The sequence below is a fragment of the Manis pentadactyla genome, chromosome 5, assembly GCF_030020395.1.
Source record: "Manis pentadactyla isolate mManPen7 chromosome 5, mManPen7.hap1, whole genome shotgun sequence".
Lineage (NCBI taxonomy): Eukaryota > Metazoa > Chordata > Mammalia > Pholidota > Manidae > Manis > Manis pentadactyla.
In genome coordinates, this window is record NC_080023.1 from 83058016 (window position 1) to 83130104 (window position 72089).

The following is a 72089-nucleotide window of genomic DNA, read 5'->3' on the forward strand; positions in this document are numbered from 1 at the left end:
TGAGAAAAGAAGCAAATCCATCTCAATTTCCAGGCTGTGGTTGGTTATCAGTTGAAGATTCTAACCTCATCTCCCTATACCTCTGGCCCTTGAGTGTTTTCCTTTTCCATCACAAATCAGTCTTTTTGCACTCATATAAGGAAACATGCTTGCATGCTCCCTTAGATTCCTAACTCACTCCCACTCCAAACAATCTCAAAATGCGATTCTCACCCCACAAACTCCATCTTTCCATCCATCACCAAATCAAATTACTTTACAGTTAAACATAATTCAACTCCTTATGAAATCTGCCCCATTTAACAATAGGCATGCTAAACACATGCAGTAATTCTTTCACCACTCAGCTTCTTATATCTTCAAAAAACTTTGTTTGTGATATCCCTTTCCAATGGAACTGTAATTGGTGGAACATTGAACTTAATGCTCAGAAGGAGGAAACAGATATCAGATTCATCACATATCTTTTAAGGTTTTATTATGCAGAATCAATTGATTCAACCACAGATTTTTATTGAGCACATCTCCAGTTACATCACCTGCATTCATGGTTCCCGCCCTAAGGTAAAACTGGAAAAAATAGACAGAGGTAAGAACACAGGTCAGAATGGATTAAGTGCTACAATTCCAACAAAGTACAATATGCATACAGAATCATGAAAAGTCCTCTTCTACTTCTATTTTTTCTTTTCTTTTTCTTTCTTTTCCATAATAGCATTAAGATGCAATTACTAGAAACAAAAACTAGTTATATTAATCAAGACTGAATGTCATATATCAGAATCATTTATTTGAATGAGGTCAAGACTCTGAAAAAAAGTTAAGTTTTAAAATATACACTTAATCACATGGTACAGTCACTGTGTAAAACAGTTTGGCAGTTCCTTAATACATTAAACAGAATTATCATATGATTCCCCAATTCCACTCCTAGGTATATACCCAAAAGAATTGAAAGCAGGGACCCAAACAGATACTGGCAGTCCAAGGCTCAGAACAGCACAATAGCCAAAAGGTGGAAACACCCCCAAATATCCATCAACAGAATGAATAAACAAAATGTGGTATATACACCCCATGGAATATTATTCAGCCTTGGAAAGGAATGGCATTCTGATATATGCTATAACATGGATGAACCCTGAAAATACTATGCTAAATGACATAAGCCAGACACAAAAGGACACATATTGTATGATTCTACTTATATGAAATACCTAGAATAGGCAAACTCAGGGAGAAAGAAAGTACAATAGAGGTTACTGGGGACTGAGGCAGAGCAATGGAGAGTTATTTAATAGGTACAGAGTTTCTTTTTGGGATGAGGAAAAAATTCTGGAAATGGATAGTGATGATGGATACACAATGTTGTGTATACTGAATGCCCCTGAACTGTACACTTAAAAATTATGAAAATTTTCATTATGATTAGCAGACATAATGTAGGGGGGCACAGGGAGGGCTGTACAACACAGAGAAGACAAGTAGTGACTCTACAGCATCTTACTACGCTAATGGACAGTGACTGTAATGGGGTTTGTGGGGGGGACGTGGTGATGGGGGGAGCCTAGTAACCATATGTTGCCCATGTAATTGTAGATTAATGATATCAAAATTAAAAAATTAAAAATTATGAAAATTTTACATTCTCTACATTTTACCACAATAAAGAAGTCTACACTTATAATACATAACAAACTGAGGAATAGTCCAAAATATTGAAGTATGTTGCTGTCACAAATCTAAATATGATCAAAATTAAAAGTCAAATATATGCATTCTGACTTTATGAGTTGTGTCCTTGCTTTGGGAAATCCAATAGAATTGTAAAAGTAAATTTAGAGGTGATTGTACATGAAAGGATCTGTCCTACAGAGGGATTTAGCCAAGTATTCCTTTAAACAAGGAGCATCCCTACTAAACTTGATTTTTCACTAATTCATCAGAAACAACCCAACAAAGGCTGCTGAGAGCAGAAACACTCTCTGGTAAAGAGGGTCAGGGAGCTGGGGTTCCTCTCTAACTCATAATCTCACACAGGCGACCAGAGTTTCTCTCCCTCCAGAGATCTGGCTTTCCTTTTAATATGTTGCCCTGCAAGTATTCCACACATGCTGGGTGCATAATATTACTTACTGAGTACATGATTAAGTGAACTGATTAAAAACTTTAAAGAAAAATGGCAATGCAAGGTCAAACAAAATTGTTATAAATCTGAATTTATAACTCTGAAATTCTAATATGTAAGAAATCTACTTGAGTCACAAAAGTTCAAATGACACATACAGTCTTACAGAAACACTGCTCCAAGCATAAAGTGAGAAAAATCTGCGTTCAAATTTATCCTATCTTCTCCTACAGAAGGGACATATTTTCTAGTGTGTTTGTAACTGCCTTATACCCAAATGTACCACATTCACAATAAATACTGTTGACAGATTGAATGACAAGGCAAAAAATAGCTCGCAGTACTTTTCATTTTTTACAAGTGTGGAAAGCATATTAAACCATCTGCTGATTAAAATATGCGTGTTTTGACTTGCATATGAATCAAATTAACATGCATAAATCCAGCATCTTCACATCACTAGATTCACAGCCATAGCCAAAGTAATTTTCCATGTTTCTTCAAATTCATCAGTTCCAAAATGACATAATTAAGTTATTAGATGTAAAATGCACAGTAGTGATTTATAACTAAAAGCTAACTCTTGTTTTATTTCCATTCAATGACCGTTTATCCTCTAAAAATAAGAAAAGGCATAAGATTATTGAAAAATCTAAAATTTTATGTTCAGAATTACTCAATAAATACCTAGTATCACCATGGGAAACTGAAATTTGAGGTACAGAACAGGAACTATGATTACTCAGTATGATGAATTAGGATTAACCAAAGTACTGCATGTTGAACCCCCAAACCTTGCTGCCTCATGTAACCCCAGAAACATACAGCTTTGCAAGTTGTGGCTTTTACCTGCCCCTCTAATCCTACTGGTCCATCACCACATCCTTCTCTCAAAAACCCTGTTTGGAGCAGGAAGATTCTCAGTGAAATAGAGAAATAACTGTATACTGCTACAACTAACCAGATGACCACCCCAGGAGGAAGAACACATTCAAACTACAGGCCTAGGCCAGACGGAGCTCCTGGTCTAGGCTAGGAAAACTGAGAGGGAATCAGTTGCTGTTACTGAGAGATACACTGCCCCTCCTAAACTCTTCGGTCCCTCAGGGTTCACCACCATCTGGAGCACCTCCCTAGGACCAAGAATGAGGCCTGGGTGGAATGTCTGGCACTCTGCTACTGCTGTACCTCCAGCACTATAAACCTGGCCCCATATAAATAGGGTCCTTCTAGGACAGCCTGCACTGAGATATTGAGAAGGCTTTCTAGAGCAGTATTTTCTAGCTCTGTCTGGTGATAACAATCATGTTTAAACACAGATTCCCAGGCCCTTTCCCTAGACCTAAGTATTTAGTAGGTTTATTTAAGGTTCAGGATTTTGAATTTTTAACAAGCACCAGGTGATATTCTTCACCAGGGAATTTTGGAAAATACTGAGCTCAGCCCATTTTTCAAAGTGCTCGTGGAGTGTCCTGGCAGTGGGGAGTTGCCCTGTGTAGATTCAAACCTCTCCGTCTATAGGGATGATGTAGTTAAGAGCACTTTGTACCCTGTGCCTTGTAAATCCATGTTGTCATGATCAGGTTTGTACCTAATGCCATAGCCACCAGGGCCATATACTTAGTGGGGGTGAACTTCCTCTCAATGTGCAGGGCTAAATGACCAGCCACAGTCACCCCGAGGTGCTTAAAGTTGGAGGAGGACAAAGAGTGGCCAAAGGCAGAGGAGAGAGGGAGGAGATGAGCAAAGGCTGGAATCTGGAAATTAACACATATGCATTTCAATCCACAGCTGCTTTGGCTGCTGATATAAATCAAAGGAAGAAGGAGGGAGATTCATGGGAAAAATGTAAACAGCATGAATTTTTCAGATAATAAAGACTGAATGTGTTAGCTGAATTATTCATTTATTGAACTTCCTATTTTATTTTTTAGTACCAGTCTGTGGATGAATGTGACCTGGGCTCTAAGACACAACTAGGTGCTAACACCTATATGATGGGTGCCATACAAAGTAGGGTGCCTATGAGTTTTAGTCATCTGCACAAGGTTGCCACAGCTGGGGAAAAGTCTCTACCCTGTCAGTTTTATTGCTGACTTACCATAAATTAAAGATGGATGTAGTCAGAGCACAGTCTCCCCAGGGACACTAGGCCCTTCCTTACAGTACTGATGAGGAAAATTTGCAATGATGCCAAAATGAAAGAAATGCATATTCTTGCAGGGTGCTGGGAGATAATTTAGAAAGAACAACTACTCTCTTTTGAGACAAACAAGAAGTTGTAAGTTAAATAATAGCCTGCAGAATCGCCTACCATTAAGAAAAGGAAAATCATGCTCCAAGCCTCCTTAAAAAGATGAATTCAGTGTACTGTGTTTGAGTATGTTCCTGCATAATGATAGAGAAATGGACTGGCTTTTTCTGATCCCTTCTAAAGCCATGATTATACAACTGAATATTAGCAACTGAACTCAGCAAAAGCACATTACACAAATAAATAGCATGACTAAGTAGAGCAGTTAAACCTCCTAGATGCAATTGTTTGGGAAGAAACCTTCAAGTTTCTGAATAAATTAGAAAAGATGTAGGAATTCTAAGTTAACTCTCCTCAGGTCAGAAATGTATCTTAACCTTGTTGGAAGCTGTGGCCCGTTCCATTGTGACAAACGTTCCCAAGAAGTTGAGTTGCAGCCGGGAGATGGCTTTGGGATAATTAAGGGGTCTATTAGATGCCAGACACGCCAATGAGCAGCTTCTTTGGACAGTCAGATAAAATATGCAAAAGACACTTCACAATTCTCATTTTCAATTACAATTCCTTAGGTCTCATTACTTTTTTCCTTAAATATGTAGGAAAAAAGTTTTTCCATGCCCATTCTGCTGATAAAATTTCAATCACTGAAACTTTCCCTTTAAAATGAACAAGGCTTTTTATCTCCCTGAGTTGCCAGATAACGATTTTACAAGCCACTCAGAATTACCAGAGAGACCGGAAACTGGAGCAGCCCAGATAAATGGGATCCCTGTAGATAAACCCTGTAATTCAGGGCAGTCGGGAGGCACAGCCTCTTCCTCACTTAACCTGTAGCTCAGCTGCTGTGGGTGACTCGACTCCCTACGTAACTTTCTCTGTCGGAATGGAAAGTGAATTTTAGGGAAATGTTAGAGCAGTAGAGGGGGAGGCAACACCCTGGGATGGGAGGAAAACTGTACAAGGACTTTGGGGTCTGCCCTAACTGATTCGCCACCTTAAATCAATTCCTTCACCACTCAAACACCTCAGCTTCCTTGCCTGAAAGGGAGGAAGCTGGACTGAACCTGTGGGATAGAGATATTGATCTGCAAGAACTCCCCAAAGCCCCTGCTTGATTCTAGGATGTGGGTCTCTCCAAACAGGCTGGCTTAATCTGCTCCCACACTGGGGTTTCATACAAGACTCCATGCTCAGAAAGGTACTCCATGCTAAGGGAAGTCTGCAAACCTTAGGACTAAAACTACTGTTTCCTTTCAGTTCTCACACCCTCTGCGTCTTTAACAGTCAACAGTAAGGGGTAAATGCCTGCTAAAGCAACTAGAAGATTCTCAGTTGAAGTGTTAACTAGGTATCCATAGAATTAGCAAAACTAAGAGATGTTGAAGGATGGGAAAGTCGAAACTTAAAGAGAAACCTGGGTGGTGCATCTCTCCTCCAGGTTAGAAGAGAGAGCTGGCTACTCTTCCTCCCTTCCTCCCTTTCCTCCCTTTCTCCCTTTCTCCCTTCCTTCCTTCCTTCCCTTCTTCCCTCCTTCCCTCCCTCCCTTCCTCCCTCCCTCCTTTCTTCCTTCTTTCTTCTTTCCTTCCTTCCTTCCGTCTTCCCTCCCTCCCTCCCTTCCTTCCTTCCTTCCCACACAAACTTCTACCCCTTGCCCAAGGTTCTCATCTCTGGCTGCTCAACAGATCACCTGTAGAACTAGTAAATCATATGGGGTTTGGGTTCCACCCCTGGGGATTCTAAGTCTGCAGATGTAGAAAATGAGCTTTTTCAGCTATTTTGGTTTTGTTTTTTTGTGTTATTTTGAAAGGATCCATAAGTGATTTTGATGTGAAACCTAGGATTGAGAATCTCTACCTGGCTTCAGCTCTCTGACCTTTCCTAAGACCATTCTCATGAAAGACATTAATAACCTTCCTCAAGGTCAGTTATCATTCTGAGGCAGATGACTCCAAATCAAACTCTTTAGAAACAACCACCTCCCCTCCGGGTCTCTCCACAGCTCTTCGCCCTCAAGCCAGCCTTGCCTCCAATATCATTCTGTCTGTTAGAGGTGCAGTCCTTCCTCCACTGTCTCATCCTCCCCATGACCTGAAGGCTTCTTTAATTCTGCCACTCCTGTGCTCCCAGCATCCTATCTGCACAAACTTAACCATCCTATCCCTGTACATGATCCTAGATCAGGCCCCTGCTTTCCATTCCTACTGCCCTTCTTCAAACCAAGCTCCCTTCATTTCTGGTCCATACTATTGATGGCCACCCCAGGGGTGTCCTTCTCCCATCTTTATTCTCTTTGATCCATACTCATCTGACTTTGCTCACCTCTTGTTTAAATAACTACAATGGTTCCCCATGGCCTGCCCTTTCAAAAAAAAAAACGCTTTCATCTGTCTTTCAGGTTCCACAGTAGGAACCCTGTGTGAGTTTCCAACCTCATGTTTGATCACACAGTGGACTGAACACCACGCACCAGCCAAAGAGCACTGCTCTTTCTGTGTGAACATTGCCAGGTTTTCCTGCTTCTGTGCTTCACTTCCACTGCTCTCTCAGTCTGGAAGACCTTCCTCCCAATTCTATGCCACCTACTCCCCAAAGGCTCTCCAGGGTTCACCAAAGGAATCTAACGCACTGAAAAACATTGCTTGACCATCTTTCATGGCAGTCATTAGACCCTGTCCTGTAGCATGGTCATCTACGGCTGTATTTTATTCCCTTTCCTGAGCTATTACTTCTTCAAAGCACTGCCCTGTGAGCCTTCAGGCTATATAGAAATAAGACTTTGGAGCCAGAGAACCCTAAATTTAAATTCCAGCTATGACATCCAACAGCTGTTTGAGCTGGTTCAAGTTATTCAAACCTTCCATGCTTTAGCTTCCCCATCTGTAAAATGGGGATAGTAAGATCTAGTTCCTAGGATCAGTGTGAAGTCTGAATGAGATAATACAGGTAAGGTGCCTGACACAAAAAAGGCTCTCAACAAATGGCAGCTCCCATTAACAAATGTCAAATAGAGGCAATGACAGACTTTTATCTATAATGGTGATGTCCTGTAACACAACTTGATTGGAGTCTTCCTCTGTAGATATTCACCACCTAGTCCATTTTACCTATTAAGTAGATGACAGGGCTATTTTTATTCCTGAGATAAGACTCTGAAGCAAAAGTAATCACTTCCTCCTTATCTATTGGCCAGTTATAATATGGGTTGGAGGTAATTGTGAAATGGCAGGTAGATAGGAAGGGAAGAAAGAGCAGCAAGAAAACTCTGAATTAAAATATCCAGCGATATGTTGAAAACAAAATGCCCACAATTTTGCAAAACATTATTAAGTTAGGATATGTAGTATATTATAGAATAAGTCACCATAGTCAGAGATGCAGAAGTCATTAAATAATAGGAGAGCTATTAATACCATACATTAAACACAAAAAGTATCATTGTTTCTGTAGATATTTAAAATGTGTTTGAAAGATTTAATACCAATACCTAATAACATTATTTTAAGAGTAAACATAGAAAAAAATTTTCTTACCATAAGAAAAACTATAAGATTAAAACCATAAGCATTAGCAAGGATGTGCAAAAAGAGAACCCTCCTACACTGTTAGTGGAAATGTAAATTGATGCAGCCACTACGGAAAGCAATATGGAGGTTCCCAAAAAAACTAAAAAGAAATACCATACAACCCAGTAATTCCACTTCTAGGAATTTACCAAAGAAAACAAAATATCTGATTTGAAAAAATATATGCACCCCTATGTTTATTGCTGCATTATTTACTATAGCCAAGGTATGGAAGCAACCAAAATGTCCATCAATAGACAAATGGATAAAGAAGGTGTGGAACAGATACACAATGGAATATTATTCAGCCATCAAAAAGAAATAAATTTGCCATTTGCAACAACAGGGATGGATCTAGAGGGTATTATGCTAAGTGAAATAAGCCAGGTGGAGAAAGACAAATACCATAGGCTTTCACTTATTTGTGGAATCTAAAAACAACAAAACAAAATAAACAAAATGGCAGTAGACTCATAGACACTGAGAAGTGACTAGTGGTTACCATTGGGGAGGGGTTGGGGGAAGGTTGAGGGGGATGAAAGGTCACAAAAATTCTCAATCATAATATAAATTGGTCACAGGAATGGTAATACAGCATGGAGAATATAGTCAATGATTCTGTAACATCTTTCTGCTTTGGTAGATAGTAACTGCACTAGAGGGGGTGAAGATTTAATAACATGGGTAACTGCTAAATCACTGTGTTGTATATTTGAAACCAACATAAGATTGTATATCAACAATACTTAAATTTAAAAAAAAGTGGAGCTCCAACTTCTCCTTGAAACTGGTTAGGTCCTGGGGATAACTGTATGGGCAGTGAAGAACACAAAGTCTCTGCCCACATAGTGTTTAGATTCTTATGGAGTTGACACACCAAACAAATGAAACCTTACTATATAATGCCAGGTAATGACATGTGCATTGAATAAAAACAAAACAGGGTTGGTGAGGGAAAATGTAAGTCAGGAGATGCTGTCTAGAGTAGTCAGGAAGGGCCTTGGAGGAAGTAGCATTTGAACAGACATTTTAATAAAGTGTAGTAGACAGCCCATGTGGCTGTCCAATGGAATTGTGTTTCTTGCAGAGGGAACAACAAATGCAAAGACCCAGAGTTGGAACCATGCTTATGCTTGATGTCTGCCACCAACAATTAAGTAAACCAGTATTGCTGAAGCAGAGCAAGTGAAATGGAGACTCATGGGAGATAAGAACAAAGGTAATGTTGTAAAGATCATAAAGGGCCTTGTAGACCTTAAAGGACTGGGTTTTGTCCTAAGTCTGGTAGCACTGGAAGATTCTGATCAGATGAGGATGTGATCTAGTTACATTCCTAAAAGAAGATTAGTCCAGTCTCAATGCTGAAACTGGACAGGATAGAAGTGAGAGGGAAATAATAAGAGTAGTTATGAGGCCATTTTGATAATTCAGGCTGGAAAAAATGGACTTGTACTAGGGCAGTAGGGGTAGAGGAATCAGAAGTAGGTTCCAGATATAATTTGGTTATATGCAAGAATTAAGATTGGCCCCTAGGTCTTCATTGTGAAACAACTGGTTGGATAATAGTATTAATTAGAGATGGAGAAGACTGGGAAAGGAACAGGAGTTGGGAGCCTGAAATCAAGAGCTAGGTTTTGAACATGGTAAGTGTGAAATGTCTATCAGGCTCCAGGTGGAAATGTTGGCAGGCTGTTGCTATAAATCTGAAACTCAGGGGAACTTCTTGAGCCATCAGTAGATAGATGGAATGTAAAGCCATCAGTTTAAACGAGGTGATGGGTGGAGAGAACGCACAGAGAGAGATGCCTAGGGCTCACCAACATTTAGAGTTTGGGACAAGGAAGAAGGTCCATCATAGAACCCTGAAAGGAAGCAGCTTATAGGCCATGAGAGAACCTGGGAGAATCTGGAGTCTCGGAAACCAAAAAGAGTGGCTTAACATAACTCCTACTGAAGTATCAATTATTTATTTTTATTAACTGACAAAATTATTCTAAAACATACCAGAAAACCTAGGATAATGGGCAATTCTGCCACATACTTCTGTTTTAACGACTGAAATGGAAATGATGTTTTAATGACCTTATAATATGAAAATATCTTTCTTACTCAAAAAGTAAGTTATTTGTTAATGTAAGCATTCTGTCTCCCAGCATAGAATGCTCCCATTTTATACTGGCACACTTGTTTCATCACTTAGCCTGTCCCCTTGTAGTTAGGGGAGTTACATGGTTTATTATGTAATAAAATATAGCACATAATTGAGAAAAATGCCTTGATAATTATCAAAGAAAAAATACAATAAATTATTACAATTTTTACAACAATATCATCACTAAAGATTAGTTTGCTAAAAATCACAAAATACAGTCTTGGGAAGAGTTCAGTAAGGAGGACCCTCTTTTTTTCTGTACACATTTAGACATGCAATTTGAGTGAAAAGACAACATCCTTTTTAAAAAGGTCCATTACTCAATGGATGACCTAGCATTCTGCATTTGTAGACTATCTTAAAGAAATAATCTTTATAATGAGAAAACTTTACAAAAAATCAAAATATGATTATTTATAATAGCCTTCAAATGAAAATAACATAGAAGTTTTACAGTTACAGTGGACCTGAAGTGGTTAAATTCCCTCTTACAGCCAGAAATAATTCTTAGAGTTACAAAGGAAGTTTCACTTGTGTGCATATTTCTGCCCAGTGGGGATCTTTTTGTAGTTCTGACTCCAATCAGGAAGTTACTCCATCCACCTAAAGGAGAAAAATTTAGTTTCCATCTACACAATGTGGGCAGAACATAGAGGCTAGTGGCCAGGGAACACAGAGAACCCAGATTAACGGACTAGAAAACTCCAGGACCATGCAAACAGAAAGGGAGTTTCCTCTGATAATAAGTAAGCAGCAGTATGAACCTTTGTAGAGCTTATTGAAGGGAAACAAAGTCTCCTTTGCAATAAAATTGAGAAAGACTATTATTCTGAGCAAACTCAAAACAAAGACAGACTTTCTGCTGAGAAATGAGGGCCACAATAAAAGAAAATGACATTTCTGCAAATATCAGCATAGGAAAAGAAGATGAAGAAGATAATCAGCAGAACTCAGATGAAGTCCAAAGTAGAGGAATCTAGACCAGACCAGAAACTGCTCCCTTAGTCATACTTCCATGCAGATTTGTTTCTTTATTTGTACACTCTTTCATTAATTTATTATTTGACTAAACAAGTATTCATTGCAACTATATGCAAATATATTGCATATGTATGCTGGGTACTAAGCAATACCTTCGTAAAAAGACAACGATCTTCTTTTATAGAACATATAATAGTAACAAAGCTAGGATTGAAACAATAATAACACAAATTATTAATTATGTTCAAATGTGATACATACTCAAAGAAAAAACAAGTTTTCAAAATGACAGGAGAACCTAACCTAACTCAGGAGATCAGAGAATCCTTCTTTGGGTTTCTATGAGACTTGAAATTTTAAATGAAATTTGAAAGATGAAAATTGTATCGATTCCTTAATGGAGAAGGAATTGAAAACCTTATTTGTGGTTTACTGAATATATAACAGACATATGTTTTATATACAGTTAAATATAATAATACTTTTTGTTCCATTGTATGAATTCCATTATATTCCACAAATTTTATTGTTTTCATAAAGACCTAAATTATTCTTTTGGATAGATCTTTTTGGCTGGGTGGACCCTTTATTCATTTATTTATTCAAGATTTTGGTATTTAGCAACACTTCTCTCTGGGTATTCTAACAATTACCAAACCATAACCATTTACTATAGGCATCAAAAGATCACACATTCACTTAAAGCAAGTGTGTGTTGAATGCCTATTGTGTGCAAAGCTTTATATTTGCAGCTAGTGTTACAATGGAGAGGAAGACAGAAAAGATCCCTAACCTTATGGAGTTCACATTCTAGTATGACCTTAAATTCTATGTTTCTATTGTTCTAATCAACTTTCCCAATAATAATATCTCAGAATGACCACTTTACTCTTCTCTCATCCATCATGGGTATTAGTGTTGCTTGCTTTTACAATGAAATAAACCACCCCAAAATTAAGGCATCAAAATGGGTTGAATTGTGTGCCCCCCAAAAAAAATGTTGAAGTTCTAACCCCCAGTACCCCATAAAGTGACCATACATGGAATAGGGTTTTTGCAGATGGAATTAATGAGAATGAGGTCATTAGGGTATACCCTAAACCAGTATAACTCTTGTCGTTATGAAAAGGGGAAATTTGGACACAGAGACTGTCTTGCCAATGGGTTTCAGCCCAGGCAAGTTCGCTATGGATTCAGTGTGACCAGAGAAATTGACCGCAAAACGCTCTTTGGGGTGAAAGGGTTTATTACCCGGCTTGTTCTCTGGCGGTAGGTTAAGCACTAGCATCTCTGCCTCCACCCAGAGCACTGGGCCGAGCTCTCTATATAGCACAATAATAGCTCATTGCCTAAAGGTGTGGAAGCAGTAGCCCAGCAACAGGCCAGTTACATGATCAGGTGGTTTAAGTTCAGTGAGGATCCTGGCCATAGGAACCCCAACTTCCCCACAGAGAAAAACACAGAAGATGCCATGTGAAGATACAGGCAAAGATCAGAGCTTTGCATCAACAAGCCAAGGAGCACCAAAGATGGCCAGCAAACCACCAGTATCCATGAGAAGGCATGGAACTGATTCTCCCTCACAACACCTAGGAAGAACCAACTCTGCCACCACCTTGATTTCAGACTCCCAGCCTCCGGGGCTATGAAACAATATATTTTTCTTGTTTAAGCCACCCAGGCTGTGGTAGTTCATTATGGCAGGCAGAGCACACCAACACAGGCCTATGTCTTCCTTTGGGTTCCCATCCATGCAGAGAGTGAGAAAAGGACTGGGTGCTAATTAATGTTTGTTTGACACTTGTGCTCAGGATGTAAACCCTACTCTCAGAAGTATTACAGTGTTTTGTTAGTCTGTTTTCTCTTATTTTCCCAGGGGTTTAAGCATAAAAGATACCAGGCAAACAAAGGCCTTCAATGAACAATAGGGTATCCACCAGAGACTGCCAAATTTGGGCAATCAATGATCAGAATTGGGTGCAGAAGTGGATCTATCTATACTTTGTGGGCCTTGAAGTTTATTTAATCTTCCCTAAGAGTATAAAGTTACAAATATGAAATTATGTACAAAAGTAAATATTTACTTAGAATAAAAATAAATTAAACCAAATTACAAATATTAGAAAGATAGTAAACACCTAAATCGAGAAATATGTAGCATTCTTGTTTTTTTAATTACTCATGTCCCTTTATAGTGCTTTTTTCTAAATATTTTGGCTGCCTATTCTTTGATTCACTCTTCATATGATATCAATTTTGTAACATGGTTTTTCATAGAGAGAAAAGAAAAACTGTCTCCCTCTAGCATGGTTGGTCAAAAGTGGTGTTTCATCATTGATGGGATGTATAAAACAGGTAACTTCATACATAGATGTACTTGCTGCTACAAGATTGTGATTTGAAACACAGGAATTCTAATGAAATCTATTCTCTGTGATTTCTATAAAAATGTATTTGGGGGTTGTAATTATATATTATGTATTATCAAGTATATTCCTGACAGAAAGAATCTCTGTCTTGAGGCAATGGCGATAACCGAATCCTCTGCTTATAATTTTGCACATCAAATGCTTGGAGGAATTTTCCATGGAATTGCTTCTGGCTCTGATCTTTGCAAACCTTGTTTCTCCCTACCCCATATACTTCCAGTCCTAGGTTTTGCAGCACACATTCTTATCCTGACATGACCTCTCATGCTGGATCTTCAAGTCACAATGCCTGGTAAGGTGGCTTACGAGCAGGAAGAGTATCCAGAAGCCATTTTTATATTGGGTCAGCCAGTAATAGTTTAACTATATAGGAAGTGACTGTGGTCCTTATAAATACATCCCCTAAACTGAAACTTAATATGCCCTGACTCAACTTTCCCTTAACTAGATCCCCAAAATGCTTGTGTCCACAGTAACACCCCCAATTGCAAAGAAGTCAAAGTAGAAAAAGAATGTCTTAACCAATTGCAATGCCACAATTTGAACTTTGGCAAAGTTAACACAATTTCTAACTGTATGAATAGGTCATGATTCTCCTGAGACCCTCAGAAGGAGCCCATGTGTGAGAGAATGGCTGCGTGAGAGGGACCCTGAAGCTCAAGTTTCATTCACTTCCATAAAGCAACCTTCCACAGTGCTAAATGAATGATCTAAGGTTTTGTCACAAGTATACTCTTTATATATGTCATTTTTGATCATCTGTACTTTGGTAGTAGGGAGTAAGTTAGGTAGTATAAATTAGCAATCATGATAATAAATTAGAAAATATCTGTATTTTTCATACTGATAATAATATTACTTTATGAATCCACTGAATTGTTTGCTTTTTGTATTCTTTGGTTCAACTGAAACCATCAGTGTTAAGGTAACCATAGCCTTTGGCTATTTTGTAGATATAATTATAATAAAAGGAGTGTCTTTTGATTAATAATTAAATTATACCATACAGATCTTCAGATAGAGAGAAAGCAAAGAAATAAAGTTCAAAGGCATTAACATGCAATCCATTTTTAGTGAGCATTAGAACAAAGGAACAATCTAATAGGTCAATAAAAATAACAAGGACTTTAACAAGTTCTGATTTTGTCTAAGAAGCTGGAGTTTCCACAGGTATTCTCCCTAACCAAGAAGCACCTTACTCCCAGTTCAGCCATGGAGCTATAAGGTAGAAGCACATGCTGTAAAAGGGGTCAGATTCTCTAACTGCTCTGATTTATTCTCTCCTGTATTCATTAATCTTGCCATTGTAGCGAAGTACCAAAATCTTGATGGCTTTAAACAGCTCAAATGTATTGTCTTAAGTTCTGTAGGTCAAAAGTCCAACATGGGTCTCACTGGGCTAAAATCAAAGTGTCGGCAGGGCTGCGTTTCTTTCTGGAGACTCTAGGAAAGAAAAGAATTCATTTCCTTGCCTTTTCCAGATTCTTGGGGCTGCCCACATTCCTTGGCTTGTGGCCCCTTTTCTCCATCTTCAAAGCCAGCAGTGCAGCATTTGTCCATCGGCATACCTCTTCCTGATCACAGCTGGGAAGGTTCCTCACATTTCAGGGCTCATGTGATTAGACTGGGCCCACCAGGATAACCCAGGCTAATCTCCTCACCTTAAGGTCCTTCACTTAATCACACCGTGAAGTCCATTTTTCCACATAAGGTAACATATTCACAGGTTCTGGGGATTAAAACGTGGACATTTTTGGGGGGCCTTGGTTCTGCTTACCACATTTCCCTAGCCTAGAACATAGAGTGTGGGGGCAACAGCCTTCTCGCTCCACTGCAAGGAACATTGTATGGAATATCTCCATACCTCCAAAAGGACAGGTTTTCCAACACAGTGTCATAAGAGTGAGGTTGAAGGAACAGATTTTCTCTTTTAAAGTGGAGTAATAATACTGGAAAAGATCATTGGTGAGATCTCTCCTCTTAAAAGAACTCTGAGGGTTTTGTTTTGTATGGTTGAGTGGCTATCTAGCCTGCACATGAGACCAAGAGATAAAATAATAATACTCTGGTTATTATTTATCTTGGCTGGATTTATTTAAACTGATTTATTATTGTATATTAAACCAAAGGGCATCAAAGCCCATTTCCAGACTCCTGGGTGGTCCATTTCCCTTCATTGCTACTTTGTCATTTTGGGCTTTCCTGATTTTGCCCAAATATTTGCAGTTTGGGTGGGGCCAGAGCCTACTAATCAAACCAGAATTCTTTTCATCTGCATGTTACTATTCAGCACGTAAGTAAACTCCAGTCTAACAAAGTGCCCATGAACTTTACATATCAAAGAAAAATCATTCATTTTTAGATGAACATCTAAAGCAGCTTGGAATGCATGGAAAAAGAGGTGTGACTCCAGCCGAGACCCACCTGAGATCTGTGGACAGTCGCCTCTTGACTAGAGACTTTTGATTTTGGAAAACAATATAGATGCTGGCCTCTGCCAAGTAATCCTTTCCTTCCATGCTTTACCATTAAAACTGTTCATAGTCAAGACACTAACTTCTAAGTTGTTCTTCCTTTGAATTGTTTTGCTAATTTTACCTATAGATACTATCCCATAACCAAGGCAGCTCTTTGTACACTACAATAATGACTGAATAAGTGACTAAATGAAAAACAGGACAATGGTGTGTGGTAGATAAGCTCAGGTCTATCATCAAGTCTTTGCTCCATCAAGAACATCTCAATGGCCTTGGATAGATTACCTTCTCAGTTTTCTCAACTAAAAAATGTGGATAATAATACCTACCTTGCAAGTTTATTGTAAGAAACTGAGATAATATATGTAAAATCCCTCAAACATAGAAAGTGGCAGTAAAGCTCTCTCAGTAGGAATCTTTACCCAGTGTTTTGTTCCCTGGGGATTACACAGCTAACCCTCAATAATCCACACGTGGGTCATTCTCTTTGCAAATTAGCTCCCACAAAATTTCAAAAGTAAGTAGATTTTCCCATGAACTCCTCCTTTACTCTTGGCTGACTTACTACCACCAATCTCAGGTGTGTTTATAGAATGCAAACAATTTGATAGCAAGCTAAGTATTACATTAGTAGAAAGGTACATCTGCGGCCACAAGTGGGTTACATTTAAAAAAAAACAAAAAACATTTATGACACTTATATTCTCTAACTTGCAGTTACTTGCCAAGACTGCTGAACAAGCCAGATGTAAACATTTTAATTTATTGTATTAGATGGGGGACAGGATAGCTCGGCCAAATAATTGTATGGTTTTGTAAATTTTTAATTTTTTTTTTAACTTAAAACTCTCAGATCATGTCTGTGCACACACATCAGTGTTTGCGGTCACCGCCTCGGCCGGGATCATCGGATCAGGCGCGCCTGGCTGCAGGCCTCCCGTGGGCCCCACAGAGGCGAGCTCCTGCAGTCACGGCTGGCTGAGGAGCTATCTGCCATTCCACCGAGTTGAATCCCATAAATTAATGGACAGCTAACAAGGTTAAAGCCATGAGAGAAAAGCTGAAATGTAAATACATGGGGATGGTTAATAACAGTGACAAAAATCTGAAAATGAGGGTCTTCGGTGATAGAATCAGAAGGGTAAGTTATCACAATTCCTAACCAAAGGAAAGATATTACATTTCTAATACATCACCAGAGGCTAATGGGTGAAGATTTTAAGAGAGGGGAAAATGGCACTTAAGCATTCCTGGTGTTTATTGAGGAAGAAGTAAAAATGAATAGACAGAAGAGGAGGGGAACGCCTAAGGGCCTTCCCAGGGAGCGCGGGCTGCAATTCGGTAGAGGCTCCAGCGCCTGCGAGGAACGACTGCCTGTCACGTGCTCTTTTTTTTCTTTTCTACCAGATTTTTTTTTTAGATAAAACTCACATACCAAAAAGTTACTCATCTAAAGTATGCAATTCAATAGTTTTTCTTAGTATATTTTGCAATTTTGAACATTTCCATCACTTCAGAAAAGCCCCTTATACCTGTAGCTATGATCCCTCTTTCTATTCCTCCTCCGGCCCTGCGACCACAAATTTTCTTTCCATGTTTATAGATTTTCTTATTCCTGACATCTCCTAAGTGGAACCATATAACACTGTGTTTTGTGTCTGGCTTCTTTCACTTTGCACAGTATTTTCAAGGTTTATCCATGCTATACAGCACCTATCAGTATGTCATTCCTTTTTATGGCCAAATAATATTCCATTGTATGTACATACCACACTTATTGATCCATTCATCAAGTGATGGACATTCAAGTTGTCTGTACCTTTTGGCTGTTATGAATATTATGAATAAATATTCATGTAATTTTACGTGTGGACAAATGTTTTCATTTTTCTTGTGTATATACCTAGGTAGTAGAATTGCTGGATCATAGAGAAACTCCCTGTGTAATCACTGGATGAACTGCCTGGGTGTTTTCCAAAGTGGCTGCACCATTTTACATGGTGTGTGAGCAGTTGTGTGTTAATCCACAACCTTGCCTGTCATCTACTCTCATCATTTGGTTTTAAATAGATTCTTCTATATGACAAGAAATGAAATGAAAACATAGGATTTTCATTTTGGGCAAAAGAGCCCACCCTTATTAGTATTCTAAGAAATGCTTATTTTCTACTTTATCATTGTACTACAAATGTGAGTTTTTCAACACATACTATAATAATTTGGATGGTGAAGGGAAAATCCAAAGCTGAGGGTGAAATATGTGAAAAATAGTTCCCATATTACCACTAAATAATAAATAGCCTCAAATCTCCCCAACCCCACCACCTTGAACTGGCAAACTCTTACTCATTTTTTGGTTCTCTGATTAACTTCCCCCAGTCACTGGCCTCACTTGGTGGCAAACCTCCTACAGCACCTTTACTTTTTCAGATGCACCAGTTTTATTTTCATTACTAGATTAATATCTGTTTTGTCCTCTAGTCTGTAGAGCACTGGGGTACAGTGACCTTGGCCATATTTCCCACAGCATCCTCAGCATCTAGCATTGGTGTGCCCTTGATGGGTGTTCGCCAATGAGTGAGTGTATAAATTTTCAGGAAGTGTGCATAAATTAGAGTTTACAGTGGTGTTGCTTTGTTTAAATTAAAAAAGCAATGCTGCATCTTAGCTTCCTGACATGCTCCAAGAGCAGGCTTCTTTCACCAGCAGACTCCTCCCTGGATCGTAACATGATGGTATGTTCAGAATTTATATGAAAACTATCCTAATCTTCCCTAACAGAGGCCAGGGTGTAACTGAAAGAAGCTCTTCTGACATTTGGGAGGCTCCGATTCTGTCAGTCATTTTCTGTTCTTTATTGTTCTTTTAAAAGGAAAAAGTTGTTTTCCTGTGTGTGAGAACACTCTCTCCTATCTAATAATGCTCAATTGTCTTTCCATTCCATTAGCGTGTGGAAAACCACCTGCCCAGTTGCGATCAGAGCTGTGGATGTCAAGTGTCTCATTTTATATAGATGTGCAGCTGTCAGACCAGGGATCAAAGGCTTGCCTTTAATGAAAACAAGTCATTTTTACCAATATGACTGTAGAATTTATATGAATACAGTTATTGGGATCAAATGATTGGCATTTGTACTTCCTACCATTCTAACAAAGATTTGGTTTTCCAAATAAAAGGACAGGGGAAACATCCTAACTTCTGCCTCCCCTCCCTTCCAATCTTGCTGCTCCTACGGTGGTCACTGTAATGGAGGTTTCATAATGGTGTCCCATGGGTCATGCTTAAGAATGTTTTATTTAACCAGAAGGATTTTTTTAATGTTTTTAATTAATAGCCAGTATTTTGAAATTGGAAGATTTCACATAAAATCTTGGCTTTCCAACTTAATCTTGAAAAAATCAGGCCCTGTCAATACTGGGGTAATATTCCCACCAGGCAAATATCGTAGTGCAGCTTCTAGGATGGTCCCCAGTGAGCCCCACCTCCTGGGATGCACGCCCTTATGAACCTCCTCCTCTTGAGGGTAGACGGGACTTCCGATACATAGAATATAGCAAAAATGATAGGATATCTCTTCCGACATGAGGTTACAAAAAGACTGACTTTCAGCTGTTCTCTCTCTCCTCTTCCCTTACTGTCTGGGAAGCTGGGCAGGGAAGGAAGCTGGCTGCTGGCCAGGAGCTGCCCTAAGGGGGCACACAAGTTTGTGATAAGTTTGTGAGTGTATCCTCCCCGCCTGGAGCCCCAAAATGGGGTCATAGACACAGCTGATGCCTCAGTCACTGTCGTGTGAGAAGCCGTGAGCCAGAGGACCCCGCTAACCCATGCCCGGCCCACAACGTATGGATATACTGAGGAAATACGTATTTGTTGTTGTAAGACTGCAAGTTTTAAGACTTGTTACACAGCAATAGATAACTAATGCAGAACTACTAGTGATCAGCTGCTGCTGAGTACGGCTGTGCCCTTTGGAAGGTGAACATGCTCTCTGGGGCAGGCCTGTCCAGCCCGCCCAGCCCGTGGTCACCGAGAGCCTGCTCCACACTGTGGAATAACCCACTACCCACTCTGTCGCCCCATCAGGACATAGAGCCACCTTTAGCCTCCCCACCACATGTGACTAAGCCCACAGGACGTACCTCTGCTTTCCATGGCCCCTCCCTCTGAGCTCCCTTGTCAGGGTTCAGCCCCCACATTGCCTGGCCCAGCCCCGGCAGGGTCTCCACGTCCTCTCCCTACTTCCTGTCTCACTAGCCTCTGATTCATCTTTTCACACTGCTGCCACAGCGCTCTTTCTAAACTCTCTGGATAAAACCCAAACTTCTTGGTTTGACTGCCAAGGCCCCCCATGACCAGGCCTGCCACACCCCTCCACCACTGCCTGGGCCCACGTGCCCCAGTCACCGGAACACTCCCAATCCTCAGCTGTGCCAGGCTGTGCCATAGCTCTGTGCCTTTGCCCTCGCTGACCCCGTGGCCTGCAGTGAAAGGTCCTTCCCTGCCTTCTCCAACACCGTCGCCTCCTCCGTGAAGCCATTCCTAAATTGTACCTCCAGCAATTGACTGCTCCCTCCTCAGGGCCCCTACAGCCTTAAGTTCATGCTACTCGGTGGGTGCCTCAGTCACTCAGTGGAGTTTGCTTCCTTACCTGTCATTCTTCTCCTCCTGGGTAGTAAGATCCTTGAGAAAGGATGGTGAGAGAGTCATCTCTGAATTTCCAATATCCAGGCCAGTGTCTGGCACAGAGAAGGTACTCAATTCACAACACTGTTTCTATAAAACACCCACCACCAAACTGATTCTATTGTTTCCCCTTAAGGCCACCCCTTGGCAGTCCTGCTTCCTGGAACAGAAAACACCCACTCTTCCTCTTCTTATCATCCTTCAGGGCGCTCCCTCAGGCCTCTCCCTGACCCCTTACATCACACGGACATCCCCTTTGCTAAGACTCAGCACTGCTGTAATAGCTTACGTTGTGTTTGCCACAGACCAGGCACTGTTCTGAGTGATCTGTACCATATTAGTCTATTTAATCCTCACAACAATTCAATCAGGGTTCTCCCCAGTTTGCAGATGAGGAAATGGATGCATTTGAACCCAAGCAGTCTGACTCTAGATCTGCATGCCTAATAGCTTCTTTAATGCCTGGTTATCAGTCCTCCTTGCCCCTCGACCCCCAATAAACCATCAGACAAGAGGCTCTCGGGGGACAGGGTCAGGCCTATCTTGTCATGCTATCCCCCAACCCCAGGCCCCCTGCCCAGCATAGAGTAGATGTATTCATGGATCAACTCTGAGTTCCTGAGAATAGGTGGACAAAGGAACTTTTGGAACCCAATAATTTGTACCTGGGCCTGTGGACTGGCTGAGTTTTGTACCTGAGCCCCTGGGTCAAGGGAGGCAACTCTGAGGAGCCTGCCTCAGGGAGCCAGACAGAGTTTGCCGTGTTCCATACCAGGCCAGGTTTCTAAAGTTTGATGTGTCTGGCATGAATGCTCTGGTGTCTGCTCTGACACTGGCCATTCAGTGGCATCCAGGAAAGAGCCTCTAGAACATATCAGCTTCTCCTAATAGCAGAGCACTCAGAGAGGTACAGCATGGGAGCTAAATGCCTGGCTGTCAGTGAATCTTACAGATGAGGACATAGGCTTGGCGAGTTCAGGAGACATACCCACAGCCTCCCACTAGGACGTCGCTCCATCAGGCTGTTGATATAAGGCTCTCTGGAGCTAAGCCATGCTTCTCCCACATCCCACACTTGCCCCACATAATTCCCAGTCCCTAGAAACTTCTCAGTAACATTAGAGTTGACAGAGCTCAGAGAGGAGGACCACCATACCCAGGGTCCAAAATGTGTTCCTGAATGTTTTATTCAGATGGCTTGGGCTGGCTACGGATGTCAGAGAACCTTAGAAGTTCTTTCATCTGAAAACAGATTGAGTCATGGAAGTGTGGAAACCATATTCCTTGGGGCTGGTGACTCCCCACCCCCAGGATTCCTCCCCTCCCTAGGGTGCCTCGGGCCTGTCTTTTCCCTTAATTGTCATGAAAAAAAAAAGCCACAAAGGCTCTTTTTGCATTCTCTCTTTTTCCTGAACACTCATGTCAGCAGGTTCTCTGCTTTTCCTGAACAATCACGAGTCACTGATGTTCCCTGTTAAATGCACCGTTTTCAGGGCTGGCTTTCAGGCTGGATTAAAAGATATACCGTCCTGTACAAGCATTAACTCACGGCCATGTGCTGCATTTTTAAAGGCCCAGAGAGCTGCCGAGGTATGAAATGACGTATCTTTTACTCTATGAAAATGCTGGACTTCTTCAATGAAAAAAAAAGAATCCTGATATAAGATTGCTATATCAGACACCAAACTGGTTAATGTACAGGGCAATAAATGCTGGGTTTCCCTTCTCTACCAAACAGAGATCATATGCATCTTGTCTAACTTTACAGAGTACAGGTCCTAAAGAATAATAAAGCTACATTCCCTAAAGCAAAAAAAAAAAATGCTGGACTTCTTATTTATGTGGAGTACCTATCTCGTCATTATAAATCTGGGAGAGAAATTTCCATCTTCACCCGTGAATATTACACATTTTTGAGATTCTATTTCTGCTACTTGCAAAAACATTTAGCAACCAGAAGTATTATGGACACACTGGAAAAAGAAGAACTATTGCTGTTGGATATGAGCTGATCAACCTCCTTGCCTAGTACAACCTTCCCTCTCTGGTGTGTGTGTGTGTGTGTGTGTGTGTGTGTGTCTGTCTGTCTGTCTGTCTGTCTGTGAGGCTAGTAGCAGGTAGGGAAGCCATGCTAACATCTGACTTGGTTAGCTGTGGCTCTCAATTTACAAATTTAAAAATCTGTAGCAGTTCAGTTCAGAAAAACAGGTGCCTGTGTATGAAAGCAGCCAGGCTAGCTTTGCATGTTGGTGAATGAGACAGCTGGTCGCTGTGTGGCCCAGTTTGAAGGTTCATGCTGAAAACAAACTACCCAAGTTTTAATCCTGTTAGAATCAGAATTGCTACCTTAGCTCACATGCTGTTAATCTGAGAGTTAAGAGGTAAAGTCAAATTAAATTAGAGAAGATGAGATGGAAGAAACAGTGTCCTGAGGTGCAGTGCATGGGATTTAGAATTGGAGCTCTGCCGTCACTCACTGAGTCTCCTCCACCAAATTACTTACCCTCTGGAGCCTCATCTCCCCCATCTCTACAATAAGTCCAAAAAAACCCAGTTCACAGGGTATGGCAAGGGTGAGATGAGGGGGTGCTAGTGGAACAGTGCTGCCTCCCGCCTTCCTCCGTGCCCTGGGGCTGTGAGCACCTCTGAGACCTCCGAGGCTGCAGTGGATGGCACCACAGTGCTGTGCCCACTCTCGGCTTCCCCTGCCACCGGTATCTGACACTGTGAAGTTCCCTCTTACTCTCAATATTCTTTAGTGTGTTTGCCAGTCAGAGCATGGGTACAAGATGAATAAACACTGCTGAAAAGTGTAAGTGTGGGGAGGGCGAGTCAGACACCAGATCAGGCTGCTTTGGCCATTCATCACACCTTGCACATGTTAGGATGTTAAGGCAGCCTCCAACTTGCCAACCAGTTTGGGAGGCTTGACATTTTTACCTCCTCAGCATATCACGAGTCATCAGCAAAGAACCACGGCCCCAGACCCCAACCTAGAGTGTGCAGAACCACAGGGATGCTGGTGGGGTGGCATAGAGGCTAGGTGCTTGGGCTCTGGACTGCCTCTCATGCCTCCTGCCCTGCCTTGTCAGCCATGGGACCCTGGGCCATGCCAACAGTCCTTCGGTCTCAGCCACCTCAACTATGAAATAGGGATATGGATAATACTTCCCTGTTCAGTGACTAGTGCTAATATTTGTTATGGACTAGATGTTCGTGTCCCCCCACAATTCATATGTTGAAATCTTGACCCCCCAGTGTAATGGCCTTAGGAGGTGGGGCCTTTGGGAGGTGACTTGGTCATGAGGGTGGATCACGAATGGGATTTGTGTCTTTAAATAAAGAGACCCAGAGATCTCTGTTGCCCCTTCTACCATGTGAACACACAGCAAATAGCTGTCTATGAACCAGGAAATGGACCCTCACCAAACACCAAATGTGCTAGTGCCTTGATCTGGGACTTCCCGGCCTCTAGAATTGTGAAAAATGTGTGTTTGTTGTTTAAGTCACCCAAACCATAGAATTTGTGTTACAGCAGCCTGAAAAGACTAAGACAATATTAATATCGACATTAGTATTATTTTAGCTTTTTGGTCTTGGGAAATGAACTTATTCAGATCAAATTCTACTGTTTACAAAACCCAGAAACCGCCCAAAACAGGTCAAGTAAAGGGGAATTTTGAAAAGATAGGAGAGAGTCTCAGGGAAATGTAATGCAGGAAGCAGCTGGAAAGCTGTCTGTCTTTCTGTCTCTCTCCCTGCCCAAGTGCATGCATATATACACAGGAAGAGAGAGACACTTTTTCATTGCCCTCTTTGCACTTGCCCCATTCACCGCAGAGCAGATCAACATCCTCTTGTTCTCCTGGTTTCTGCTCCTTCATATAACTTCAACTTGTATGTGGCATTAGCCCACCACAGTCCAACTCTTCTGACTCCACTGGGCCTCAAATGTCTAGTTTCATGGCCATGTCACCACAGGCACTGTGTTTTCTAGTCAGATTCTAAACAGAAGATGACTGGATTTTGGCTGGACTGGTTCTTAGAGGATCAGATGTGCATCCTGGTCGATCAACTGTGAATGTGGGTCACAAGATTCTAGAATCCGTCTCTGCAAGGAGTGTGGGTAGCACCCACTGAGCTGGAAGGAGGAGTTCTCTGGTAAGTCAAAATCTCAGAACACATATTATTTTAACTAGGAAAGCTGTTAAATATTAATTTTCATGGAAAAAATCTTTTCATAATACATTACTCATTTTAAAATGCTTTCTAAAGCAGCTTTTTTCTGATAAAAGAAATACACATTTTATAACCTTTAAATGTACCAAAAGAGTATTAAAAATAAAAATTAACCTCAATTTTCCTACTTAGAAATTAACCTGCTAACATTTTGATGTATTTCTTCTTTTTTTCCCTAGTGTTTTTTTCATGGTTGTGGTTATAATTACTATTTTGTTAACATGCCTTTTCTTAGTTTGAGTTCTACAGGAACGAATACAGAAATCAAGATCCAAGAGCATATCATTTATTTTTAAGGTGACCCCAGGAAACACCAGTAAGAAAGTGGGGAAGAGTTACCAGAAAGGGCAATGTTCCAGTCACTATTGTTGTGTAACAAGTTACTCCTTAGTGGTATGAAACCACCACCATTTTATTTTGCATGTAATTCTGTGCATCAGGAGTTTGAGAAGGGCTCGGCTGGGAGACATGCTCAGAGCCTGCAGGCTTTGAAGACTCTGCTGCCCTGGGTGTTTCAGAGGGCTCACTCCCACCACTGCGCTGACCCTGAGGGTTTGACCCCGGCATCTGCTGTGGGCTCTCCAGAAGAGCAGCCTCAGGGGACTCAGACTTCTCACCTGGTGTCTGGTTTCCAGGGAGTAAGTGTCCGAGAGAAGCAGACAGAAGCTGTTGGCCTTTTACAGTCTAGCCTTGGAAATCATTCTGTTAATTCTGCATATTCGTTTAGTCAAGGCTTTCGCAGGCCCACAGCAGGAGGGGACATAGACCCTACCCCTTAATGAGAGGAATGCCAAAGTATTCTGAGCCATTTAAAAATCACCACAGGAAGGAAGTCAATAAATTGTATGAAAATAATACAACTGGCACCATGTTACAACTGGAGTTGAGTTCTGCTGGAGAATGCTTGGAAACATCTTGAAATTGTCCCCAAGGAGGAAGTTGAAGTATTTAACCACCATCTTCCCATTAGTTAGGGCTGGGAAATTCAGCCAGTGAGCAAGAATTCCCCTGGGAATTGATGGGTGTTCCAAGCTCTGACTCCTAGCATGCTCCCTGGCAGAAGAAAGCCTCAGGCAGAGAGTTGCTGTGGTCTCTGCAAGCAGCCTTTGAAGAACAGAGATCTGCAGAGAGGAATGCCAAGGGGTTTTGAAGAAGGCTCTGATAGCATCTCCTGCAGCACATCTTAAGCATTTTTCCTTGCTATTAAATATTGTTTGTGACAACTTTTAATAGTTACATAGATATTTTGTTGTTTCATTAATACCACTGCCTAAAGCTTAAGGCTGGGGGAAGAAAATCACACCTAGTGTCAGTTAATGCCAGTACAAGTTCTCTAACTTTAGATCACCAATCACTCATCTTCCTGATTTTCCTTGGTTAGTCACCTCTATTTACACCAGATTTGCACCCCTATCCCCAAGATCCCCTTTACTCCCAGCAGATGATCTATTCTGTTCCAGTGAGGAATGGAAGTCATCAGAGATGAACAAGCTCAACTGTCCTTTCCTACCTCTCCATTTTCCTCCAATGAATCCATTTCGTATTCCTTTTCATCCAATCTCAGGGGAGGAGCCCTTCCTTCAGCTCTAGACCAACCCTCATCCTCCAGTTTACCCTGCCCCAGACCCCACCTGAGTTCTCCCTGCCTCCTCCTCTATGTTATCCCATTGGTTCTCCTCTCTCTCATATATCTTCAACCTCTTGCTCACTCTTTGCTCCTCCCCACCTTCCTATAAACATACCCAGTGCTTTCCTCAGGCTGGAACAGCAGGCCCTTACCATCTAGCACCTGTACAGTTTCTCCCCACTGCCCATTCACTCTGCAACCCACTGCACATGAGCTTCTGCCCCAGCCATTCTTCTGAAACTGCCTTCACCGTGGTCATGGATCAACCACCAGCTGCCAACTCTGGACCATAAGTGTTAGTTCTGGCTACTAGACCCCTGCCGCACCTGAGTCTGCTGACTGCTCTCTTCTTTTTTAAAGCTCCCTGTTCTCTTGGCCTCCAGGGCTCTGTGCTCTCCTGGTCCATCCCCCTGATGAGCATTTCTTCCCTCTCTCTTGCTGGCCACCCTTCCTTTGGTCAGTCCAAAATGCTCTGTTCCTAACTTGCTTGCCTTTTGTCTACACTTTCCCTCTAGGGGATCTTATCCTCTTCATGCTCCCAATTACAGGTCTACAATCCCTTTTCTGAAATTCTTGGGGCCATAGGGCTACAGCCTCCAGAATTTTTCAGATTTTGGACAGACAGTAAGAAACATACATTGAAAATTACATAGTGGCCCCAGTAAAGTCTGGGAGAGCACTCTGTAATCAAGCACATGAATTCTTCTATAACATAACATGGAAATACTCACACTAAGTGGGGTTTTTAAAGAGCTACAAATAGTTCCCATGTACATTCAGGTCAAGTTCTGGTGTCAAAAGGGCAGATGAGATCAGGTTTTTGCCATCAAATGAATTTTAAAAAGACTTCTGGTTTTAGACTTTTTTTGGATTTGGAATTGCAAGGGATTATTGACCAGTACCACCAATATGTTAATATAACTCCCAAATCTTTATTTCCAGGTCACAGCTCTCTGGCACTTTACACTTAGCTATTCAAAAGCCTGCTAGATATTTCTACCTGGATGAGATATTTTATGGGCCTACCAAGCTCAACTCATCCAAAAGTGAGTATCATCTCCATTCAGAGAAACAGACTCTGAAATCAGTGTGCAGGAGATTTACTGGGGAGTGCTTTAGGGAACAGCACCTGGAAACCAGCAGGGAAAGAGGATTAGGTGCAGGGGGGGAGTTGAAATGTGATAAAAATACAACAGAAGCCTCAGCTGTTCTCCAGAGATCTCTGGGGTTTGAATGGCCCTTCAGAGTTTTTCCAAATTGAGAAAAGGGGCCTAGCTTCTGTGCCCCTATGCCAACCGGTCATTGAATGTGGCCTGCCCTCAGCAACAGGGCATAACCTTGAGCAGAGTAGCCCCTTGGGCTAGAGAGGTCCAGCTGTCAGCTTTTGTCTTGAAGGCTATGCGTCATATCCACTGCAAGCTCTCCTCCTGCTTCTGTATCTGCCATCCACTCAGGTGCCCAGTCATCCTGGACTCCTTTTCATATGCCTTGCCACTTCTCCATCTGATAACTCATCATGTCCTGGAATTTAGTCTCCTAAATATATTTTTTAAATCTGTCCCATCTTTTCATCCTTATGTCTAATATCCTAATCCAGACCCACACTGTCTCTTTCTTGCCTGCTACACTGCAATTGCCTCCTACCTGTTCTCCTATCCTCATTCGTTTCCCAGTTACATCCATTTTCTGTATATGAAACAGAATTAACTATCCAAAACTCAAATCTGGGCAGGGTATTCCATGGCTAGAAATCTTCCAATAGCTCACCATTGCCTACAGTGCAAGCTCCATGTTCATTAGCCTGTGGGGGGCTCTGTGATCTGGCTCCTTGGCCCCTATCCCCACCCCTAATGTACTAGTGTCCCCTGACCTGCAACTTGTCTTCCTCCTGCACCCTGTGCTGCTCCCATCTCCGTGCTGCTGTTCCTGTGGTCCCTGTCTAGATGCCCGCATCCACTGCACCTCATCCTGTCAGACGTGGCTCGGTTATCATTTGCTTTGGGCACCTTCTCTAACCCCCCCATTCCTCCCTTGGTTGAGGACACCTTCTCTGTGCATCTACAATATCCTAGTTATACTTCTCCAACTGCACTCAGCACTCTGTGGTGTAACTGGACGTGTTGCTGCTCCTTGAAAACCAGGAGAGTGGTCTCATCTTCCCCCCTACCTGCCCCACCTAGCAGAGTAAGGGACATAACAGGCTCTCAATAAAAGCTTGTTGAATGAATGACTATAAGATTATAATAATTATAATAGCAAAAGTTTTTTAACATTGCATGTACACTATGCACTAGGTTAAGGGATTCACATGTATTTTCTCATTTTATCCTTAAGTAATTTTATGAGGAAAGTACCATTATTCTCATTTTCCTGATGAAGAAACTGAGGCTCTGAGGGTGTAAGCAACCTGTTCAAAGTCAGATTGCTAGTAGCTGAAAGAACTTGGATTTGAGTCCAAGTATACCTGACCCCAGAGTGAGTTCTTAACCACTGTGCAACACTGCTTCCAGGAGTTGATGGGCTTCTGACCCACAGCTCTGAATCTGCAAAGGCTCTAGGGAAGGCACCTAGCAAACAGAGGCTTAGAGGTCAGGGTTTAATCCAAAGTTTAAGCATACAGTTCTCTCACATTAAACTTCAGTGGCCTCTTACTAAATGTTGAATGCAATCCCAAATCTAAAAAATGGCAAATAAGGGCCTGAATGAACAACAAGGTCCCTGCCTCTGTCTCCATGGTCATGTCTTCCTGGCACACCACTCCAGTCACACCACTGTTCCCTCCACAACTTGAACACCCAAGCTCTTTCCAGCCTCAAGGCCTTTGTATGTTCTTTGCCCCCATCTGGCTTGCTTTTGTCCATATTCTTCTCTTCCACATCTCTATTTAAATGTCACTTCTTCACAAAAGGTTTCTGAAGTAGGTCCCCATCATTAACTGCCTCAACTCCTTGTTTCCTTCATAGCATTTATCATGATCGTTATTTTATTTCACTTTTTTTTATCTGCTCTTCTCCCTAGAATTAAAAACTCAATTAGAGCAGGATCTGTTTGTTGTAGTTCCAGTGCTTAACACAGCCAGAGGGTGAATAGGTGCTAAATAAATATTGGCTCAAAGTTTTATACCTATGGGATGGTTATTATTTTTAAAAATAATAACAGTGTTTGCAAGGAAGTGGAGAAATCAGAACCTTTGTGCACTGCTCGTGGAAACAAAATGGTGCAGCTTCTGTGGAAAACAATATAGTGGTTCCTCTAAAAGTTAAAAATAGAATTACCATATGATCCAGCAATTCCACTTCTGGGTAAGTATCCAAAAGAATTGACAGCAAAGACTTGACAAGATAATTGGACACCCATGTTCATAGCATCATTATTTCGAATAGCTAAAAAGTGGAAGCAACACAAGTGTACATAGACAGATGAATGGATAAAGAAAATGTGACTTTTATGTAAAATGCAATGTTATTCTGCCTTTAAAAGGTAGGAAATTCTGAAACATGGTACAACAAATAGATGACCTTTGAGGATGTTAAGCTATGTGAAGTAAACCAGTCACAAAAAGACAAATACTGTGATTCCATTTATATGAGGTACCTAGAATGGCCAAATTCAAAGGAGGCAGAAAGTAGAATGACTGTTCCCAGGAGCTGGAGTGGGGCAGGGAATGGGGGTTATCGGTTAGCGGCCACAGGGTTTCAGTTTTGAAAAGAGTTATGTGGATGGATGGCGATGATGGTGGCCCAGCAGGAGAGGACTTAATGCCACTCAACTGTGCACTTTAAAATAGTTAAGATGGTAAATTTTATGTTATGTATATTTCACCACAACTTTTAAAAAAGAAAGAAAGGAAGTTGTACACCTGGTTAGTAGTGCTGCTGACCTGCTGCTCCCAGTCCATGATCCCTGTGCTCACATACGCCGGTTTCTATTGGAATACATCCTATTAGCTAAGGATTACAACCATCCCTTTTTCCACCAGAGAAAATCCTTCTAAGGCACATCCAAAAGGGATAATACTTACTTTAGAATTAGAAGAAGTTTTAGAGTTTACGAAAAACGTATCTTCTATATCAGCCAGGGTGTGGACAGGATTAACACAGGCAGGGAGCCACAGTGCCCTGGCAGCTGGAGGATGGGGGAGGGCGGGTTGCCAGGACGCGCAAGAGCCGGGGCTGCTGGAGGGGCAAGGCCTTAGGTAAAGGAATGTGGCTGCTGCCACCCACTGCTAGCAAGATGGGGCGAATATGCCACTGGTCAGAGAAATACGCCTTCCTCTGAACTTCTCCCAATGGTTGAACCCAGCTCGAAGTCGAGGGCATAAGAACCCATGGATGCCGTCCACTAAAACCCGAAGACACAGAGGAGGGGGGAAAGGCAGAGAATGAGGCAAGGGGCGCCTTCATCTACCACACTTAATTTTAAAAGTGAAAGCACTCAGACTCAAAGAATGGAAGGACATGCTGAAGGCCTCCCTGTCGCGGGCATGGGGCGTTCTGCATTTATGACCTTGTAAAGCTTCTTCCCGCTCATCAGCAAGGAATGAGAGCACTAGTGTAAACTCAGAAAATCTTCTACAAATAGAACGTCAAAAGGAAGCTTTGTTTTAAAATGTGGGTGGTATGCTCAGCTCCACAGAACTAGCATTGCTCAGGAGCTTTTGTGCTGCAGACTTGGCATGTCTGAGCCCTCCCTTGTGACAAAGAAAACAATTTTAAGATCATGAGCTTTTTTCCTGCTTCTGTCCATAATGATCATCATAGTTTGTGGGACATTGAGAAGAGGCTGAAAGAGAGTATTAAATTACAGATGTTTGGTTAAATAAAGTAAGATAGGTAAATCAAAGAAAGTTATTGAAAAGATTCACAGAATTGCACCCTCAAACAAAAATTTTTCATAATTAAAGGACTTTGAAAAAAGTTTTCAAATTCTTAAAAGTTCACAAGATGGTAGTTACAAAAAATTGATGTGACAAGACTTTTGAACACAAAATAGTGAAACTTCAGGGGAATTACAACCATCCCCTTTTCCACCAGAGAAAATCCTTCTAGGACACATCCAAAAGGGAAAATACTTACCTTAGAATTAGAAGAAGTTTTAGAGTTATAGAATTATACTTACTTTAGAATTAGAAGAGTTTTAGAATTAGAAGAAGTTTAGAGATAATACTTACTTTAGAATTAGAGGAAGCACAAGAATGGTGCTTTTTTTTTTCCTGAAAGAAGTAATGAGGCATAGCATAGTAATTAGGAGTCCAAACTCAAAAACCAAAATTCTTGGGTTCAAACCTGGCTGTTACTTAATAGCTGTGCAGCACTGGGCAAGTGACTTCACCTCTTACTAAGCCATAGTTCTTGCATTTGTGACATGGGAATAATTGTACCTACTTCATCAGGTTGCTGTGAGAACTGGATAAAATAATATACATACAGAATACTAAGTACATTTCCTCTCTGGCACATACTAGGTGCTCAAAAATGCTACCTAGTAATAGTATGGCATAAATTATTCTTTTTGCAATAGAGGTGGTTTATGACTATACTAAACAACTAATTTCTCCCAGTTGTTTTGACTGTCATTGATCGTTGATCTATTGATCTGTTCAGACCACCCTGAAGTCCAAGTGGATTTTGACAGTCTATAATTATGAAGACATATCTTAAGTGAAAAACAGTGAATGGTTATGCCAAATTTGATGATGGAGCATATGGAAGACAGAGGGGAGAAAGAAAAAGAAGAAGAGGGGTGGAAGGAGAGGAAAGAGCCCAAAAGATGGGTGTTCTGAGGGGTAAGGATGCATCAGTCTGCCACTACAGTGATCTCAGGATCCACAGCTAGCCACATATTGGACCAAAGCAGGAAAAGTCAACAGAAATCAGTCTAAATGCTTCATGCACATAGGATATTACCTTATCTAGGACACCCATGCTGAGAAAAGGATTTTCTTTAAGGATCAGTTACCACTTTCTCTCTGCAATTTACAAGTGAGGCATACGAATGAGGAAGGGGGCCTTCCTCTGACTCCAAATCTTAGTTTGCCTCCTTCACTTGGGGTAAACAGCTATGATCGTGTGAGCACTGTCCCAGGCCTCTTGAATGCCAGGTTCGATGGACACCTCCCCAACGTCCTCAATGCTCTTTATGCTCAAGGAACTTGCAGCCTCAAGCTGCATGTTGAATTGCTTACATATTATTTTATGTTTGGCAGATTTCTCCCTGGTCAAGTATATCAACACAGACAGAAGAGTAAAAAAAAAAAAAAAACCCTGCCACGCACCTGTTATTCTCCCCAAAGGAGAAAACGTCCTATTTACACCACTTATGACAGTAAGAGAAAAGAGCAGGTAAGGAAAACCAAGGATTTGATGTGTTTGTTCTGAAATTAAAATTAAGTTGCCTAGTTCAATGTGCCCATCACTAGCTACATCTGGAAAGAGCTCACATTTTGATGGCAATACAATTGGCTATAAGCATTTCAGTTTCTTATTAGTAAAGTCAGGTGACAGCCTGCCTAGGCCCATTCTAGTTCCCTTTCGGGAGATAGAAGGAATTTTCCCACTGTTCATAGTTTACCTTACTTTTGTTTGAGAGATAAACAAAGGTAAATCTTGCTTGTACCATCAAGTTTCCAGTTTTCTAATTCCTCTAGCTGAGGTTTGAACCAATTCTTAAGGTTCTATTTCCTTCTTTGCCCCCCTTTTCTATGTCACCAATGTTGCTTGTTACAATGGTTTGTTATAATTACAGAAGTTTTGTAATCTTTTCTGGTAGGTTTCTTATGGTTCTGTATGGAAAGCATTCTGTATGTGGGCATAACTTACCTATGCAGTAGGTTCCTTATGTGAAACAACTTAATATCTGCCCTAGAAGGATACCACATTTAGAAACAGAAACCTGAACGTCTGAGTTCTAACATGTTCTAGGATAGGTCACCTAAGCAGGAATCTATAACCTGTCAGGACAGTATGTATTTACTTGATGGTTTTTTTAATAATCTAGAAGCTTCTTTCAGTTGGAAAATTAGATCATTAATTTACTTAAAAGAATACTACATGTAATGAACATCTAATATGAGATTCTATATTGCTCTAAATTATAGCCTATGTGTTATGGCTTATATGCTTATAGCAATGAGTAAAATAAAAGGCAAGGAACTTAGGTTAATTTCACAGTTATTCCATAAATAAGTAAAAAAATATATCCTGAAAAATCAGAAAGTCAAGTCTAGTCATGTTAGTAATGGCTGCAATGGGGGATGATAAAGAAGTGATAGAGAGATGACCTGGACCACATGTTTATAGGGCTGGACTGGGGTGAAGGAGACAAGAACACATACTCAGTAAGTGCTTGCTTGTGTGACTGGACATTGCTGAGTACTTTGCATATGTTTTTTAATGTAATATTCTCAAAATGCTCTGAGACTTCCTTTACCATGACCTTTTTATAAAAGAAGAAATGGAATGGTTAAATACATTGCCCAGGGCTACATGGTTGGGAAGTTAGGAACTGGAATCCTTACTAGTCAGATCCCTAAGTTAATATTTTTGCCACTAAACCATCAGATATATAAATATATAATAATTTGGCTTTCTTTATATTAAAACTTGCCTTGTACATGTATTGGAATGGTCAAAATCTGGAACACTGACAACATCAACTGCTGGTGATAGTGTGGAGTAACAGGAACTCTCAGTCATTGTTGGTAGGAATGCAAAATAGGACAGTCACTTTGGAAGAGAGTTTGATGGTTCTTACAAAACTAACCATACTCCTACCACACAATCTAGCCGTCATGCACCTTGGTATTTACCCAAAGGAGGTGAAAACTTATGTTAACACAAAACTGGCATGCTGATGTTTATAGCAGCTTTATTCATAATTGTCCAAACTTGGAAGCAGTAAAGATATCCTTCAATATCTGAATGGATAAATACACTGTGGTATATCCAGACAATGGAATATTATTCAGCACTCATAAGAAATGAACTATCAAGCCATAAAAAGACATGGAGAAAACTTAAGTGCTTATTATAAGTAGAGGAAGCCAATCTGAAAAAGCCACTGAAAAGGGTTTGGGTACCAGTTCCAAAGGGGAGGAAGGAGGGTCCCCAAACCAATAAGCAATTCTCCAGACACCAGCTGGGTGTTCTATAATTCAACTTAGTTCTGACACTACCTACCAGGAGATAGCATCAGATTCCACAGGCTAAGGGCTCAGTCCTGTAAGACTTCTCCCCTCAACGCCTCACCTCAGATGCCAGTCCCAAGTCCAGGTTGTCACCTGTGCTTCTGACCAACCTGCTATAGATTGGAGGTTTCCAACAGCCCCCTCCTTGGGTTTGATTAACTTGCTAGAGTGGTTCACAGAACTCAGAGAAATACTTTACTTACTGGATTACTGGCTAGAGGAATAACCAGCTGGAAGAGCTGCTTAGGGCAATGTATGTGAAAGGGGGACAAAGCTTCCATACCCTCAGAACATGTCACTCCCCAGCACCTCCACATGTTCTCCAACCCAGAAGCTCTCCAAACCCTGTCCTTTTGTTTTTTATGGAGGCTCCATTAATTAGGCACAATTGATTAAATCATTGGCCTCGGCAATTGAACTCAATCTCCAGCCCCTCTCCCCTTCCCAGGTCTGGGAATATGAGGCTGAAAATTCCAATCTTCTAATTACATGGTTGGTTCCTGGCAACCAGCCCCCAACCTGGGTGCTTCTGCCTTATTAACATAACAAAAGACCCCTTTGTTGCTCTCAGAGCCTAGGAAATTCCAAGAGATTCAGGAGCTCTGAGCCAGAAACAGAATGAGGACCAAATGCATATTTATTATTAGAAATCACAATATCACAGTTACATACTATATCATTCCAACTACATGACATTCTTGAAAAGGCAAAACTATGGAAACAGTAAAAAGATCTTTGGTTGCCAGGAGTTGAGAGTGGAGAGGGATGAATAGACAGCACAGAGATTTGGGGGGCAATGAAAATACTCTGATGCCATAAGGATGGATATGAGTCGTTATGCATTTGTCAAACCTGTAGAATGTACAGCACCAAGAGGGACCCCTAATGTAGACTATGGACTTTGGGGGATAATGATGTGTCAGGGCAGGTTCATCAGTTGTAACAAATGTACCACTCTAGTTGGGGTGTTGATAATTGGGAGACTATGCGTCTGTGGGGCATGGGGCATAAGGGGAAATTTCTTAATTTTGCTGTGAACCTAGAACTGATTTTTTAAAACTTTCTTAATTAAAAAAAATTTTTTGCTGTGTATTGGATAATGGACTACTCAGTGTCAAAATAGATAGGTTTTATTACCTTGATGGAGTACAGAACTCATTTTAGAATTACATAAATGTGCATACGAGTAGGAGAGAAAGCATGTACTGTTTCCTTGCTGTATTACTAGCCCTGTGCTTTCTATGTAACGGTGTCAATGAATGAATGAAATCTAAACAGTATCTCCGTTTAGATTATTATTCCCTGAGCTGAGTGCAAATACAATAGAAGAAATACTAAAAAATTTGCAGTTGTCCTTATTTATGAAATTTATTGGTCAACAGGTTATGAAAATCCCACTGCAACTCATACTGACCCTCACTTTTAGAACAGCCATATTAAAGATGTTGCTTTGGGAGCTGCTTCATGCTTGCAAAGAAGGCCTACGGAAGCTGTGCAACCTTGGGAAAGTTACTTACCATCTCTGAACCTTATTGGTTTCATTAGTCACATCCAGAAAATTCCTTATTAACCTAAAGACAGGGAGGTTGGGCTTTTTAATTTTGTTTTTTTTGTTGTTAAAAACATTTGTTTTGATAAAGTCTATCATAAATAAGTCAATAGAAGTTCCATTCTACCACAGATGCATGGGTAAAGTAAGATCCCTGTGCCATCCAAGTGTGAACGTCTGAATGATATGCCGTTTCTTGTTCTAGTCAAAGCATACCTTTTCCATGTTGCTCCTATTCATTAACCTCTTCTAAATGCAGATAACCAAATAGTTCTTTATCTCCAAAGTAGGCTCACAATGGTTGGCTCAGGCAGTTCAAGATCTGTACCCCCTCTTAAATTCCAAATAAATCACAAGAGGAACAAAATCCCAACAGATGGCAAGCTGGTTGACTGTGAAGAGCAGTCGCAGCCTCTGCTTGGCCTCTTGGCTCAGCTTCACCGTGGCAACGGCCTAGGTGGCACAGTGGGGTCAGGTTGGGTTTTGAAACCCCCTTTGTAGGATCTGCAACTCCTTAACATGTGACATGGTCCCATCTTACTGTCCAACCTGTTCTCTTAGACTCCCTTTTCTGCAGTCCACGGACTCTAACCAAAACAAGGCTGTACGGTGCTCCAAACATGCCCAGCCTTCCAACTCCAGGCCTTTCTCCCACTGGAATCCCCTTGCCCACACCCACTCGTCAGCTCTCTCAGAACACTGCGTCTCATCAGCAGAGAAGCTTTGCCTGGCCACCTCTGTTCTGCTGCCCCATCTAGCACATGGCCTGGTGTATAATACAAGCTCAACAAATATTTTTTGAGCAAAACAAAACTGACAAAAGGAGAAAGCTAGTGAGTGGAGAAGATGGCACTATCACCAGCTGATGACAAAATGTCAGCTCTACTTTTCTCCTGGTGATACCAGCCCCTTCCACACACAAGTTACATGCCCTGATGTGTCACCTTATCACTTTCCTCCCCTTTCAAAACCTCCTCTCATGCTCCTAAACCAAAGCCCAGGAGAGGTCAGGGCATAAGCGCACACTCCCACCTCCCCACCCGTCTCTATCCCAAAGCCCCTTTAGAAACAGCCTTACTTGAGAAAAAAGGATAACTACTTGTAGGGTATGAGGGAAGTGACAGAGAAGGATAATTATTGATGTAGGATATAATTTAGTTAGAGACAAACTAGGGTAAAACATCTTTTTGGATAGTTATTAAACCGAAGAAGTGTCTTGAAATCCTGACTGTTCAGAACTTCTGTGTCCGAAGATGTTCTTAAGAATCAGTTTGTAGAAATACCTGCAGAAGCAGAGCAGCCCAGAGAGTTCAGACATGGGTCACCACGCCTGAGGGTCTAGAATGTGTGTGTCGAATCCCACGTACAAGCTTACTGAATAGTCACTGTGAGGCCTTTGCCAGCTGAGGCTGGTAGCTGCTATATCTTGAACTGACCCTGGTGCTAGGGAAATAATAAATATTACTTCATTTTATCCTTCCAGCAACCCCGGTAAGGTAGGTGTCACCACCCCCATGTTACAGGGAAGCAGACTGAGTCTCACGTAAGGTAATTCAGTCATACAAGATCCCACACGTTTAAGTGGCAGAGCAGGATCTGAACCCAAGTTTTTCAGATTCCAAACTTATCTACCTTCTTTCACAGGGGAAACTTTACAATATAACTGAAGAACTGGTTTCATAAAACAGTGCAGAACAATACAGGTGAATGCTAATGTGAAGCGCTGATCAAAGTAACTGATTTCTGCAGCAATTTAAGGATTCTTATCTGTATATGGTTTTATGTAATCTGTGCCCTTTAGTAGATTTGTTTTCAATAAAGCAATAAAATATTCACAATAAACAAAGTTATAGATTTCTGATAGCTCTAAAGCAGTATAATCAACTTATCCATATCTGAAAGCATATTGAGAATAAGTAAATATTTATTGTGTACTTTCAGCCAAATCCTATGCAAGCTGCCTTTAGAGACATCCAACAAATTTTCCTCACAGTGACCTGCAAAAATAGTATTATCATCAATACCCTCAATTTCTGAAAAAGGAAGCTGACATTCAGGTCAATAATTTCTTTGGGGCCATGTTTTTCAAAATGTGATTCTAAGTGTGGCTCTGATCTCTGCGATAGGCTCTCCTTTCAGCGGGTAGTGGCGACAGCAAGCTCATTGGAGCCCTGGTGTTCGCCGCCGCCCTCCTTGGTGACGGTGCATCTGGGAATGAAGCCAGTGTGCTGAAAAGCACCGTGGAAAGGTAGGGAGGGACTGGCTCCCGATGATGTCGTTTGAGCCTCTGAATCCTGAAACTAGGTCTGCCTTTGCATTTCTCCTGATTTGCTTAATCTGGAATGAATTCGGTTTCGGTCACTTTCAAAGGAAAGGGTAACTAATATAGCTATCACATAGCAGGGGCCTCTGTACCAAGCCCTTCGAGTATATTAGAATACACATCGCGTGACAGTGGGACCTGCTTTATTCTTACCCGCAGCACTTATCGCCATCTACCATAGCACATACTTCGCTTACTGGACAGGCTGTCGTGTGTCCCCGCCCCAGACAGAAGGTGAGCCCCATGTGTTTTGTTCAGTCCTCCATCTCTGGCTCTCGGGGCAAAGCCTCAAGGACACAGCGAGCTCAGGAGCAGCTTACTGTTTTAACAAGGTCGCTCTGAGTTGGAAGGAGACTTAGGAGAAGTGTGAAGGAGGAGGAAGGGAAAACCATTTGGAGACTGCAGTACTAGCTAGGCAGGAGCCGTGGTAACTCAGACCAGGGGGGCAGCACTGGTGACAGTGGAAAGTGGTCTGATTCTGAACATATTTACTGGTAGAATCATCATAATTTGGTTACAAAACAGATGTGGAGATGAGAAAAAGGGGGGAATCAAATATAACTTTGGAGATTTTGACTTAACTGTTCAGGCATCTCTCTCTCCTCCATAAATTGACTTGTTGAAGGGTAATCGCATCTTCCTTGCCAGATATTGACTTTAGGAATAGGTATGGGATCCTCATTAGGGCCAATGGGAAATGACAAGCCATCTCCTGAGAGCTTCTCCATAAAAGAACCACAGGGGAGAGTCACCCTCTTTTGCCCCTGGATGTTGTGCCTGGATGTGATACATGAACATCTGTGCCATCGTGACGCCAGCCTGGGAGGACATCAACCTGGAGATGGGCAGAGCTGAGAAGTGGAAGGAACCAGCATCCTTGGAGACATCAGGGAGCCACTGAGCCAACCAAGCCTGGCTCTGAACTGCCTCACTATGGGGATATTATATTTCTGTACTATTTAAGAAAGCTTGAGGCAGGATTTTTGTTATAATCTAAAGCATCCAGATCTAGGACCCTCTTACAGGTTTTACAGCTTATCCTTTTTAGAATGAAGTACCAAAGAATTTAGAAATGTTTCCAATGTGTCCAAAACAATATGTGCCACATTATAACATTCTTGGCCAGAGGAAAAAGATTTGGTAGCAGTTAAAAGGCTGGATAGGAAACCAATTTCAAGGTTAAAGTGGGTGACAAATTATAGGTACACTGATTTATGACATGAAAGGAAACAAATCAGTTGAGGAATTGTGAGTGCAAAGCTGTGGTGCCCCAGAGCAGTGTTTTTCCCACTGCATTTTGTGACCTGTTCAGACATCATATAAACAGTTTAGTGAGTCCAGACTACTATTTTAAAAAATGAAATAGAAAAAATAGGATAGAAGAGAGAATAGAATAGAATAGAAAATACTCCAGTAGATAGTAAAGATTATTATCTTGTGGAACTTTTGTTTCAGTTACATATTTATATACATGTCTACTGAGTCATCATGTAAAATGTATGCTTTATTGTGGGTCGTGGCCAAGAAGATTTGAGAAATAAGACTAAATTGAGGCACTGACAGTCCCTTTTTTATATACACAACTCTCTAAGCCGCCGGCACCAACTGGTTGATGTGCTTCAATTATACAAATCTAACATCTTTTCTAATGAAAAATACCCTCATATGTCCTGTAATAACATGTTCTTTCACAAAAATAGAATCGACTGGGGGTCCCGGACAGCCAGCCAGGCCCCTGTAAGCTCTGTGGGTCTCAGACTGAGTCTCTGGCTGGAGCTTGGCTGCGCTCTCCCTCTGCGAGGCTCTCTGAGCACCATCTTTGCTTTTTACTTCCTGCCTGATTCTTCCTTCTTAGGCTGACCTGGGGAAGGAGGATGAAGAGATTTATTTCCATGGCATTGTTGGTGGAAGTACCCTCTTCTTGGTGTAGATTCATATTAAAGCTGCTTTTTTTCAATTTCAAAGAAATTAAAAGTCACTACCCAAATTTTGATTTCCAAAATACTTAGCTGTTCCTTAGGAGGCCCACATGGAGCATCAAGTGGCCCCACTTAGTCCAAGGGCTCTTGTATTTCATACCTGTTCCTGATATGAAAGGCTTGGTAAGGTAAGGGGTCTGTGCTCTGTGTCACATTTCCTCACCTTGACTCTAATTCCAGAGCAGGACAGGTCACAGCTCCGTGAGGGTGTGGACCCCCTCAGCCACCTGTCCGTGGCATCCTCCGGGCCTGGCCCACGACCTGCCACAGAGCATCTGTCTGTGCACCTCTCAGCCCAGAGGTATGGGGGACTCATCACCCTGGGAGTGGTCCTCAAATAAGGAGGATCACAAGCTCTGGCTCCTGGCCTTCAGGGGACAAACCCAGGAGGAATTTCATATGCTCCTCAGAAGTCCTTGAATCTCAGAAATTGAATCCCTCCTTTCTGCAGCTGCACCTTGATAATACACCCTCTACTCCCTTCCCCTCCTTCCCCGCCCTACTCTCCCTTTCCCCCTACCCCAACTCCTTGGGATAACCTCTCAGACAGCATTCCTGTCCCCAAGTCCTGGGCTGGGACTGCTTTAGGGGAAATAAAAGAGAATCTCAGCTAAATAGAAATTAAATGACTTAAGGATAAACACATCTAAAGAAACTATGCCATGAATCCAAACAAAGCCTTTACGTATGATCTATAGAAATGTTTATGGAAGAATAGGAAGGGATTTGGTAAGCAAACCACTTGGGGGAGTAGTCCTCAGAAAACAAAAGAATAAGGTGGAAACTTAGAATCAGCAGCAAAATTCAACAATCTGACAGGACAGAGGTTAGTTGTCTCTCGACCCATTTCTTATCCACCTGGGAGCTGAGAAAGTCAAAAGTGGATGGGCAACTAGAACAGCGGAAATGGACAGCAGGGATCCCTTAAATCCAGCCTTCTCTCCAGAGAGTTGCCAGCAAATGCCAGCTGCCCTTTTACACTGATCATGTCTCCAAGGGAAATGAGAATGTGAAAATCCATCTGGGGAATAATCTTTCACAAATAAAGATCCAAAGAGAAAAGAAAAACTCAGAAAAATAAGTGACTTTAAAAATTTTATAAATTTGACTAATGTTTTGATTTAGAAAAATCTTTCCTGATGTTAAGAAATTTGGAAGTCAATTTAGTTAATAAAAGCTTTTAAACACGAAATACATTTGAGTATCAAAGTGCACCATCATTTTTGAATACTGACATAAATATAATCTGCTTTACTAAACCAACACTTAGAGAGTTCCTTAGGCAAATTGGTCTAGTAAAAAAGTTAAAAACTGCTTATAATGTATGATATTGGTTATTTTTCAGTTAATGAAAACTTGAAATAGCATATTATGATAAGCATTTTAAATATCTTCCTCTGTTTATTTGTGAAGGAAAAGATGTTTTCTTAAGTGGTAAATCCTCATTCAACTTTGTTTTAGAATATCACAAATAATGCTTTATTGATGTCTAGATTCATGACATTCTCCAGCCCTGACATGTACTGACAGACTATGACACATAAAGCTGAGAACTTGTCATTGTTTTTTGTATTTAACATTGGTCAGGCCCTTATTAGTGCTGACTCAAATTCGGTTTCTGAATTTCTAGAGAGCTGTACGGAGTTAGAAAAGGTCCAAAGAGAAGCATCAGACCATTAAAAGGATGGAGGGGAAGACCTGTGAGGAAGGTTAAAGATGTTGAACTGGCTTTGCCTTGATAATTGCAGGCCAAGGACTGATTTAATAACCTTTGAAAACAGGATGGTTTATTTGGAGGAGGGTGCTAGCTGGCTTTTCTTCATCTCTACAGAGATGAAAACCAGAGAAATCTGGATTCAAAAGAACAAGAGAGTTCTCTCTGACCTAAGGCAGAACTCAGCGACACCACTGCTCAAACTCTGTCGTTACAGTCACTCCAGAGCTTTGAAAATACGTTCAACAACCATAAGCTATGGGTATTTAGTCAACTCACCAGAGAAGGAAATCCCTTTCAACTCTATGTTTCTATGTATTTGCATTCACAAAAGCCAGGTGGAATGATTAGCATGTATAACGTTGGGGGTGGGGCATGGGGAGGACTGTACAACACAGAGAAGACAAGTAGTGATTCTACAGCATCTTACTACGCTGATGGACAGTGACTGTAATGGGGTATGTGGGGGGGACTTGGTGACGGGGGGAGTCTAGTAAACATAATATTCCTCATGTAATTGTAGATTAATGATCCCCCAAAAAATAAAAATAAAATAAAATAAGCCAGGTGAAAAGGTTTAGTCAGGGCTTTGGGAGACCAGACTTCCCACACTTGGGAACAACGTCACCAGAATATATCATCACCTTTTATTCTGAAGCTAGAAAGATTCAACTTAAAATGAATGATATAAGCCATATACTGAAGTAATGCTATTCTAAGAGATGATTTGCAAATATTGCTAAAAAAAACTAGCATCTCCCAAATTTCATAACGGGACTGATGGAAAACGTTTTGAAACATATCTAAGAGAAAGTGTGACTTAATATTTACCACACATCTATTGAACACCGTGTCTCAAGCAGTGTGTCAGTCACTGGACATTGAAGAGTGAGTAATAGTCTATGATGGAGAGCTATATATGTATTCAGAGGAAGCAGTATTCAAAAAGGATGGACATGGGAAAGTGGAGGTGCTCAAAAAAACTACTGTTTTTCCCATCTGGCTGAGGCAGAGGGCACACATTAGGAACACAAGACACAGAAGCTAGAATTTTTGGTGGGCATCATATTAGATGCCCAGCTGAGGAATATCTGTTTGATTCCAAGGACTACATAGAAATTCTGAAGGTTTTTGAGCACGTATATAGTAAGACTAGGGCTGTCTTTTGGACAAAGTAATCTGGCAGTCACATAGTATGAATTACAGAAGGAAAGACTGACTTTGCAATCACTGAGAAACCTTGCTGGAAATTTTTTTTTTAAGTAGACTCTCATACTCGCAAGCAAATACATTGAGTAGCTGACAATATGCTGGTCTACTTGGAGTCATATTTCTCAGGGTAAATTAATGTACTCTCTGGTTCATAAGTCTGTCTATCCATCTATCCATCAATTGACTTACTTATTACTTTAAAATGCACTTCCTTTTAGATGGATCTAATAATACTCATAAATATATGCAAATACAGAAGTTAAATGAATCAGAAACAAAAAATCAAAAACCATATAGGGGAAATGGAAAGGTAATCATCTAGGATAAGGATCTAGAATAAGATGGCAAATTCAGCTGATCATTACATTAGTTCTAACTGCTTCCTAAAAGCCCAGGCAGAAAGGGAATCTGAATTGTGCAGTCCTTAATGCTTCATAAAAGAAAATTTATTATTTTTTTAGGTAAGACTAACTTTTTCTTCCTGGACTCTAACAGAAAACTAGTATATACTTTCTAGTGAAGTCCAGTTTTTACCCAATGAAAAATCAATTTTCATACAGTCATTTCTAATAACTAGTTGGCATAATAGGTCTCCCTCAGAGCCTGATAATTACCCTGAATTGGTAGAGATGATTTTCTGAACTTGCAAAATAAAAGACTTGAAAAGATGTATCATAGGTGTTTGTTATATGCGTACAGATGCCCAGGGTGAAATAACAAAGGAAAGGCTATGCTTTGTCTGTCACCAAAGATAAAGTTCAAGACATGTCCTCACCACAAAAGTAGTCTGGCTAACTTCCTATTAGAAAAGTAGGTTCTTGCAACTTAATTTTAAATAGGTCTGCTTGAACATATAGAAAAGTATAGAAAGTAATACTGAATATCCATGTTTCCATTACCTATTGTTAGCAAGTGTTTCTATATTTTCACAAAATAAAACCTTGGAGAAGGAACTGAAGTCTCTTTTTCACCCTATCTGATCACATTTGGCTCCTAGCTTCACTACAGTCAACCAGTATCTAAGTTGGTATGTATCCTTTCCATATGTGTCTTTCCAGCTTTACTGCAGAGGTGTATATATACATAAACAATGTATGATATTGATTGGTATCAAACTCTAGGAATTATTCTGCCACATTTTTGTCCATTATTATGTGTTTGAGATTTACTCATCAGTATCTAAATGTAGATGTAGTCCATTCAGTATACTATTATGAAAAAATAAATATGTATATATATAATTCTGATGCACAATTAATGTACATGAGCTGCTCCCAATTTTTCATTATTATAAATAACTGAACATTCATATACATGCCTCCTTGAACACCCATGCATGTTTCTTTAGGGAATATACTTAGAAATGAAATTGCTGGATCATGAGGCATGTATATCTTACACTTTATTATAGAGGGACAAATTGCTCTCTGAACTGGCTGAACTGATGTAAACACCACCAACAGAATATCAGAATTCCTGTTTTATTCTAATACCTGGTATTACCATTTTTTTTTTTAATAAAGATGTGTGAAATGGTAGCTAATTGTTTTGGTTTCCAGGATTATTTGTAAAGAATTGTATCTTTCCAAATATTTATTGGGCACTCAGGTATGCTCTTCTGTGAATTGCCTTAACAAATCTTTTACCCATTTTTGTAACTGGTCATTTTTTCCCTACTGATTTGGATGAGTGCCATATATGGTCTTCTTATAATCTATATCAGGATTACATAAATTTTAAATATGTTCTCCTGTCTGTAACTTATTTTCAAAAATATTGGTGGTATCTTTGGTCTACATAAGTTTTAAATGATACTGCCCTGGAATGCAACATAAGATAAAAATCACCAAAATGATGCATATTTCTCACTTACTGTGAAGTAAACACAATCCTCCTTCTGCTAATTTTATTACTTTTAATAACATAACTAATTTGAGATGGTCCTTTAGGAGAGGTGAGGCAAAGGAAATAAACCTGCCTTCAGGAATATCCACACAACCTTCTGAGGGAGGGGTCTACTGGGCTAAAGCATATGGATCTAAAGTCCTTTCTTTTCAGCATGAAAAGGAATTGTTGGAAAATACATGCTTGCTTGTTGAGTGAGATCTGAAACTTTTTTCAAATTATATTATGCTCTAGAGAAAAAAATGTTTCTTGGAAGCTTATGAACCAGATTAGAAGGATATAAACTTCATTTTTCCAGTGAGGTCGCATTTACCTCCCCTCAATAACAGGATGTGCCATAGGGCCAGGATGTGTTTATGTCCCCTGTGACAGTGGCCTGGCTCTACTTAACTTCCTTTGACTAATATCCCTGAATTCACATCTCTAAAACACTTTCCATCCCTTTCTAACAATAACCAGTTAGTTATTTTGATAGAAAAAAGATGACCCAAATATTAAAAATTATAAAACTCCCAGGAATAGATTTAGCAAGAAATGTCCAGATGCACTCTATCGAGGAACATAAAAGATTTTAAGTACTGGAGAGACATGCTATAGTCCTGGATACGGACAGTCGTTATCAAAAAGATGTCGAGTGTCCCCAAATTTATATATGTGCTTAACATAATTACCAATAGAAATACATCTGAAAAATGAACTAGTAAGAACAGCCAGAAAACTTCTAAAAACAAGAGTAATGAATTATAACTCCCTTGCCAATCTTTAAATGTGCAAAACTGGTACAATGCAAAGTCCAAAAGTATGTAAAAGAAATTATTAAATGATGAATGTGACTTTTGAAATCAATTAGAAAGGAATGGACAATTCAATATATAATGTGAAAAACCATTTAACCACTATAAAATTAAATCACTACTTCACACCATATACCTGAATAAATGCCAGATGAATTAAAGGGTTAAATGTAAAAAATGATGCCACAACATTATCAGAAGAATACAGAGTTGGATGTTTGTATATCCTTGGGAGCGCAGATGGCCTTTCTAAGAAAAGTCAGAGAACATAATAGAAAAACATCAATAGGAATGATCACAAAGTCCCTTCACAGTCAAATGATAATGACAATGATAAAATGGAAAGAAAAATTACAATCTTATCTTTATCTTTAAAGTGCAAATAAGTCATGTCTAAAAGGATGCATATGAAGGTTGGCAGAGTTGTAATTAGAGGGAGGAAGGGGAAAACATTCACTTTTTACTTTGTACATTTTAAATCAGTGAAAATTTAGGATTATGGGCCATTTTTACTTTTATTTCTCTGCATTTTCTAGATTTTAATTTTCTATAATAAGCATTCACTACTATTTTATGAGAAAAAAAATTTTTAAGTAACTCTAAAGCATTAAAGTAAGCTAAAGATTAAAGTAACTCTAAGAAAGAAACATTCTTAAAAATCAATTTAAAAAAATCAGTCATCCCAATTGAAAAACAGGCAAAGAACGTGAGTAAAAAAAGCAGTTCATAAAAGAAGTTAAAATGGCCAACAGGACTTTAAAAAATGTTTAATTTCACTGATAAGCAAACAAATACATACTAAAATAATCCTGAGACATCACAGTGGTCTGTGAAATTGGCAAAGATAATGTTCAGACCAGTAAGGGTTTTAGAAACATGCTCTCAAGCAGCTAGTGAGGACAAAAATTTGTATGATGGTTTCAAAGAGCAAATACATCAAAAATACATAAAATGAGCTACTTTGGAAGCCCAAATTTGTCTTTCACAATTTTTTGAGGAAAATAAACAAGTACACAAAGTCTATTAAAGTACTGTTTGTCATAATGAAAACTGGAAACTGTTAAAATGTCCATCAACAGGGGAGAAGTTAAGTAAATTATGGCAAATGTATAGATAAGGAATACTATACAATCCTTAGGTAGTTACATAAATCTGCTTATTCAAATGGTCCTTATGAACCACTGTGATTAAAATTGCAATATTTGCAGAACATCTCGCCTGTCCTTAGTGCATCTCCATATCAATAGGTGTTTCCAAGGGGTAGAGAGAAGTAATCCATCTCTAAATCAATGGGTACTACAAGGCTGGGGGAGCGAGGGTATATCTGGACCAGAGAGGTTTGGTGGGGTCCCTTTTTACAGCTTGGTTGACAGAGACATGGGAGAGCAGAAGTAGATGACTGCTAGTTAGCAATAAATGGGTTTCACCCACTTTATTTCTCCCTTTGACTGATTTCAGCCTCGAAGGTATTTTGCCCCAGGCTGGGAACTAAAGTTACATCTGGCAGAATTCGGCAGGACCTCTGAACCTGATGTGTCTTCATGGGTGCGACCCTTCGGCGGGCTGCCCCTAAAGATGGTGGGGAGATGCCTGGAACCCCACTACCACCACCCGTGAATGGTGGGGAGGCCCCAGAGGCTGCAGTGGTGGAGGATGCGGCTTCACCCGGGAGCCCCCTGTCTGTGGGGCTTCCAATTAGGGAGCCCCTAGTGGGGAATTGGTCTAGGGTAAAGCACCTCCTAGAGGGGTGGGGCCTTCCCCAGTTCTGGGGAATTGTGGGGACACTGGAAGCTGCAGAATTAGCCCTCTGTGAGATAGAAGACTGCTTAGAGGCCCTGAGTGGCCATGTAGCAGCCAGGATTGTGAGATGTTTATTTCTCAACATAGTAGCAAGGGCTATGGAGGAGAGAGACACACTTTGGCAGGAGAGAGGCAACTTCAGTGTTGCCTGGAAGAGTGGGCGATGACCTATGGGATGCCCTTAAGAAAGAAAGTTATTGAGAAGATAGGTGGTGCTCCTGGAAGATAAGTTAGCAGTGAGGGAGGAGGCAGTCAGAGAATCCACATTGCAGGGGGCTATAGGGGAGGGGGAGGAAAGAGCAGTGCCTTAAGCCCAGGAGTTGTGGGGATATGATGAGGGGGTGGGGCAGACGGCCAATCTGTTGACAAGGCCACCGCCTGAGGCACCAGCCTCTCCTGTATTAAGGACCCGCCTGGTTGTAATTAAGAAAATAAAAATGAAACAACCACAGGCTCCTCAGAGGGAAGAGCCACCCCTCCCCAGGTTGTGGAGCACTCTATGCTCCACCCCTGTACCTAGGATGAACTGGTGAACATGAGCATCCAGTTTTGGCACAAGCTGTTGGAACCTCTGCCTACATGGCTTTTGCATCTCTGGGCTATGGGGGTGGAAGACATTGTTAATGCCGTGTTCTGAAATGAGTTGACTGGCTTCCCTGACGACTCACCCTTCCCTCTGGGGGTGGTTGCAAAGTACCAGTCACACCTCAGGGAATCAGGCACTTCTGGATTGGCTGACAGCAGCCATCAGGGTAATCTGGTCTAATCAGGGTGATTTACCATACTTACACACTACCTGGAAAACATCTGCAGAGCTCCAACAGGTGTTATGGGAGCTGGGCATGAAAAATATCATCTATAATATGGACCCCCAGGGTGCAGATGAGGAGTTATTCACTGTAGGAATGATAAATCTGGTGCTCCATACAGCTCCCTGATGTCTCTTTGGGTCCCTAGTGACTATTCTTGTCCCCCCAACATGGGGCAACCCATAAATGAGGCTATTCATACTTTAACAGATCTGGGAAAGGTTGAAAAAATAAGAGCATGGAAGGAAGTATGGGCTGCGACTGAAAGGAGAGGTGCAAAGGGCCCCGTGAAGGTCTCAAGGACCCAGATGTGAGTTGATTTGATCAAGGCTGGGGTAGTGAAAGACAAACTTGATGGGCAGTGCAAAAGGATCTTGTTAGAATTGGGACAGCAATTAAAGCCAGAGAAGCAGCTCCAGTGGCTGAGGTCCAGGACATGGAAGCCAGAGGCTAAGTCCCATGTCTGCCTGTATCCCTGCAAGACTTCCTGGGGGACAGTACTCAGGCTCTGTCTGGGTCCTCACCTCCACAGGAGGATGATTGGGCATTTCAGTTTGACTGAGGTGGTGTTAAAGGCCCCCACCCTGGGAGACGTGGTGGCAATTGGAAGCCGTATGTAGAATTAGCAATTCATTGGTCCCCTGTGAATGTACAATATGTCCTGACCCTGGACACAAGAACTGAATGTTCTCTGATTTGTGGCAATCCTAAGCATTTTCCTGGGCCTTCTGCTGTGATAGACGGTTATGGGGGTAAGGCAATTAGAGTGAAGAAAGCCCAAATCCCACTGGGGATAGGGCATTAACTCCCAAAGGATTATACTGTGTACATTTCTCCCATCCCTGAATATATTTTGGGGGTAGGTATCCTGCAGGGCTTGTGGTTACAGACCACTGCAGGTGAGTTCAGGCTGAGGATAGGTGTGGTAAAGGCCATTCTGAGGGGACATGCTAAGCACCCACCTATAGCTCTGCCTGTACCTCAGCAGGTGACAAATACTAAGAAGTATAAATTGCCTAGGAGCACAAGAAAATTGAAGAAACTCTATAGGAGTTAGAGAAAGTGGACATCATAAAGTTCACTCATAGTCTTTTTAATTCCCTGGTGTGGCCAGTGAAAAAGCCACATAACTCCTGGCATATGACCACGGATTCCAGGAATTGAGTAAAGTCACACCCCCTTTGCATACTGCTGCCCCCTCTGTAGCAGCCCTTATGGACATGAATTAGGGCTGTATTAGTCATGAATTAGGGATGTATCTTTGTGTTGTGGACCTTACTAATGCTTTCTTCTCTATTGACATAGCACAGGAAAGTCAGAAACAGTTTGCCTTCATGTGGGAAGGCTGGCAGTGGGCATTCACTGTCCTTCTACAGGGATACCTCCACAGCCCCACCATTTGTCACAGACTTGTAGCCCAGGACTTGGCCACATGGAAGAAACCACAAATGGTGCAACTGTATCACTACATTGATGATATCATGCTCATGTCAGATTCTTTTGCAGATTTAGAAGGGGCAGTTCCTAGACTGCTGCAGCATCTACAGGAGAAAGGATGGGCTGTGAACAGCACCAAGGTTCAGGGACCTGGTTTGTCAGTAAGGTTCCTGGGGGTTGGCTGGTCAGGTAAAACTAAAGTTATCCCAGAATCAGTCATAGACAAGGTCCAGGCTTTCCCTACCCCAACCACTGTGGCAGTATTACAAGAGTTTTTTGGATCTTTTGGCTACTGGAGAGTGTTTATCCCACACTTGGCTCAAATCCTGAAGCCCTTACACCAGTTGGTACGAAAGGGAATCAGGTGGGACTGGGATGAAATGTGCAGCTACTTTTACTGTTGCTAAGTGAGCAGTCAAGGCCATATAGGCCTTGAGCGTAATGGACTCATCAAGGCCCTGTGAGCTAGATGTTCATGTAACCGAAGATGGTTATGGATGGGGTCTTTGGCAGCAGCTTGAATGGGCACGCCAACCTATTGGATTCTGGTCACAACTATGGGAAGGAGCAGAGGTCCGGTACACCTCGATAGAGAAGCAACTGGCTGCTGTGTACCATGCCTTGCTGGCTACAGAGCCCATCAGCAGAACAGCTTCAACCAAGATAATAACCAACTATCCCATTGCAAGTGTGTGTGAGACTGGACCCAAAGGCCACGGAGTGGAGTGGCACAGACACCTACACTGGCCAAATGAGATGTGTGCTTACAGCAGTGTAGCACCCTGTCTACTAGTCCCTTAAGTGGTGAACACCCAAGGCTTATTGGACCAGTGACCTATACCAGTAGAAAGCAGGAAGAACTTGCTTCTGAGCCATTGGTAGCTGAGAGTCCTTATCAGGAGGGAAAGCCCCTATACCTGAAGACGCTTGGTATACAGATGTCTCCAGTGTGGGCAGCCCCCAAAGTGGAGACTGTATGTACCATCCATAGCCCTATATATTGACCCATCTGTAACTCCCACAAGTAGGGGGGGTGAAAGTCTGGTAAACTAGACCAGGACAAGATCCCATTCCTGCCACTGTCCTATCACAGGACCACTCTCTTGCATGCATCCTACCTGATGGACAAGATTTGCTTATGCTGGTGTCATTAAAACATGTATCTTATTGCCCTTAATGTTATTTTCTTCTACAGTCCCTGTGGCCTGGACCCACCCCCTAGCTGCAGCTGCTGCATGATGATTGCTTTGAACTTCCTAACCGTTCACCTACTGACCATATGTGGAATGGGTGAGCAACAGACTAAATCTGCATAGGACTTTGAACCTAGCCAAATCCTCCAGCTTGAGGATTATCATGATTTTAATGCTGTTGCTATCGTATGTTATTAATCTGGTTACAGTGCTCCAGTTTTCTAGCACAAAGGCCATTGAGGAAAATGAGGAGCAAGTAGATTGTTAGATGAGATTTCTGGAGGGGTGGGCTCTGGGTAAAATTGCAATATTTCCAGAATCTCCCACCTGGCCTTAGTGCATCTCTGTATCAATAGATGATTACAAAGGGGAGCAAGGGTATACCTGGACTGGAGGGACTGGGTGGGACCCCTTTTTCTGCAGCTGGGTCACCAGATACATGGGTGAGCAGAAGTGGATGACTGCTTTTAAGGAATAAACTGATTTCTCCCAGTTTATTTCTCCCTTTGACTGATTTCGGCTTCAAACGTAATTTGCCTCAGGCTGGGAACATATTTTCCCCCTGGAGTTACAGTCGCTGTTGCAAATACTGTGCTACACTGTGAGTGCCTTTGCATCCAGGAATTGGGATCTGAAGAGAAATAAAAAGTGAGCACCTCCCATTACTACTAAATAATCCTTCGTCATGCAAAGATCTACTGCATTAGAGCTATCAAGAGGGCCTTGACAAGTTCATTTGTCTTCTTCAGACTTAAGTACTTCCTGCACTTACCCTGGGCCCCCAGTGGGGTTGGCTCCTAGAGCTCAGCCAGCTCTCACTGTCACATGCCCAGTGTGCTACTTTCTCAGTCTTCTCAGCCCTGGCCAGAGACTTTCTAGTGTCTTCCAACTTCAGATTCAGTTCTATTCAGGAGTTCCCCCTTCCTCAGGGTTTTTATACCTCTTCCTCTTTCTCTTGCCTATTCTAAACTCCTGGGAGCTTTTCCAAAGTACTGAGCAGAGTCATCAGGGGAAGAAACTGGGTCCCCCTCATGTCCCCTTCTACGGCAGCTCCTCCACCTCCCACCCCAGGTAACAAGGGGCCAGCCTTGTTCTTGGCAAACCGTCCATAGTTTTGCTCCTGGAAACGGTGAGAGCCCACATCCATACGAATGCCTACCCTGCTCTTGCTGATCACCTTGGACAGATAAAGCCCCCAAGACTGTGACAGTGACTGTCCCCATCACTGGCACAGGCCTCCCACCCCAGATCTGCTGCCTGGCCCTTCACTTGGACTGGAGAAGTCCTGGAGCAGAGCTGCTCCCTCCCTTTCTCTCTCAGTTAACCTCCTGTAAAAACCTTGCAGATCCCCTTCTCGGCCCCTTGGAAGTCATCAGAAATGTGGGGGCAGTCTCTGGCCTTCTGCTGCTTAGGTTATCCATGCCATTGTCCTGTTGGCCTTCCCCACACAGACCTCAAAACTCAGGATGAAGGACAGGGCATGAGTTACCTCCACTTTCAGATCCCTCCCAGCTTCAGGGAGCATCCGGTCGTGTCTCTCTCTGCCAGGGTTTACTTCAGAGTGTCGGGCACCAAGCTCTTTATGGTGGTTGGTGCAGGGCTGATGGGTGCCTGCCCTGTCTATTCATTCGCCTTTTGACAGTCTCTCCAGTCTTACACCAGAGCTCTGTCTGCCCGAGAAACCCAAAGTGGCTTTCCTCTTTGCCTCTACTCCATTTCTTGCAAGTTCCCAGTGGGGCAAATCCAAGCCCGCATCTCTGAGTCTGGTGGGATGGCGGTCAAGGAACTGAAGTTACTCTTCTGTGGCCTGTACCTTGTTCACTAGATTTTCTTTCCTTTCCCTTTTCTTCTTCTTTAATTAAGGTAACTTGTTAAACATTCAACTAATTACTGCTTATTCATGAACATAGATCAATCACAGATCATTTTTGAAGGATCCTTTGGGGCTTGGGGTACAGCCATGAGGGTCATTGTGACTCTCCCGCCCCACGGCAGGACAGGAACAAGGTCTGCGATGAATAGGACAGGACTCTGTGTGCACAGTCCTGGATGTGGCTGCTGAGCTGGGCCACACGGCCTGTTGCCTTGTTGCTTTTAGAAGGCCCACCACCACAGCTGAAGGTTTAAGCCAGCCTGTCTGTCTCCCACCCAGTCTCCCCACATCCTTTCCCCTCCCTCATGCTGGTCACCTTACAATTGCTCCTGGTCAGCTTAGCTACTTTCCCTAAGGCTTTTTCAAAGGGCCTCTTAGCATGCATCCTCTTAGCTTTTCACACTGAGGATTACTTCAAAGGCTCAGCGGCCCTGGGAAGGCAGGAATGACAGCAAGGAAACCCCAAGTGGAGACAGGTTTGCCTCGGCAGCTGCTCCACTGTCCGCAGGGAGGGGGGGCGCCTGCCCCGGCGCCTGCAGCTCCCTGGCCGGCACAGCTCCTTACAGATGTTTTCTTTTGGTCCAGTTTCCTCCTGGCCTTCTGGTCCTCTGAGCCCCTGCCGCTAGCAGGCTTATGCAAATTTCCACCAGCCCTCAGCTGCTCTCATCTCCATTGCTTCCTTTCTCTGTTGCCAGCACAAGATTCTCCTAAATCTTGCTGAGCCACACTCAGGAGGGGTGAGGCTCCCACATGCAGAAGGTGGGGCCTTTGTTATGCAGTTGTGCGATTTCTTTTAAGGACACTGGGTTTTCCAGGGCTGAGTGGCTGAACAACCAGTCCAACAGAAAACCTGGCCCTCTTGTGCTCAGGAGACACTTGTGGGCCTCAATCAAAATCCTGAACTTGAGTAAGAGTTTTATTACTGCTTTTTGCCGGGGTTGCAAATTTTTTTTTTAAATCAAAGCACCCTACAAATCAAGCGAATCACTGGCTGAATTCACCCTGCTGATCACCAGTTTCGGACCCCTCACTGACATGTCTGAACTAGAAATTCTTGACCCCATTGAAATAATTTTGACCTCCTCTGGTAGGGTTGGTTTATTTAAAATGCTCTTGAAAAGGTCTGAACCGTAAACCCCAGATCACAATCCACATAGCCCCCAGGATTAGCATCTGCCAGACATCCACAGGGGTGCCTGACTTTCAGGTTAACTTGGAGATCTGGCTAACTTAAATACTCAGCCCTTCTCTTGATGAAATGAGGCCCAAAAAACCTCCTTATTTCCCCACAGACCATGCAATAAACTGCTGGCCGTGGCTCTTTTGCTGTCAGTATTAAGTGGGCTCATCAGGTAGGGATATGAAATGGTGGGCCACTCATTGTTCTTTTGGGTTCTGTCCAGAGGCTAAAGTCACTAAACCCCCAGCTCTATTACCCGCAAAGCAGCCCCTAGACTTGCCTTCAAGGACTGCCTGCTCTTTCCCCTTTCCGCACTAACTCTCTCCCAGCAGGAAAGGTCAGAGCAGCTGGACAAACACTGAAGGCCTGAGTTGAGGTAACAAAGGCCTCTTCTGGGCCCTCAGGCTTGTTGATGATGAGAGATTGTTTCCTAAAAGAAAACAATCCCATGGAGCCAAAGCCACCTGCTAGAAACGCTTCCTGCCTATCTGATATAATTTGAGAACAAAACCTAGAATATAGCATTCTATAAATTGCTCTGAATTGTTAGGAGGTGAGTTGTTCTAATAGTGTGTTCTGTTTGCACTCAACTAACTCACAAGTAATAGAGCAGTAAGTGACCCATGTGAAGTTCTGAGTTAGATTAAGACATGGACCAGTAGGGCAGTTTTCAATAGTCCCAGTCTGTGTGTGTGTTGGGGGTGGGGGGTGTTCAAAACAAAGCACTAGAAATGTAATATGAGGGGGGAAATTGTACTCAGCGAATTCCTTTCAAGGAACATACTGTATATGGTTCAAAGGCAAAAGTTCTTGTACAGCCACTTGGGCTGGAAATTAGAACCTCGAAAGGTATGTTTCGGAATGCAAATAGTTGGTCAACTAACTAGCCTCTAAGGAAGACAAGTGCAATTAATTACTAGGCTTCTGTTTTCCCTAGTGAGGTACAGCCAGAGCAGAATTATGGGGGCAATAGAGGAGGTGCTGAGTCCTGCCACTCATGTCCCTAGCTCTGCTTGTCTGCCACAGCATTTGGCATCTCCTTCAACACTGAACTGAAAAGTCCAGAGTGTTTTTACTATTAGTTTGAAGGAGCGCCAACATGTTAGCTTGCCAAGAAACCCACCCATCTGGCTAAGACCCTGGACCTCAGGAGTTTGTCATCTGGGAGATTTGACTGAGTCTTACTGTGGAGATAGCACTGTTCTAGGTGATTCGTGGGTGTCCTGGTTCCAGACCTGCCTCTTGGGGAGTGGGGTGTAGGTGAGGAGATCCCAAAGCAAATCTATACTTTAGGGATAAAAGAGGAAGCTAGACATCAATGCAGTCGCTTGGACAATTTTCACTAAGCAACAAGCCTAAATTCTCTAAGCTCCCAGCGCTGTCACCCCAGGCATCATCGCATTCTGGCCAAGACGCCCTAACGCGAGCTGGTCCCACAGAGAGCGTCGCAGGGCCCAAGCCCGCGGTTCCCACAGGAGCCATCAGGAAGGCAGGCAGCTGAGGGTAAAGGGGCGGGGGCGGGGGAGAGGCCGCGGAGTCACCTCTCTGAGCTGCCTGGGACGCATCCCCGCAGCTACGTGCCCTGCAGAGGGCCTAATGCCGCTGACCTCCTTTGCGCCGTTCTACGGTGGATATCCTCTGACCTAGAATAAAGCCCCCAAATCCGACCGAATCTCTGTGTCTTTAGAACACATTCAAGTCAGAATTCATGAATTCTGCCCCATGTCGTTTGCCCTTCCTGCTACCCAAGCGCCTAGCTCAGCAGCTGTAATTCATTATTTGTGTATTCACCTTCTCCATGAACATGGGTGTGTCATTTGTTTGCCCTCTCCCCCCAGGAAAGGATAAACTTCTTTCGCAAGCTCAAGCTCAGGGGAGAGCTCCACGCACAAAGAAAGCCAGAGCTGGGGGTGTACGTTCGCCACACACATGGTCTTGCGAACCTCTGCTTCCCCACAGCCAGCCTCAGGCCCCTCAGCAGTGAGGGGATCCTCTTGGGCTTTGCCCAAATTTTTCACTAAAATGAAAAGTGAATTAAGTGCATTACAGTTGGTCTTTGTTTAGGCAAAAGAAAAGACATTTTGCCAAAATTAAAGTGGAAATGTTGCAGCCAACCTTAAATATTTTTAAAATAAGGGAGTGTGTATGTGCTTGGGCCTCAAATAGTGTCACCACCTGCTTGGCTGTTGCTTGGATCTGCATATGGGGTTGGAATTGTTCAACCTGGAGAAATCTGAGGAATAATAGCCTAAAAAAAGTTACCATTAGGTAATAAGTTTTTAAAAAAACATTTTGAATTGTTGCATTAGAGATTTTTAAATTAATGAAAATCATCATGTTTTGGAATGGGTTATATGAAGAGAGAATATGGAATCTTTTCTAACGATCACTGAAATAAATATTGTCAGTTTCTAGAGAGTTTAGCACTGGTCCCACTGTAGAAAGAAGGGATATCTTTCCTCCTATTTTTAGTTGAAGAAAAAAAATCCCAATAATGGTTCTTCTAACTTCAATCTAGTTATCTGCTGCGTATTTGTAACCAAGTGCAAATTGATCCTACTAGAAGATCTTTCTTAATACATTATTTATGAAGACAGATAGTGTGGACTAGTATGGAAAAAGAATTTTAAATGTATATGAATGTATAGGTAATCATTAAATTGTGATCACATTTTAAAAAACAACATCAATGAAAAATTGAGGGAAAACTGTATCTCAGTACCTTTTAGACATTTGAAAATAATCATCTACATTGTTAAGTTATTCCTCTTTCATTCCTTCATTCCTAGGTCATAGTCATACTCTGTAGGGACAGACACGACAGTGGCTACAACCCTCACCATATCCTAAAGGGCCTCCCTGCTTTGCCTCTGCATTAAAAGCAAAGGCCCATCAGAAACAGAACTGAGAATTTAAAAAGTATTTAGTATATGATAAAAGTAAACTGTTTAATAATGATCTTGGGAAAATTGTTTAGTTAGAAAAAGAATGAAGTTGGATCCTTACTTCAAACTATAAACCAAAATAAATTCCAAACGAATTAAATGTCCAAAATAAAAACATGAAAAGATCTGGCTAGTCAGTCTTAGGCTAGTCAAGCCTACTGTAAACACACCACCAAAGATAGGAAACATTACAGAAAGTTTAATAGAGATTCACAGTGGAAATGTTAAAATGGTTTGTTTAAATACACAAACACAAACACACACACACACACTAAAAGATAAATGATATAAAGGAGAAATCTTTGTAACATGTGAAAAATGGTTGTTATTAAAATAATACTGGTCATTCAAATTAATAAGGAAAAGAGTAACTCACCAATAGGTAAATTGACATAGGACATAAATGAGCAATTCCCAGGAAAAAAGGCAAAGGATGAATATGAAAAATATGTTCAACTTCACTATTCATTGAAAAATAACAAAAGAAAATTTTATAAGTAATCCAATGAGCTACCATTTTCAAAACCAACACATTGACTAATATTAAAAAGAATATGACAGTGGCAAGGGGATGGGAAGACTGGCATCTGTCCAACTGGTGGGGGTGCAATGGGCACCTGCCAGGTGGCAATTAAATGATATGAACCTTTAGACTTAGCATATACTAATTTGACACAGAAAATTCACTTCTATGGATTTATGGTAAAGAAATAATGTTTATACAAGGATAATTACCACAGCATGGTTTAAAATAGTGAAAATTGGAAATAATCTAAATGCCTAAAAGAGGGGATGGGTAATATCAACTATTAGGCATCTACAGGTTAGAACACTAGTCATGAAAAATCATTCTGCAGGTAACTACTTTTTAATACAAACAAATGTGCAACCTAATGTTAAGGCTAAAAATTATGTGGGATAATGACAGTATTAAACCCATTCATGTATGTGTACTGAAACATGCACAAAAAAAGGCTTTCTCTGAGAATGAAAGCATAGTTTTTGTTTCTTTTGATTATTTTTTACTGTTATTTTTGGAAATTCTGTACTGTGTATATAATACATAGCAGAAAAAAGGGATGGTTTTTAATAATAATAAAAAGGAATAAAATGACCCTTATCTAGATCTATTGACCAATTAGTCCCAAGTATACTAGGGATCCCATGATTATTACTGTCTCTAAATTTTAAAAGCTTTGACATCAAAGGCAGATCCTTTTGCTGGCCACAGTGCCCTGCTCTTGCCCTGTGAGCTTTCGTCATCTCTGGCGCACCTTCCAGGAGGTATGGAGCTTACCATCTAGTGCACACACCGTGTGCTGGGCTAGGAGAGCTGAGGTGCCTGAAGACGTCTGCACAGCAATGATAGAAGGCGCTACTTCACACTTTTACATATTTGAAACTGCACTTGTAGAATGTATACCCACCTACAGAACCTTTCAAACTGTAGTGACTGAGGAATTATTAAGGAGTCAGGGCATTAATAGAATTCTGATAGCCAGTTGCAAGAGAAATTATTAATCAGCAAACAAGTAAACTGTGATTACCCAAATTCAAGATTTACATCAACTTTTAGAGGAGATTCCTAATGCAAGAAAGCAGCAAAAGAGCCCTTCTTTTCCTCTTCTTTTGAAGTATTTTTTTTGGTTTTCCCAGCACACGTTATTTTTAATCAGTAACTTCATCTGCCGGACAAAAAGCATTTTCTTGTTTGCTTCTTATGGTCAGGAGGTTGCAGCTTTCTACTGTATCATCTTGGTAAAAAAGGACTATCTAAAGCCACTTGCAAAGATATATTGTTATATGACCTTGATTTGTAGGGTACCAGAGTACAATGGACAACGAATAAATACAGGATGTTTTCTTCACTCTGAATTGTTTAGTGTTAAAATAGCACACTGAGTAATAGCAGCTGGTGCCACAGTGATAGGCATTTACACATTCATATTGTGCCCCACATTCAGGTCTATGAGAAATTTGTGTACAGCCAAAGGAGGTCCAGACCTGGGGAAGCTCACTTTTCTGGGTACCAGGGATAGCAGGGGCAGAGCCCTGAGCAGTGTTGCATGGGACCCGTGAAATCAGGGTTACAAAGTTGTAGCATACACTGCGAAAAAATTATATTCACATTAACAACTTGAAAATTCAAGTTTAAGGAGGCAGCATGTGGAAAAAAGACTGGAGGTTCTAGAATTCGACTTGGTTCAAATCCTTGCTTTGTTTCTTATTAGAGGTATTGTCAACTTTCAGGTGCCACAGTTGTAAAGTGAGAATAAAATTATGTGTAACAAAATATTTATAAGGTGCATAGAGCGTTATAATGCATTTTCAAATACGTTATCTCAATTGATCTTTGCAGTTGATGGCACAAGGAAGATTTTATTATCCCTAGTTTACAGTTGAGGAAACTGAGTCTCAGAAATTGAAACGCCTTGTCCTAAATCACATAAGATAAGGACATATACGCTCTGAGTTATAGTCTTGCAGTCTTTCTACAAAAACATGCAAAACATTCTAACTGACTAGCAAAAGAGAAAATAGGTTTACAAGGAGGATGGGCAGAACGTGGCTGTTCGCCAGGAGGCCCAGCAGCGCTCGTACTAAGTTTGTATGTCCAGGCAGAGTGGCCTATCATTGTTCCTGGCTGGGCTGCAAAGCCCTGCAAAGGAAGCCATCCCCCAGAGTACGGCAGAGGAGAGGAGTTAGCTGGTGCTGCACAAGGCCTTTCTCTGCTTGACCCCAGTAGCAAGTTAGCCTGGGCTGAGCTGAGAAAGGACAGGTCAGCTGCATAGATGCCATCTTCCTGTGCCCATGAAGGCAGCCCTCCACATACAGACCTGAAGTCAATCTAAATCGGCCAAATCAATTCAGAATCTGATTCTACTATAGAAAGAGGATTTTACACATTAGCACTTGTAAAACTGTATGAGTGGAAGATGATCCCAATTAACTTGTGTTACAAAAATTGAATGTAATTTGAGACTAAGGTTTCAATCTGAGCGGCTATGAAAGCTCAACAAAGGAAGAGCTAATTCCACAAAACAGACTTTGCCCTTTGCATTCCTTGGTAGTTTCACAATGCTAGTCTGCATCATTAGCTCATTTTCTTACCTGTAAGGTCTTTTCACCCTTCATTGGGTCCTTTCCCTGCCAAACTCTGCCTGGTATTATAATTCAGGAGCTTTAAGAAACATGAAATTTACGATCTGGGATTTCTCCAGTTGTATAATGCAATGCTATCAATTTCATTTTTTAAAAAGCTACTTCAAACGGGTAAGATTCCTCAAGGGAGGAACAACCTAAGACAGGCACAGTCGCAGGGGGGCCATCAGGTGAGAAATTGGGGATCAACAGAGGTGAGGCTTAGAACCTCCCCCACCCCCACCTGTTCTGAGAGAAATCTTCTGCATACGTGGATGTTTTATTGCCCTTGTCTAGCTTGGATTAACACATAGTCTACAGGCACACACCTGATCATCTACATGTGCTCTCTTACAACACTAAACTATGTTTTCTACCTTTATCTTGTATCTACCTACCACTTCAGCATTTTATTAAAAATAATAATAATAAAGAGAGAAATGTGGTATCCACATATAAATCGAGTATAAAAATCAAATGAATATTCATATTTGAACTGTTTATAGTTCATAATGCATGAGCAAAACCGAAAGCTTCTGTGATGACTGCCCCTGTAATGTTCACCATGTAACTTACTCACTATGTAAGAATTTGTACTCCATGTAAGAACCTTTTCGTTAAGCTTCAAAAGATTGGAGACTGACGAAAATTAGGCTTGGGGTGGATTAATGATTGTGCATTGAGCATTGACTCCCCTATACAGAATTTTATTTTTGTCAACAACCATTTGATCAATAAATATGAGAGATGCCCTCACAAAAAAAAAAATATATATATATATATATAAACATACTTCCAATTGTAAAATAAATAAGTAACCAGGATGTAATGTATAGCATAAGGAATATAGTCAAAATATTGTAACAACTTGGTATGGTGATAGCTGGTACCTAGAATTATCATGTATATAAATGTTGAATCACTGTGTTGTACACCTGAAACTAATGTAATACTGTGTGTCAACCACCCTTCAATAAAAAAGTAAATAAATAAAATAAAATAAAATTAAAATTAAAATTTAAAAAAAGCTACTTCAAAATAACTTTGGGGCATAAACTTTGTGAAGCAAGATCACATTAATGTTGAATTCTTCACTGGGCCCAATGTCCATGCTTCAAGTCTAAAATTCCCCTTCTAGGTACAATTCTATTGACAGCATAATAATTTAAAAATTCAACTCCAAAGTAAGACAGATCTGGATTTTAACCTCAGCTCTAATGATGGGATCTCAAATGAAATAACTTCTTTACACTCAACTTCTTCATCTGTAAAATGGTGACAATAATTGCACTTACTTCATAGGATTATGAGAATTTAAATTGAATAATGTGTGCAACAAATGATGGCAAATAGCCCTCATTCAAGAATGTGAGGACTATCATCGTTCCTCCAGTGTTTATTCCCTGTCACGTGCCAGGCACTGTGCTCACCACTGAGATTGCAGCAGAACAAGGTGGTTCTCCTCAGGAGGCCAAGTTAATTAATGCCTGAAACATAGGAGCTGCTGAAGAGCAGTTAGCTTTCAACAGCATTAACACAAGTCAATGAGAAGAACTACTAGAGAACCCAGCTCTAAGCAGAGGTCTTAACCACAAAACATGCTCCTAGAAAGGTCAACTGATTTGGGGCAAGATCCTTAGTTCATAAAAAGTTGCAATTACTTATTCTTTTCTTTTTAAAGGCAACAAACCAATAGAAAAATGGTCAAAGGCTTTAGACAGAAAATGACCAGAAAGAAATACAAATAAAGAGGAAAAAAAAGAATGCATAAAGATGATGCAACAATAAGTTTCCCATGCTTTTTACTTTTATGCATTTTTCAAACTTTCTGTGAACATGTCTTACTTTCATAATTATTTTTAAATAATTTTTTTTAACTTATACAAGCCTCCACAGAACTAGGACTTAAAAACTCTGTAAGTGAAGTAGATGTTACCATTCTCTACAGCCCTCTAGTAAGAAGGACATGTTGAAACGTCATCATAATCTTGCTACAAAAGATAAGGCCTTCTATGGTCATTTCAAAGACTGACTTGGCAGGGCATTTTGTAGGTAAAGAATGTGAAATTATCATTAAACAAGGAAGAGAAAGAAAACCCTGGTACAACATTCAAAAATCCATAAACATCATCAACCACATCAACAAAAAGAAGGACAAAAACCACATGATCATCTCTATATACGCTGAAAAAGCATTCGACAAAATTCAACATCCATTCATGATAAAAACTCTCAACAAAATGGATATAGAGAGCAAGTACATCAACATAATAAAGGCCATATATGACAAACCCACAGCCAACATCATACTTAACAGCGAGAAGATGAAAGCTTTTCCTTTAAGATCATGAACAAGACAAGGATGCCCATTCTCCCCACTTTTATTCAACATAGTTCTGGAGGTCCTAGCCACAGCAATCAGACAACACAAAGAAATAAAAGGCATCCAGATTGGTAAGGAAGAAGTTAAACTGTCACTGTTTGCAGATGACATGATATTGTATATAAAAAACCCTAAAGAATCCACTCCAAAACTACTAGATCTAATAGCTGAATTCAGCAAAGTTGCAGGATACAAAATTAATGCGCAGATCTGTTGCATTCCTATACACTAACGATAAACAAGAAGAAAGAGAAATCAGGAAAACAATTCCATTCACAATAGCATCAAAAAGAATAAAATACCTAGGAATAAACCTAACCAAGGAAGTGAAAGACTTATACCCTGAAAACTACAAGACACTCATGAGAGAAATTAAAAAAGATACCAATAAATGGAAACACATCCCGTGCTCATGGATGGAAGAATTAATATTGTCAAAATGGCCATCCTGCCTAAAGCAATCCACAGATTTAATGCAACCCCTATCAAAATACCAACAGCATTCTTCAATGAACTAGAGCAAATAGTTCTAAAATTCATATGGAACCACAAAAGACCCTGAATAGCCAAAGTAATCCTGAGAAGGAAGAATAAAGCTGGGGGAATTATGCTCCCTGACTTCAAGCTCTACTATAAAGCCACAGTAATCAAGGCAATTTGGTACTGGCCCAAGAACAGAGCCATAGACCAATGGAACAGACTAGAGAGCCCTGACCTGATATAAACCCAAGCATATATGGTCAATTAATATATGATAAAGGAGCGGTGGATAAACAATGGGGGAAATGACAGCCTCTTCCACACCTGGTGTTGGCAAAACTGGACAGCTACATATAAGAGAATGAAACTGGATTATTGTCTATCCCCATACACAAAAGTTAACTCAGAATGGATCAAAGACCTAAATGTAAGTCATGAAACCATAAAACTCTTAGAAAAAAACATAGGCAAAAATCTCTGAGACATAAACATGAGCAACTTTTTCATGAACATATCTCCATGTGCAAGGGAAATAAAAGCAAAAATGAACAAGTGGGACTATATCAAACTAAAAAGCTTCTGTACAGCAAAGGACACCATCAGTAGAACAAAAAGACATCCTACAGTATGGGAGAATATATTCATACCTGATAAGGGGTTGACATCCAAATTATATAAAGAACTCATGCACCTCAACAAACAAAAAGCAAATAATCCAATTAAAAAATGGGCAGAGGAGCTAAACAGTTCCAAAGAAGAAATTCAGATGGCCAACAGACACATGAAAAGATGCTCCCCATCCCTAATCATCAGAGAAATGCAAATTAAAACCACAATGAGATATCACCTTATACCAGTTAGGATGGCCAACATCCAAAAGACAAACAACAACTAATGTTGGCGAGGCTGTGGAGAAAGGGGAACCCTCCTAAACTGCTGGTGGGAATGTAAATTAGTTCAACCACTGTGGAAGGCAGTATGGAGGTTCCTCAAATAACTCAAAATAGAAATACCATTTGAACCAGGAATTCCACTCCTAGGAATTTACCCTAAGAAGGCAGCAGCCCAGTTTGAAAAAGACATATACACCCCTATGTTTATTGCTGCACTATTTACAATAGCCAAGAAATGGTAGCAACCTAAGTGTCCATCAGTAGAAGAATGATAAAGAAGAGGTGGTACATATACACAATGGAATACTATTCGGCCATGAGAAGAAAACAAATCCTACCATTTGAACAACATGGATGGAGCTAGAGGGTATTATGCTCAGTGAAATAAGCCAGATGGAGAAAGACAAGTACGAAATGATTTCACTCATCTGTGGAGCATAAGAACAAAACAAAAACTGAAGGAACAAAACAGCAGCAGACTCACAGAATGCAAGAATGGACTAACAGTTACCAAAGGGAAAGGGACAGGGAGGATGGGTGAGAAGGGAGGGATAAAGGGGAAAAAGCGACATCACAATTAGCACATATAATGTAGTGGGGGTGGACACAGGGAAGGCAGTATAGCACAGAGAAGACACATAGTGATTCTATAGCATCTTACTATGCTGATGGACAGAGACTGTAATGGGGTATGTGGGGGGGACTTGATAATAGGGGGAGTTTAGTAACCATTATGTTGTTCATGTAATTGTACGCTAATGATAGGAAAATAAAAAAAAAAAAGAAAAGTCTTGGTTGTTGGTTAGAGACTCTTGACAGGTAGACATTGTGTGTGGGGGTGGGGGATGGTGATGACTGATTCCCAGAGGAAGTGTTAAGTCCATTAACGTTTATCAGAAAATTGCTTACACATTTTATCAGGGAAGACATTCATTTCTGCCCAGAATGAGGTTTGAAATTAAATCAGACCAACAAGAGGTTGGGGACCATTTTTCTCTCCTATCTTCCAGTCCTCCTTTTCTTCCTATTGTTCTTAATCCTTTGATGGGCTCCCTTTCTGGGGAATCGCCTGACCCAGAAACCTCCATCGCACTTTCAGGTTGATTCACCAAGTCCTGGGTCCTGTGTCTTTATAAATATCTCTCGACTCAGTCCCCTCCCTTCCTGTAACCACCACCTTAAGTGAGGCCCTGACTGGTTATTTCATCTGTGAATTCCTGGGGTAACTTTGTATGTGGTCTCTGAGCTTCTGAGTCAAAACAGCCTGGTCAGTCAAAACCCACTGTTTTTATATTACTGAAAGATACTGAAGACACATGTATTTCCTGATTCTCCAATTACAGGGACCCTTACTTTTTACTTTAGTCACATCTATATTATTTAATGTTATTTTTCATGAGTTTCTTAAAAGATGACTATATGACAAGGTAAAAAAGAAGTTTTAAACTCTTGACAAATCAAAGTTAACCCATAAAGGGCTATCAAAGCCATCAAGCCATGAATGAGTTTGATGTATGTATTATATAGCATGTATGTACTATAAAGGTACCAGAAGAACAGTTAGAAATTTAATTGGATATTTACTGTGCAACTGAAGTAAAAAATAAAGGAACATGTCATATTGTGACCAAATACCATCTCCCCCATTGGCAGGGTGACCATATTTCCTAAGTGAGCTTGGACAGTCCCAGTTCATGCCTGTTATCCTGCAATAATCACTGTTTATCCAGCCTGGGCAATAAATTACATGGTCACTCTGCTTAGAATGGGTATCTCATAAAATTTCCCCCTTTTTTTTCTGGTAAAAGAACCCCTTTGCTTGGGAATGACCCATCCTATGGGGTTCCAGTAGGGCTGAACCCCCACACTGTTGCTCTTCCAGCTTGGCCAATCAGAATATCTCATATCTTGGACCACAGCTTAGGGGTAAGCATATGACCCAAATTAGCCAATCAGAGTCTTTCCTGGAACAGTTTCACAAAAGCTATCTGGAGAAATTCTCCTTTATCTGGCTTTTCTCAACTGGTAGATATGAGTGTTGGGAGCGCCAGTGACTGCTCAGCCTCCACATAGAGAAAACGTGTCTTGAACCATGAGAGCCACAATCTTGCTGAGTCCTAGATCCAGCTACACCTCAAGTCCACTGCCTTCCAGACTCCCCAGTTCAATAAAACAATGACTTCTTATTTTTATTTACAATTAAAACAGTCCTAATTAATATCCCCTGTCCTGCTTCCCCTCCTGTGTATAACATAAAACCCCAGAAGAAATTGAACGTTATATGGGAGTCTATAAAAGTAGAGGTTCCCATTCTTGAGATTTCTCTAATGGAAAATAGAACACATGTTAGAACACACAATAATACTTATTAACCAAAAGTAAATCACTGTTTTTATTATGACTGTAAGGGAGTAACCAGAGAATCTAAGGTGCAGCTTACAAAAGGCAAGGGAACTCCCAGAACAGGAGAAGTCTGCGTATTGCATGTTAATGGCCCTTTCTGCAATAGGAGCCTGCAGTAAGCATGTGACTCCTGGTTATCTGTGGCTTATCTGCCAGATGTTGTCTAATTCTCACCCACTTTCTGACCCCTTCCCCAACCTCCACAGATTCAGCAAGTGGCATGCGGCAAGGTTCCACAATGACGTGAGATGGCTATTTTGCTCAGCACTCAGGAATTTTTAAGAGCTGAAAAAATAATTACTTTTAGGCCACTTCCAAATATCCCTGAGTCAAAACACCTGCAAAAAAGCAGCAGCCTCATAGCACCAGCCATATGCTGCCTCTTTCTGTGTGGCCTTGGCCCCTTAATTTGGTTTCCATACAGACTCCTGAGGGATTTTTCTAAGATGAAAATCTAATCTAATCATGACCTTTTCAAAACTCCCTCTGGCTCCTGTTTTCCCTTTTCCCATCCCTTTCCCCTTGGCTTCCTGGCTCCACTGTACAAAACTGAATGCAGCTCCCAAAAGCCCACATGGGGCATGTCTGTGCCTTTGCAAACCCCTTCCTCTGCTTGGAGGCTCTTCTCCCTGATCCTGAGCTGAAGTCCTCACACTGGGTCATTTCCTCCAAGGAGGACTCCCATGTCTTCGCACACGGACTTAACCAGGTGTTCACACAGCATGCTGTGCTGACCCTCTGACGTCACACCTACTCAGTGGAACTGCTTGCTCATGTTTGTCTCTCCTGCTAGGCTCTGAGCCCCTCAGGGGCATGGGATATGTCTTCTTTATCTTTTCTCTTTTGAACTTGGCATAGTACATCACATGGAAATCATCTAATAAATGTTTGTTGAATGTGTGAATAAATAAATGAATGTATGAGTGAATAAATCAATCATAAATTGAGCTAAAGAAACCAGCTATAACAGAATGATTACACCAGGCCTCTCTCATACCTACACAACTTCCAATTTGTTCATGTGAAATCTGAAGTTGCTAGCTTCCTGCCTTCACCAAAGAGAGAGGGAAGTTTGTGCTGCCCTTTAGGGTTTGGGAATAAAGTTCTGTTCATCCTTAGTTGTATTTGAATGGCATGACAGTTAATTTGTCAAAACCTTAAGGACTCCAATCTGATCTAGATGAGATGTTTCCTGGATATTCAATTAGATAATACATAAAGCAGTAAATGTGAACCACAGTGCCTGACACAAGTAGGCAATGAAAATATCGGCTACTGGTGTCATTGTCAGCAGGAACATCGTCATCAGCAAAGGATTAAAGAATCATGTTGTTGGGTACATAGCAGGAGAGCACAGAGGTCACAGAGCGCCAGGCTTGAGTTCAGCTGCCTGGGCTTGTATCCTGCTTCACCACATACAGACTGTTAACCTTTAAAAAGTAATTGAGTGATTTCTGAGCCTAAGTTTCCTAATCCATAAAAAGAAGATGTATTCATTTAACAAATATTGAGTGATTGCTTTCTTTGTGCCAAGAATTGTTCTGGGTGCCTGGGGTCCATGGTGAATAAAAGAGACAAAACCCCTGCTCACATGGGGTTTACATGTTCCAAAGTAAGATGTATCCCCAAAATGACATGTATCAAATAGTGCTAAGTGCTACCACTGAAAGTAAAGCAGGATGGGAGAGGGAGCAGGGCTGTGCTGTGATTTAAGATAGGGTGGCCCAGGAAGGCACACTGGGAATGGATCAGTTGAATGAACAGGGAATAGAGAGTGATATGGGAGGAAACAAGAGTAAAGCGGGCACAGCGGGCATATTGGCAGAGTAAGGACCCGAGTGTGGCAGAGTGTGAGGGGGAGTCAGGGACCCGAGCATGACGGAGTGTGAAGGGGAGTCGGGGATGACAGAGCGGAATTGGGCAGAGCTCATACAGCACTTGTGAGCACCTGCTTTGAGTGAAAGATCACTGGAGGGTTTCTAGCCAAGATGACACCTGACCTGACTTACAGGGTCTTGCTGACTGCTGGGCTGAGAATGGCTGAACGAGGACGGGGGTGGAAGCCAGGAAGCCATGGAAATAATTCAGTGTAGATGGTGGAAAGGGACCTTGTGGCCTGTAGTCATATTTTCCTTCCATCTCTCAGAAAATTGCTATAATGTATTTGTTAGAGTTGATAGCTGCTGGACAGTTACTGGACTCAGTGCACAGACCTGTGATGCCTGCAGTGTGAATGGCAGCCCCTCCCTCGTGCAGTGCACAACCTGCATGGCCATGTTTTTGGGGCCTGAGAGAAGGCGAAACTAAGGAGGACTTCTAGGTTTTTGGTGTGAGCAACAAGAAGGATGAAATTTCCACGAACAAAGAAAGGTAAGGCTCTGAGGAAGGTTTGTGGTGAGACAGGCAGGAGATCATTTTTGAACATGTTAGTTAGTCTTTAGATGTGTGACACTGAAGACAACGGTGGAACCTGCCTCAAGAGGACTGTGAGGGTTGAACTGAAGCTCTGAGAGCAGCTCCTGTCCGTAAGCACTCAGTGAATGTGGTACTTGATCAAAGAACTTGAATTTTCAATATATACATTTAAGTTATATGTCTATGTATTTGTATATGCATGTATGTAGACAAAGTATTGTCTTCTAAGTGGTTATCATTCTAGGTTCATTCCCGAAGGTAATTCCAAAACTTTAACCCAAACTAACCTTCTGTGATCAAATCATAAATAAGGAAGTTATTTTACCCACAGAAGTGTGTGTGTGTGTGTGTGTGTGGTGTTGATAAAACCATGTGAATGTGTATGTTTCAGGGCTTTTGTTTGTTTTGAAAAGCCTCCCTCCTCCTCCCCCGCTGCACATTTGGGCTCTTTGTCCTGATAGGGTGACAAACAAGTGAGAAACCTCATAAGAGTGGAATTGATTATCATTCAGAATGTCTTTCTGTTTCTCATCACACCTGACAAACTAGGATGCTCAGCTCTTGGTTGTAAAAATGAAATTACATTTTTGTGTTTATCACCTAAAATACCACTGAAGCAGAATATTTTGATGTGACTGTTTAAAAACTCCCCTGTCAGTATGTAACATGTTTATTACAATCAAGTGTGGCAGGTCTCTCTCCCACTGACCCCCCTGTTCTCTGGACCACACCAAGCTAGACTAATAAAAGAGTTTGGGGTAAGGGTAAACATAAGAGATTCCTTTGAAAAAGAAAAACAAAACTCTGTAGAGTTAAACTAAAGAGTGGCAATTCTGGAAGTCTTTGACAAAGGATAGAAAAAAGACTGAGATGCTAAATGGTATAACATAAGACATTTTAACCCTTAACGCTGAGTCCGACTGTAGTGAACACCACTCAGGGGTAACACGGAGCAGGTGCTCAGTGGGCATCGCTGCCTATCTCTAAGCTTTACCCAAGTTGCCTGTTTTGCACATTAAAAAATTTTAAAGCTGTGAAATAGTTAATATTGTTAAAGCACATTTATGTACACTGATAATATATGTTTAATATATAAATAGTAGAAATAATAAAAAAAGAATGCCTGTGGCACTAACTTAAGAAATAAAACTAATGCTCTCAGTGTGCCCTTTGTGATCAAATTGCTTTCCTTCCTCCAAAAGGTAATTATTGTCCTGCTGTCCTGAATCTGGCGCTAGGTGTTCCCTTGCTTATCTTTAGTTTTATCACATATGTACCCATAAATAATAGTTTTAAGTCTGCACGTTTTTGACCTATATAAATAGGAAATTGAGCTAGAGTTATTTTCTGCAACATGCTTTTTCAATCATTATGTTTGTAAAATAAATCCACGTTGGAATTTGCAGCTATCACTCAATTGTCTTCACTACTGTATAGTATTCCATTGTGTGAAAAGAGGAAAAAGTATGTTCCCCTTCTCCATTCATAGGTAACTTTGGTAGTTTGCAGTCTTTTTTTTTAATAACCTATGCTGCTATGAATATTCTTGTCTCCTCATGCACATGTCCCAATGTTTCTCAGACATATGCCAAGGGTGGACATATAGACCAAAGGTGGAATGAACATGTTGTATGTTTATCAAGTACTCTCACAGATTGGCAAAAATGTCAAGCTCTGAAAGGCCAAGTCTTGGCAAGGATGTGAAGTAACTGGAACACTCTGACAACACAGTGGGAGTATAAGATAGTAATAACTATGCCAAATGGCAGAGGTGGAAAGGAGCCCTCCAACACCTACCTCTCAGGCAAAGAACACTTTCCTGCCACAAGCTGAAAGTATACATTGTTACTAAGAAATTCCAAAGCATATTGAGCCGGGGCTTTTCAGTGAGCATTTTGTTAGAGTCTTACTCTCTTACAAGAGGCATGCTCAGGCTGGTGGCAGTGGCCTTCAGCTTGTGCATGATAAGGTGTCTGAGGCCATGAGAGCCTCATGGCTAAGAAACACTTCCTTTGCAAGCCAGGTCACCTAGATCTAATATCTGGGTTCCAGGTACCATTTCTTACTGCACCCCCAGTACCTTCTTGCCACATACCTGCATAGTGGCATGCAACTCGGTGTCAGTGACTAGACCATAGACAAGCAAAAGCAATTCCAGACCTTGAAAAGATGGTGCAAAATGAACCATCAGATTTCTATAAATATCAAATCCCTTTAAAAAATGGTTACACATTTTAATGCTGCCACACAGTATATAGAATATACATTACAAATATCTTTTCCAAGACTGGCTTCTCTCTTCACTTTCTTTATGGTATCTTATATTAACAGAAGTTCTTGATTTAAGGCAGCTAGGTTTATCAATGCAGTTAATTTTATTAATCATTTTCTTTACGGTTTGCACACTGACTATCTTAAGATCTTAAGATCTATGGTATCTTTTCTTACCTTGAGGCAAAAATAAAATCCTTTCCTAGATTTCTTCTAATGTTTTACCTACAGCATTTTTAAACAGCTTTTTGAGATACATAAGATCCACTCGTTTGAAGTTTGCAATTCAGGGTTTTTTAGCATATTCACTGAGTTGTACAGCTATCTCCACAATCTAATTTTAGAGCATTTGCGTCATAAGAAACCTCATGTTCACCAGCCATCACTGCCCATTCCTCCTTATCCCCACCTCCAGCACAGCCCCGGGCACCACCGATCTGCTCCTTTCATAGTTTTGCCTACTCTGCACATTTCATGTAAATGGAATCACACAATACATGGTCTTTTGTGGCTGGCTTTTTTTTTTCTTTTTAATTTTTTATTAAGGTATTATTGATATACACTCTTAGGAAGGTTTCACATGAAAAAACAATGTGGTTACTACATTTACCCATATTATCAAGTCCCCACCCATACCCCAATGTAGTCACTGTCCATCAGTGCAGCAAAACA

The 72089-nt window shown here is 41.2% G+C and overlaps 1 long non-coding RNA gene across 1 annotated transcript; it reads right to left on the minus strand.

Moving 5' to 3' along the window:
* Positions 1-16731: 16731 nt before the first annotated feature.
* LOC130683939 (uncharacterized) lies at positions 16732-20846 on the minus strand. Its single transcript, XR_008998073.1, has 2 exons — positions 20633-20846; positions 16732-17044 (listed from the first exon to the last, which is right to left on the minus strand). It is a non-coding gene; the product is annotated as an uncharacterized LOC130683939 (long non-coding RNA).
* Between the last annotated feature and the right edge of the window lie 51243 nt (positions 20847-72089).